This window comes from Salvelinus namaycush, chromosome 39 (assembly GCF_016432855.1).
Source record: "Salvelinus namaycush isolate Seneca chromosome 39, SaNama_1.0, whole genome shotgun sequence".
Lineage (NCBI taxonomy): Eukaryota > Metazoa > Chordata > Actinopteri > Salmoniformes > Salmonidae > Salvelinus > Salvelinus namaycush.
In genome coordinates, this window is record NC_052345.1 from 5,953,887 (window position 1) to 6,025,975 (window position 72,089).

Sequence of the window (72,089 nt, forward strand, 5' to 3'; positions counted from 1 at the left end):
TTCAGCTAACCAGCCAGTCAGTCAGTCATTCAGCTAACCAGCCAGTCAGTCATTCAGCCAGCCAGCCAGTCAGTCATTCAGCCAACCAGCCAGTCAGTCATTCAGCTAACCAGCCAGTCAGTCATTCAGCTAACTAGTCGGTCAGTCATTCAGCTAACTAACCAGCCAGTCAGTCATTCAGCCAGCCAGTCAGTCATTCAGCCAGCCAGTCAGTCATTCAGCCAACCAGTCAGTCAGTCATTCAGCTAACCAGCCAGTCAGTCATTCAGCCAGCCAACCAGCCAGTCAGTCATTCAGCCAGCCAGCCAGTCAGTCAGTCATTCAGCCAGCCAGTCAGTCATTCAGCCAGCCAGCCAGTCAGTCATTCAGCCAAACAGCCAGTCAGCCAACCAACCGGTCAGCCAAGCAGTCATTCAACTAGCCAGTCAGCCAGCCAATCAGTCATTAAGCCAAACAACCAGCCAGCCAGCCCCTCCTTTCCTATGCTCCATAGAATAGATACAGTGGTGTTGGCTGGACCAATCAGCTGCTTAAACAGCAGGGGTTGATGCTGGGAGAGAGAGAGAGGCACAGAGAGGGAGGCTGCACACACATCTCTCACACACACACGGTCGTTCCTTCTGAGACCAAACACACACACTCGCTCGCACACAGACACACACTCTGATCTCTATTTCACACACTCATAGTTTTATTATACACTTTTGATTTGGATTTTGCATGTACATTTTGAATTGGTTTTATTGTTTGCATGTTTTCATACAATTAGTACAATACACACATTTGCCAATATGTGCCTTGTTCCAGTTGTCGTGCTGTTGGCGTTTCTGGGTAAGTACGTCAATGGTTTTTGAAATACTTTTGCAATACTTAAGCCTGGTTGGTTTTCAGTTCTTTTGTATATGAAGTGCTGTTTACTTGGTTACTGTAGAGGGTGTGGGAAAAGGTCACATAACATTTACACCTTGAAATCCACTTGCTTAACTATTACTATTAACTATCCCTAAAAAGAGATTATGATCAATACAGTTTCTTTCTGAATACTTTGTTTTATTCAATCAATCAAACTAATCAATCAAACTAATCCATCAAGTATCAAACGAATCTATCAAGTATCAAACTAATCTATCAAGTATCAAACTAATCTATCAAGTATCAAACTAATCTATCAAGAATCAAACTAATCTATCAAGTATCAAACTAATCCATCAAGTATCAAACTAATCTATCAAACTTGATGGCAAAAATCACAGTGATGTTCCAATGGAGTTGTCTTTTGCATGGTTGACTTCCCAGGTTCAGAACACACCTGTGGGGTATATTTACATGTTCCAATGGAGTTGTCTTCTGCATGGTTGACTTCCCAGGTTCAGAACACACCTGTGGGGTATATTTACATGTCCCAATGGAGTTGTCTTCTGCATGGTTGACTTCCCAGGTTCAGAACACACCTGTGGGGTATATTTACATATTACTCTGTTATTACTTTTTCACCCTGAGATACATACACTCCACCCGTAGCAGCTATGAATGTCATTTGATACTGTAGCATTTCTCTGGGCTACCCAGGCTAATTGATAGAATTACATGCGCTGAGAGACAATGTCTGCTTCCCAAATAGCACCCTATTCCCTACATAGTGCACTACTTTTGACTAAAGCCCTGTAGTTTCAGACAATGTTATCGGCCCATTGGGTAGCAAGGGGGATAGCCATTTCATTCATCCTTAATACATGGCTTTGGCGCCAGTAGCCTATTCTCTATGGCTGAGTTGAGCTCTTGTATGAAATCCATTCATGTGTTACATGAGACCAGTGTAATTTCAATGTGTATCACTAGCTTAGATCAGGTGAGCAGTATACTCCTGGTAAGGGGGCATATCGGTTAAGTGAGAGGTAGAGTCCAATAGCCCACATTCATAGGTGCTTTGTTTACTGCCTCCAGATATCCTAATATTGATGTTTACTGCATACCTTACATTCATAACAGTCCTGAGTCATAGGCTATCATTCGGCTAGAATATGAAGGTATATTAACTGGTAGGCGTATCTGTTTTATAGGCTACTACATGCATGTTGATTACTTAATATTACTAATTCGCTGCAGCTATCTGTCATCATCTCATGTTAAATATACTAGCTATTGAAATTACAGTAATGATGAAATGTACTAGTTATTAACATTCAGTGGTGTAAAGTACTTAAGTAAAACTACTTTAAAGTACTACTTAAGTAGTTGTTTTGGGTATCTGTACTTTACAATTTATATTTTTGACAACTTTTACTTTTACTTCACTACATTCTTAAAGACAATTACATTTTGAATGCTTAGCAGGACAGGAAAATTGTCTAATTCATAACCCTCATCCCTACTGCCTCTGATCTGGTGGACTCACTAAACACACATGCTGTAATGTTCTGTGTGTAGCTGGTGCATAGGAGTCAGGCGCAGGACAGCAGAGATGAGTAACACTCGTAACTTTACTCAAAATATAAAATAACAAGTCGTACATACCAAGCCCACAAAACAACGGACCGAACATACAATAAAACAATCACGCACAAAAACCATGGGGAAAACAGAGGGTTAAATAATGAACATGTAATTTGGGAATTGGAACCGGGTGTGTAAAACAAAGACAAAACAAGTGGAAAATGAAAAGTGGATCGGCGATGGCTAGAAAGCCGGCGACGTCGACCGCCGAACGCCGCCCGAACAAGGAGAGGGACCGACTTTGGCGGAAGTCGTGACACATGCTTTGTTTGTAAATGATTTCTGAGCGTTGAATTGTGCCCCTGGCTATCCATAAATAAAAAAACAAGAAAATGGTGCCGTCTGGTTTGGTTAATATAAGGAATTTGAAATGATTTATACTTTTGATACTTAAGTATATTATAGCAATTACATTTACTTTTGATACTTAAGTATATTTAAAACCAAATACTTTTAGACGTTTACTCAAGTAGGATTTTACTGGGTGACTTTTATTTAAGTCATTTTCTATTAGGGTATCTTTACTTTTACTCAAGTATGACAATTGGGTACTTGTTCCACCACTATTGACATTACAGTGATGATGAAATATACTAGCTATTGACATTACAGTGATGATGAAATATACGAGCTATTGACATTACAGTGATGATGAAAATATACTAGCTATTGACATTACAGTAATGATGAAAATATACTAGCTATTGACATTACAGTGATGAGGAAGTTACTGTAATAGTGGGGGAAACCCTTTCTACATGCCTTGGAAAATATGTTAGTTTAACCACTGCTACTGTATAGTCATCAATACTTAAGCTTGAAGAAATATCATAAACCACTTTAGGATTATCCTAAAAGGCCTAGTGCAGTCAAAAACATGAATTCCTGTGTTTTATATATATTTCCACACTATGGCCCCCATAGTGGTTGAAATAATACTGTGAAATTGTGAAGATTATAATAATGACCTTTAAGTGTAAGCTGTTTGAAAAGACCGTCAGAAATTTCAGCCTGATTAGTTAATAGACCAATTAGTTAATTAGACCAATAAAAAAGAGAGTTCCTGATTAGTTAATAGACCAATTAGTTAATTAGACCAATAAAAAAGAGAGTTCCAAACGTCTCTGCCAATAACGGCTAGTTTTCAGTTTTCCCCTCCCAACTCAGACCACTCCAAGACAGTCCTAGCAAAATTCTTGCTTGAGAAATAGCCCTTTACCAAGAAGCTATTTTGGTTTCTTTTCGACCATTTTAATTGAGAACGATCACAGTAAGGTACTTATTTGTTACCCAGAAATGATATTTAGATCAAAATGGCTGCATTGGACATTTAAGAACTTCCTTGAGAAATGAGAAAGATCAATATCAATTACTAAACCTGTCAGTTATTACGTCCATAATGGCAAAGCATGTGAACACTCCAAAACAATTAATATGTAACACAACAGGGACGTACTTCCTTGTGCACTTATTTACTTCCACGTTTGTCTGTCTGTATGTCTCTCTGTCTGTTTGGCTGTGTTTTTCAGGTTTCAGTTCCTGCACCCAGTTTCAGGCCAACCTAAACATGGGGGGAGTCACGGGATGGGTGCGGTTTGACTCCACTAACCAGACGGCGACCGTAAACGTCACCGGTACCGGAACCTGTGATTCGTCGCTCAACTTCTCCCTGAGTGTGTTCCCTGTGATGTTCGGCCATTTTGCTCAGCCTTGCCTTGAAGCCAACGTAGGAGCGAGCATCTTCACGTTCACCATTGATCAATTCTCATCCAAAACCACTGTTAATATGTCCAGTCTATTTAAGCAGAGGTCAAATCTGGAAGACCTTTCGTTGACCTTGGAGACATGCAACAGCACCAAAGCTTGTACAGTCATAAGCGGTCAAACCACAGTTCAGACGTGGCAGGCCAGGTTCTTCAGCTCGGTCGCCGGCGACATTTACATCAGGCAGAACGTCGGACAGACCCACGCCAGGGTCCTCACAAACTTGGCAACGATTGGTCAGGTCGGTGCTACGGCAACCAACATCACCATCTTGACGTCGCAGAGTTATGCTAGAGATTGTAAGGCTCTTCTGGATAGTCTGGAACCTTCATCTCTCACCCAGCTTGGGGAACTGAAAGTAGGCAGCCCTCTTACACCCGTCAAGTCTCGTTTGGACCTCGCTAACTTCAGCTCCAACACCCGCTTCGCTCTCCTCAAACTGGGGTCTTCGAGTTATATGTGCGCTGAGATCAGAACAATGGACAGGAAGGAGGTGAGCGCCCTGGTGAACATGAGAGGGGTCAAGGGTTACTTCCTCTTCAGGCAGGACTCGCCGTTCGAAGTCACAAAACTGAGAGTGAATCTGACCAATCTGGGGAGCCGGGTCGGACCCTATCACATCCACCACTTCCCCACACCTCCTATGAGGTCACCGCCGCAGACCACCTGCTCCAACGACAACGTTGGAGGCCATTGGAACCCGTTTGGGATGGACACTAAAGATCCCACCTACCCCTCTGGACCTGGGTCGACCCATGACCGGTATGAAGTAGGGGACCTCAGCGCCAGGCATGGGTCATTAGAGGGTAAAGCTGTGATGGACGCAGTTTTCACAGACTTCAACCTCCCTCTGTTCGGACAGAACAGCATAGTGGGTCGGTCTGTGGTAATCCACCGTCCGGATGGAACTAGGTTCCTGTGCGCCTACATAGGCTACCCAGGAGAGGTGCATGTAGCCAGGGCTACATTCCGTCACCCTGTGGTGGGTATGGTCCAGTTCGTCCAACTCAAGAGCAACCCGTTGTCTGATGTCACAGTCTTCATGGATCTGTCCTATGGGAGACCCTCCGAGACCGCTACGCGTAACCACCACTGGCACATCCACATGTATCCTATCAGCTCGGAGACAGACGCGGACAAGGGGAGGTGTGGGACGACGGGGGACCACTGGAACCCCTTCAACGTGGACACAAAGGATTTGAGCTACGCCCTGCACTGCGGCCCCTCCAGACCCTTTTCCTGTGAGGTGGGGGACCTCTCCAAAAAGCACAGCACCCTCGACCTGGGGACCCGAGTGGGTGGGGCGTCAGCCAAATACTTCTTCACGGATACCACTTCCTGGTTGTCACTTCCCGCCAGGTCGGGCTCCATGATTGGTCGATCGGTGGTGATCCACAGTGCGGAGGGCGCCGCCCCCAGGATAGCCTGTGCTAACCTCACTGAGGTCCGGATGCCCGCGGCGGTCTTGGGCCCCTGGCATGGACCAGGGGTCTCCAGGGGCCAAATCCGGTTCTCCCAGGCTTTCCCTCAGGGCCCAACCATGATGGACGTCTCCCTGGCTGGACTCAGCTCCAGGGCTGGGGGCTACCACGTCCACATGCTGCCTATCAGTACCACAGGTACTATTTCATGTTCTTTATAATGGGAGCCAGATGTCCTTGAGTGTTGTGAAAGTCCTCTAGTCTTCTGAGTGTTTGTTCAGCCTTTGTGTGTATATCTGCTAATTCATTTCAAAGTTGTAACTGTTTTGTAATATGAACAGATTACTTGATCAAATCTTCATTTTCTTAAAACGCAAAGTATCAATCCTTTTCCCTCATTTTGTGAAAGGCGTTTATCAAATAAACCATATTATTATTAATATTACAGGAGAGCCCTGCTCGGACAACAACGTCATGGACCACTTCAACCCCTTCTCCTGGAATGTGTCTGCTTCTCCTGCTGCGGGGTCAGGGACTGTGGATGAATATGAGGCTGGGGACATCAGCGGGAAGTTCGGGATGCTGACGGATCAGAACCAGACACAGACTCGGTATTTGGACGGGAATATGCCGATGACAGGGCCGAACAGTATAGTGGGGAGGTCATTGGTGGTTCACTACACTAACGGATCCAGGTGAGTGTGGGGATTTTGTGTGTGTGTGTGTGTGTGTGTGTGTGTGTGTGTGTGTGTGTGTGTGTGTGTGTGTGTGTGTGTGTGTGTGAGAGAGAGAGAGAGAGAGAGAGAGAGAAAGAGAGAAAGAGAGAGAGAGAGAGAGAGAGAGAGAGAGAGAGAGAGAGAGAGAGAGAGAGAGAGAGAGAGACAGAGAGACAGAGAGACAGAGAGACAGAGAGAGACAGAGAGAGAATGTGTCCTTTGTCATGGGTCTGTATAGCCACAGTTCCCTCCAGGAGTGCTATAAACAGCCAAACCAAAAATACACAAGGGGGAAGATTGTAACAGGTGGTGTGTGATTAATATAAGACTGCTGTAAACTTGGTTCCTCTTTGGGTCACATTTGTGATACCTTGACATTCATGAACGGAACTTCTGACAAAATGTGAATGTTTTACATTATCATACCATTCCTCTTTAGCTCAGTCAGTTCACGCAGAATCATTTCTGACTCAAATCAAACACTGTACTCATGTAAAAGGGAGATCGCTAAATTCACTTTTATTTTTGTTGTTGTATTTTTTTTAAAATGTAACCTTTATTTCACTAGGCAAGTCAGTTAAGAACAAATTCTTACTTACAATGACAGCCTACTGGGGAACAGTGGGTTAACTGCCTTGCTCAGGGGCAGAACAACAGATTTTTACCTTGTCAGACCAGGGATTCGATCCAGAAACACCTTTCGGTTACTGGCCCAACACTCTAGGACACACAGACATTTGAGTCATTTAGCAGATGCTCTTATTCAGAGCGACTTACAGTAAGTAGTGAGTGCATACATTTTCATACTGGTCCCCCATGGGAATTGAACCCACAACCCTGGCATTGTAAGCACCATGCTCTACCAAATGAGCTACACTTGGCTATACAGGACACGGGACAGCGCACATTATTACCTTGAACAACGAGAAGCCAAACAGGTAAAGTAGGGCCTTTATAGGGTAGGATGTCTGGAATACTGTATCCTCATCTCTTGTTGTGGTGTTGACTTATAAAGGGGGTATGTGGTCAGTCTTCTGACTCGGCATAACAGTTTATAACACATCTGAATCATGTTTGCATCCCCTAAATGTTTCATTTTTGAGTCGTTCACAATAATTTCTTTCTTTAATGAGTTCCCAGTTTGTCTGTTTGTGTTTGTGAACTCCAGGATGCGGTGTGCTGACGTCTTAGCTGAGAATGCAACAGATGGACACTGGGTGTTTGCCAAGGCTGTCTTCAAAAGCACGGTGACAGGGACAGTCACACTGGTAAGACCTGGATCTCACCTTTGCTCTCTACAATATTCAGATGGCACAAAAGTACTTCATTGGTTTGAATCCGGTCTAATGCTATTTAAAAAAAAATCCAATAAAGCATTAATTGCCAAATATATACAACAACAAAAAATACTTAATTATTGCCACCAGGGGAAACCTATTTAGACTAATTCTGACCATGAGGAACACAAGAACACGCATCTGCAGGGGTGGATGTTATCCCGTTTATGATACGTCCCAGGAGAGTACCTGGCGAATCATTACAAAGCTGCCACAAAAACATGACACTGTATTTTCTGCTGCGCCAGACAGTGAATTCATTAGTGCTGTGGCAGAGTCCTGTGTGTGACGGTAGGGCGTGTGTCTGGATCTGTGTGTGTATATCTGTGAGTGTTTGTGTTTGTCTATGTGTGTCTATGGCTGTGTTTACACAGGCAGCCCATTTCTGATGTTTTTTTCACTAATTGGTCTTTTGAACAATCAAATTGGTCAAAAGACCAATTTGTGGAAAAATATCAGAATTGGGCTCCCTGTGTAAACACAGCCATGTAGTATTGGCCTGTAAAGTAAGCCCCCAGCCCCCCGACAGCCCCCAGGCAGCCCCCGGCAACCCTCGGCAACCCCCGGCAGCCCCCAGTCTAAAGCACTCAGGAGAACAGCTGTATTTGTCAGGCTCCTATACAGACCTGTGTCCTTCACAGTGTATCTCTATCACTGTTTAGGATGCTTAGAGAACCCATCAAATATCCTTTCAAATATTATGCTCTATCAGATGCAGGATTTGCATGCTCTTTACAGACAGTTCAGAACACCTGGCATGAGCGTCTCATAAAACAAGTGCTAATATAGCTTTGCTGACAGGACAGCAGGTGTTCATGTTCTCAGTGACGTAAGATTGCATAACCTTAAAACACCTGGTTAAATTACATTGACTCAGTAACTAGTCTAACAGTATCCTCTACTGTCTTCAGTCCCATTGACTCAGTAGCTAGTCTAACTGTATCCTCTACTGTCTTCAGTCCCATTGACTCAGTAGCTAGTCTAACAGTATCCTCTACTGTCTTCAGTCCAATTGACTCAGTAACTAGTCTAACAGTATCCTCTACTGTCTTCAGTCTCATTGACTCAGTAGCTAGTCTAACAGTATCCTCTACTGTCTTCAGTCTCATTGACTCAGTAACTAGTCTAACAGTATCCTCTACTGTCTTCAGTCTCATTGACTCAGTAGCTAGTCTAACAGTATCCTCTACTGTCTTCAGTCCCATTGACTCAGTAACTAGTCTAACAGTATCCTCTACTGTCTTCAGTCCCATTGACTCAGTAGCTAGTCTAACAGTATCCTCTACTATCTTCAGTCCCAGCAGACTTTTCTGGATGGCAGCTACAGTGACATCACTCTGGAGGTGGACATACGGTCATCACAGGTGCTAGACGTAAGCATGCATGGACCTCTCGGATCTGTTCAATCTCTTTTAATAGAAACAAAAATTTACGGTCACATTCTCATTGTTATCTAATTTCTAACCTTATCACAGGTAGGTTCCATTGAAAAAGGGAGCCTGGATAAATATCCTATTTTTGTGGCAACAAATAACTTATGTCACATAGTGGCTGTTACCTAGCCTACTATGCAATCTTGGCATCCAGAAATCAATGTCAATCAATCAAATGTATTTATAAAGCCCTTTTTACATCAGCAGTTGACATAAAGTGCTTTTTACAGAAACCCAGCCTAAAACCCCAAAGAGCAAGCAATGCAGACGTAGAAACACAATACAGACGTAGAAGCACAATGCAGACGTAGTGTAACGGTTTTCCTCCTCCTCTTCGTCCGAAGAGGAGGAGTAGGGATTTGACCAAAACGCAGCGTTGTGATACGACATGACTTTTATTTAAACAAGACGAAAACTAAACAAACTTGAGAATTTACAAAATAACAAAACGACGTAGACAGACCTGAACATGGAACTTACATAACTACACGAAGAACTCACGAACAGGAACAGACTACATCAAACGAACGAACAAACGAAACAGTCCCGTGTGGTGCGCAGACACAGACACGGAAGACAATCACCCACAAACAAACAGTGTGAACAGCCAACCTATATATGGTTCTCAATCAGAGGAAAACGTAAAACACCTGTCCCTGATTGAGAACCATATAAGGCTAATTACAAACGACCTAAACATAGAAACACAAAACATAGAATGCCCACCCCAACTCACGCCCTGACCATCTAAACACATACAAAAATAACATAAAACAGGTCAGGAACGTGACACGTAGAAACACAATGCAGACGTAGAAGCACAATGCAGACGTAGAAACACAATGCAGACGTAGAAGCACAACGCAGACGTAGAAACACAATGCAGACGTAGAAGCACAATGCAGACGTAGAAACACAATGCAGACGTAGAAGCACATGCAGACGTAGAAACACAATGCAGACGTAGAAGCACAATGCAGACGTAGAAACACAATGCAGACGTAGAAGCACAATGCAGACGTAGAAACACAATGCAGACGTAGAAACACAATGCAGATGTAGAAGCACAATGCAGACGTAGAAACACAATGCAGACGTAGAAACACAATGCAGACGTAGAAACACAATGCAGACGTAGAAGCACAATGCAGACGTAGAAACACAATGCAGACGTAGAAACACAATGCAGACGTAGAAACACAATACAGACGTAGAAGCACAATACAGACGTAGAAACACAATGCAGACGTAGAAGCACAATACAGACGTAGAAGCACAATGCAGACGTAGAAACACAATGCAGACGTAGAAGCACAATACAGACGTAGAAACACAATGCAGACGTAGAAACACAATGCAGACGTAGAAACACAATACAGACGTAGAAACACAATGCAGACGTAGAAACACAATGCAGACGTAGAAGCACAATGCAGACGTAGAAACACACAATGCAGACGTAGAAGCACAATACAGACGTAGAAGCACAATGCAGACGTAGAAACACAATGCAGACGTAGAAACACACAATGCAGACGTAGAAACACACAATGCAGACGTAGAAACACAATGCAGACGTAGAAACACAATACAGACGTAGAAGCACAATGCAGACGTAGAAACACAATGCAGACGTAGAAACACAATGCAGACGTAGAAGCACAATACAGACGTAGAAGCACAATACAGACGTAGAAGCACAATACAGACGTAGAAGCACAATACAGACGTAGAAGCACAATGCAGACGTAGAAACACAATGCAGACGTAGAAGCACAGAAACACAATGCAGACGTAGAAACACAATGCAGACGTAGAAGCACAATACAGACGTAGAAGCACAATACAGACGTAGAAGCACAATACAGACGTAGAAGCACAATACAGACGTAGAAGCACAATGCAGACGTAGAAACACAATGCAGACGTAGAAGCACAATGCAGACGTAGAAACACAATGCAGACGTAGAAACACAATGCAGACGTAGAAACACACTACAGACGTAGAAACACACTGCAGACGTAGAAACACAATGCAGACGTAGAAGCACAATACAGACGTAGAAGCACAATACAGACGTAGAAGCACAATACAGACGTAGAAGCAATGTAGAAACAAATCAGCTGCTCTGTAACATTTTAATGTCTGTCACTAGAGTCTATCTACTGTAGAATCCTATCACAGGTTCTATTAGAAAAGGGAAGCTGTATAAAAAGAATGGTATAACATCAGAGAAAAAAATCATGTTTTCCCCACTGTAACCAGGTAACAGAGGTTTCCTGGATCATCACTGGTAAAGGCTCTGAGGTGAACGACAACCAGTGTACCAGTGTTGGGGACACGTTTAACCCCTTCAACATGGAAGCTGGGGTGAGTTTATTCTCTCATTTTCACTTACAATACATCATGGCCCTTCTTCATGAAGTGTCTAGGATAGATCAGACTCTGAGACACTTTATGGATAAGGGCCCAGTACATAGCCATCATAGGAGAATTTCTCCCACTATGTAGCGCTAATCTCAGCTTTATTTCAACTTTAAAATTCCACTTGATCAACAAGTCTTATGGAATCCAACGGAACTGTGTTTGATATTCCATCGAATCTTTGTCTTTGACAATGTCACAGTTGTTGGGCTTTGAGTTTGCAAGAAAGGCATTTCACTGTACTTATGCACGTGACATTAAAACTTGAAACTACACCACAACCACATACTTCACAATGTTCTCAAAACCAGAAGTGGAAGTGTTTGTTGGAATTGGTTTCAGTAGAATTAGAACGAGTAGAACAGTCGTGGAACCTCTGACCCAGCCCTATTGACTTGAATGGGGACATCCCTTCTAGTAATTCTATTTCTATGGTTGGTTCCATCCTCTGCTCTGTTCTGTTCTCTCTCAGAACTCCAGTTGTTCCCGTGACAACGCTCTGAGTTGTGAGGTGGGAGACCTGACGAACAGACAGGGGACAGTCAGCCTGACACACAGACAGCTGTACACCGACACCAGCATACAACTGGCTGGGGACTACACAGGTAACACACAAGCATGTACGCACACACACAGAGACACACACACACACAGCACTGTAAGCTGGACCAGACAGAATACAGACAGCTGTACTCAGACACCAGCATACAAATGTCAGGGGAGTACACAGGATTATTCAGTATTCAGAAATCTAGACTCCTTTAGGATGCACATGAAACATAATATTGATGTATTGTCATTGCACACTCACCGAACTGCAATCCAAAACTGTTGCATCACATTGTTTCCCAAGAGAATCAAGTTCACCAGAAAAATGTCAACCACCTCCACTATTAGGGGATATGTCATGTGTGAAACAACAAGGTCATTTAGGTGATAATATAAAAAGTATATTTCTGACTTTGGTGCTGTTGTTGATGTTGTTGTTGTAGTGGTCCACAGGTCCCTGGTCCTGAGGAGCGGCAGCGATGTCTTGGCGTGTGCCATCATTCTTCCAGAATCCCCCTGGGCAGAGCAGACCTTCCCCAACGTCATGTCTTTCAGCAGGTGGGTGGGATTGGGTATTAAACCGCCTGTGAACTCAAGACTGTGTTAGCCCATCAAGCTAAGACCTACAGGCGTTAGTGTTGGGAGCCAATATGTGAGACTGATCGCGTATTAAACCGTGGAACTGGAGAGGGAATGAGGAAGAGAGTGTTAAATGTAATTAGACTACTTGTTTTTAATACTTGAGTACCTGGAACTTACATTTATGGGGAATATTTCAACCATCAAGGAAACACCAGTATTATCTCGCTCTGTGGAAAGGGTTCTAACTGGAACCCAAAAGGGTTCTACAAAGGGTTATCCTATGGGAACAGCCGAAGAACCCTTTTAGGTTCTAGATAGCACCTTTTTTTCAAAGAGTGTATTCTCACCACCTCCTCAGCCAGCCACCACACGTGCCACACCTGTATAAGACGATGGAGGGTTCATTGACAACAATGTGACACAACTCATTGATCATATCTTCATAGAGGGTTTGGCCCAGGGCCAATAGTCGAACCATGAAAACAATCCAACCATATCTCAAATGCTTTACATGATAATACACCATCACTAATCCTGAATTATGGGATTACAGTACATCATCATGAATTCATATACGCTGAGTGTACAAAACATTAGGAACACCTTCTCTTTCCATGACAGACTGACCAGGTGAATCCAGGTGAAATCTACAATATGATCCCTTAATGATGTCACTTGTTAAATCCACTTCAATCAGTGTAGATGAAGGGGAGGAGACATGTTAAAGAAGGATTTTTATGCCTTGAGACACTTGAGACATGGATCGTGTGTTTCATTCAGAGGATGAATGGGCAAGACAACATATTTAGGTGCCTTTGAACAGGGTATGATTGTAGGTGCCAGGCATATTGGGTTGAGTCAAGAACTGCAACGCTGCTTTTCACGCTCAACAGTTTCTCGTGTGTATCAAGAATGGTCCACCACCCAAAGGACATCCAGCCAACTTGACACAGCTGTGGAAAACAATGTAATCAACATTGGCCAGCATACTGTTCTTAATGTTTTGTATACTCAATATCACACAGATGGGTTGTTATGTGCCTTTTACTGAGGAGTGGCTTCCGTCTGGCAACTCTACAGTAAAGGCCTGATTGGTAGAATGCTGCAGAGATGGTTGTCCTTCTGGAAGGTTCTCCCATCTCCACAAAGGAACTCTGGAGCTCTGTCAGAGTGACCATCGGGTTCTTGGTTACCTCACTGACCAAGGCCCTTCTCCCCCGATTGCTCAGTTTGGTCAGGCGGCCAGCTCTAGGAAGAGTCTTGGTGGTCCCAAACTTCTTCCATTTAAGAATGATGGAGGCGACTGTGTTCTTGGGGACCTTCAATGCTGCAGAACATTTTTGGTACCCTTCCCCAGATTTGTGCCTCAACACAATCCTGTCTCAGAGCTCTATGGACAATTCCTTCGACCTCATGGCTTGGTTTTTGCTCTGACATGTGTAACAGTATAACTTTAGTACGTCCCCTCGCCCCGACGCGAACCAGGGACCCTCTGCACACATCAACAACTGACACCCACGAAGCGTCGTTACCCATCGCTCCACAAAAGCCGCGGCCCTTGCAGAGCAAGGGGAAACCCTACTTCAGGTCTCAGAGCAAGTGACGTAACCGATTGAAATGCTATTAGCGCGTACCCGCTAACTAGCTAGCCATTTCACATCCGTTACACTCACCCCCCTTTCAACCTCCTCCTTTTCCGCAGCAACCAGTGATCCGGGTCAACAGCATCAATGTAACAGTATAACTTTATGGCCGTCCCCTCGCCCCGACACGGGCGCGAACCAGGGACCCTCTGCACACATCAACAACTGACACCCACGAAGCGTCGTTACCCATCGCTCCACAAAAGCCACGGCCCTTGCAGAGCAAGGGGAAACCCTACTTCAGGTCTCAGAGCAAGTGACGTAACCGATTGAAATGCTATTAGCGCGTACCCGCTAACTAGCTAGCCATTTCACATCCGTTACACATGCACTGTCAACTGTGGGACCTTATATAGACAAGTGTGTGCCTTTCCAAATCATGTCCAATCAATTGAATTTACCACAGGTGGACTCCAATGAAGTTGTAGAAACATCTCAAAGATGATCAATGGAAACAGGATGCACTGAGCTCAATTTCGAGTCTCATAGCAAAGGGTCTGAATACTTATGTAAATAAGCTATTTCAGTTTTTAATTTTTAATAAATTACCAAACATTTATAAAAACATGTTTTTCGCTTTGTCATTATGGGATATTGTGTGTAGATTGATGAGGATTTATTTTTTTAATACATTTTAGAATGTCTAACATAACAAAATGTGAAAAAAGTACAGGGGTCTGAATACTTTCTGAATGCTCTGTATATATCACAGGATGTTGGTTGCACCTTAATTGGGGAGAACGGGATCGTGATAATGACTGGAGCGGAATCAGTGGAATGGTACAATATACATAAAACACATGGTTTCCAGGTATTTGATGCCATTCCATTTGCTCCGTTCCGGCCATTATTATGCAGCCTCTGTATGTATGCATGTATGTATGTATGTATGTATGTATGTATGTATGTATGTATGTATGTATGTATGTATATATGTATGTATGTATGTATGTATGTATGTATGTATGTATGTTGTCAAATTGTATATTTTCCCAACAAAATATAAAAACAACAATACAAATTGTCTATTGTTCATTTTTCTCTCCAGATATGACTTCCGCAATAGGGTGGCAGAGGTCCTAGAGGTGAACATGTCCAGGGTCACCATCCTTCCAGGGTCTCCTCTAGCCACAGTGGACGGACCATGCCAGAAAGTCAGCTTCCTTGTCTCAGGTACAGCCAATAATAGAGTGCTGTATGTGTATGGGTACAGCACAGTGATTCACTATATTCTTTGATCAAAGAAGAAAAAAAGAAGAAACCTTTTATGTCTCCGAATTACAGAGGCAGTGGCACTGAAGACACATTTAAAACATGACATGGGTAATTCTTGTCTGTGCCCATGCTATTACCAGCTTCCTTATCTCAGGTACAGCTGATGACATACAGAAGTATATTGTTTGTCTATGGTTCAGCGCAATGATGCCCAATATTCCTTTATCAAAATCTGCCTGAAAGCGTGTTCTCTTTGAATTTCTATATTGTTCAAAAGTTACATTCTTTCCAAATAAGACACAGACAAGTGTTCCAGCACAAACACTGATAATTGTGGCAAAGTCAAAACATTACAGAATAAATTATTGTCTGTGCCCATGATAATATACCAAGTCCCCTCTCCTGACCCTAAAACTGAACAGGGAGTAAGGTGTAAAAGGAAGTGGGTTGCGCTGATGAATCAGATCAGCCTAAAACATCTGACAGTGCATGTGGGGGAATTGTTTTAACAATAACAATAAAGTGTAAAGTCCCAGTGCAGTCGAAAAGTGATATTCCTGTGTTTTACAATATATATTTTTCCTCACCATGAGGTTAAAATATAATTATGATAATGCTCTTTTAATGTAAGAGCTGTTTGAAAAGACTGAAATTCTTACCTGTTTTAGTGGGATGGCGCTTTAGCCTGCCTGGTGACACCACCAGGTGGTAAATTAGTTAATAGACCAATAAGAAAGAGTTCCAAATCTTTCTGCCAATAACAGCTAATTTTCATTTTTCCGCTCCCCACTCAGACCACTCAGTCCTAGCAAAATTATAGCTTGAGAAATTGCTCTTTGCTATTTTTGACCATTTTAAATCACAGCAAGGTACTTAATTGTTACCCAGAAATGATTTGATATTGAGAAAACGGCTGCATTGGACCTTTAAGCACTTGTGAGGGAGATCCCCTAGGGCTTATAGTCTACGAGGCTACAGCGTCTTCAGAAAAACAATAAAGTATCTTCCTCAGTGAGTCATTGAAAGTAGTGAGAAGTTAGTCACCCATATTCAGAAGTGGTTTCAGGACAGGTTCACTGCAGAGGTGTTGAAGCGATGACAGTAATTCAAGTAAGAATGACAGCTACTGCACATTGTTGTCCCTCATTTGAAGGTAAACGTCAGTTCAAGTCAAATACTAACAGTGACAATAAGCGTAGGTCTATCACCAGTCTAACGTTATATTGGAAAGGTCAAATCAAATCAAATGTTATTGGTCACATACAGATGTTAGCAGATGCTATTGCGAGTGTAGCGAAATGCTTGTGCTTCTAGTTCCGACAGTGCAGCAATATCTAACAAGTAATCTTAACATTCCACAACAACTACCTAATACACACAAATCTAAGTAAAGGAATGGAATAGAATATATACATATAAATATATGGATGAGCAATGACCGAGCGGCATAGGCAAGATGCAATTGATGGTATAAAATACAGTATATACATATGAGATGAGTAATGCAAGATATGTAAACATTATTAAAGTGGCATTATTAAAGTGACTAGTGATGCATTTATTAAAGTGGCCAATGATTTCAAGTCTGTATGTAGGCAGCAGCCTTTCTGAGTTAGTGATGGCTGTTTAACAGTCTGATGGTCTTGAGATAGAAGCTATTTTTCAGTCTCTCGGTCCCAACTTTGATGCACCTGTACTGACCTCGCCTTCTGGATGGTAGCAGGGTGAACAGGCAGTGACTCGGGTGGTTGTTGTCCTTGATGATCTTTTTGGCCTTCCTGTTACATCGGGTGCTGTAGGGGCATGTAGTTTGCCCCTGGTGATGCGTTGTGCAAACCGCACCACCCTCTTGAGAGCCCTGCGGTGGTTGTGGGCATTGCCGTTGCCGTACCAGGCAGTGATACAGCCCGACAGGGTGCTCTCAATTGTGCATCTGTAAAAGTTTGTGAGGGTTTTAGGTGACAAGCCAAATTTATTCAGCCTCCTGAAGTCCAAGATCATCTCCTTTGTTTTGTTGACGTTGGGTGGGAGGTTGTTTTCCTGACACCACACTCCGAGTGCCGGCACCTCCTCCCTATAGGCTGTCTCGTCGTTGTTGGTAATCAAGCCTACTACTGTTGTGCCGTCTGCAAACTTGATGAATGAGTTGGAGGAGTGCATGGCCACACAGTCATGGGTGAACAGGGAGTACAGGAGGGGGCTGAGCACGGACCCTTGTGGGGCCCCAATGTTGAGGATCAACGAAGTGGAGATGTTGTTTGCTTCCTTCACCACCTGGGAGCGGCCCGTCAGGAAGTCCAGGACCCAATTCCACAGGGTGGGGTTGAGACCCAGGGTTAATGATGAGCTTGGAGGGTACTATGATGTTGAATGCTGAGCTGTAGTCAATGAACAGCATTCTTACATAGGTATTCCTCTTGTCCAGATGGGATAGGGCAGTGTGCAGTGTGATGGCAATTGCATCGTCTGTGGACCTATTGGGGCGATACACAAATTGAAGTGGGTCTAGGGTGACAGGTAAGGTGGAGGTGATATGATCCTTGACTAGTCTCTCAAAGCACTTCATGATGACAGAAGTGAGTACTACGGGGCGATAGTCATTTAGTTCCGTTACCTTTGCCTTCTTGGGTACAAGTACAATAGTGGCCATCTTGAAGCATGTGGGGACAGCAGACTGGGATAGGGAGAGATTGAATATGTCCGTAAACACATCAGCCAGCTGGTCTGCGCATGCTCTGAGGACGTGGTTAGGTATGCTGTCTGAGCCGGCAGCCTTGCGAGGGTAAACACGTTTAAATGTCTTACTCACGTCAGCCACCGAGAAGGAGAGCCCACAGTCCTTGGTAGCGGGCCACGTCTGTGGCACTGTATTATCCTCAAAGCGGGCAAAGAAGGTGTTTAGGTGTGTTTGTGTGTGTGTCCATTTACATATTTGGAAATCTATGTTGGAATCTAGTTTCTTCGAGGCCATGACACACTACTTTAGTCAAAAGCATTCACCTGGAATGTAAACCTATTGTTTACATCTGAAACGTTATAATTATGTTGTCTGAGTAATTGAACATCACACCACTTATATAGTTGTCTTTGTCATTAAAGTGTCACAACTGACAGTCAGGTAGAGAGGAAATGGAGGTGCTGAAACATGAGTTGTGGGTGTTGGTGAGCAGAGGATTGCCTTTTTGAAGAATGAGGAGGTAGGCTGCTCACAGATGGTTTGCAGGACACAGATTAAGCCTTGTATAATGGAGAAAAACAACTCCTCCTCATGCTACAGAGCAATTACCAGGGTTTTTGTGTGTCGTTTTCAATGAACTGTCAAATCGTGGGAGTCTGTGTAGATGCTATGCTAGGTGTTGATTCTTCCCTCCATTAAGCTTTGTTGTTTTCTAAGCCCTTGTGTCCCACTCTGAGAGCTACTCGGAGATAGTTGTGTTCCAATGGCACCCTATTCCCTACATAGTGCACTACTTTTAACAGAACCCTAATGGACCTGATCAAAAGTAGTGCACTAAGTAGCTAGCTGCTCAGGCCTCTGTGTCTGTCCAGACAATGAATAATTCTGCCCATTCAAAAGCCTTACAAAACCTAGAAAAACTACTGGGTAACCTGATGCAGGAGTTAAGTGTCTGGCTATTCTCTATAGTGTACTACTTTTGACCAAAGCCCTATGCACGCTGGTCAAAAGTAGTGCACTAAGTAGGGAATAGGGTGCCCTTTGGGATGCAGCCTGTGTCCCCCTCCAAGTTGTCTGTCCCAGTAGGACAGAGGAGAGCAGTGTATGGAGAAGTGGTAGCACAGTATAGCACAGACAGGATGGCCTTTATGACATCAGAAGAACCCAGTGGAACGTTCTCAGTCTAGGACTGCCCGACGAAGACATACAGAGTTGTGAATGATAAACTATCTTTGTGAAGAAAGTTGATTTGTCTCATATAAAAACATAGTTTTTCCTTGATCTGGGTACTCAGACTAGGCTGTAGAATTATTTATTGAACCTTTATTTTATAAGGGAGTCATACTGAGACAATAAATTACAGAAAATACACACTTGAAAATATAAATACAAAATGCAAGCATTAAAAAAAACACTTTCATAAAAAACAAAGACATTCATCAGTAATAAGGTCCTCAATCAGCTTTCTGAATTGCCCTAGAGGCACCAGAACTTCACATTTAACATTTTGAAGATTGTTCCACAAATAATGTGCAAGAAAACTAAAGCTGATTTACCTAACTCTGAGAGACCAAAGGAATCTACAGAGTTAGTCATCCCTGAGACCGGGTGTGGTAGCTAGTATGACTAAAGTTTAGTAATGATGTTAGGAACATTGGAACTTTTTGTAAAAGGGCTTCATAAATGAAAACATAGCAATGTATCAACCTACGTGACATCAAAGAGGGCCAACCAACTTTCTGGTAGAGAATGCGTGATATACCATCCAAGCTTTCGCAGACTCCAAAACAATCTTTACACAATATTCCCAGTTTAGGGAAGCCTGATGAAGACATTACAGGGGAGAATAAAGTGGCAATAACATTGTAATAATACTATGGCAACTCACAATGCTACATACTACTGTGACTTTTAATAACCAATACCCTGTTGACTTCCAGGGGAGGTGAGTACGGACAAGATGAACTCTATCAAAGACAGTGACAAGATGGGCATCTTCAAGCAGGCAGAAGGTTGCTCAAGTAAGTACACCACTGACACTCACACACCCACCCACCCACACACACCCAATACAGTAGGTGTGATAGTGTAATACTGAACAGAAACATACAAATAAACCTTACTGTGTAGACGTATTAATGTAATACAATCTTTCATCTCAATGTTCATTTAAACAGGAAGTTCTGGACAACTGCTGGAGCCTGGGCGATATCTGGTGATGTTGACGATAGCTGCAGCCTACTTCCTACACTCTCTGATCCAGCAGTAGTTTATACTGTAGATCTAGGTTTGCATCCCAAATGGCACCCTATTCCCCATATAGTGCACTACTTCTGACCAGAGATTTAAAAAAATAATAAAAAAAATTCACCTTTATTTAACCAGGTAGGCCAGTTGAGAACAAGCTCTCATTTACAACTGCGACCTGGCCATGGCAGTGCGACACAAACAATAACACAGAGCTACACATGGAATAAACAAACGTACAGTCAATAACACAATAGAAAAAATCTATATACATTGTGTGCAAATGAGGTAAGATTAGGGAGGTATGGCAATAAATAGGCTGTAGTGGCGAAGTAATTACAATTTAGCAGTTAAACTGGAGTGATAGATGTGCAGAAAATGAATGTGCAAGTAGAGATATTGGGGTGCAAAGGAGCAAAAAAAAAATATATAACAATATGGGGATGAGGTAGTTGGATGGGCTATTTACAGATGGGCTATGTACAGGTGCAATGATCTGTGAGCTGCTCTGACAGCTGATGCTTAAAGTTAGTGAGGGAGATATGAGTCTCCAGCTTCAGTGATTTTTGAAATTCATTCCAGCCATTGGCAGCAGAGAACTGGAACTGGAAGGAAAGGCGGCCAAAGGTGGAATTGACTTTGTTGGTGACCAGTGAAATATACCTGCTGGAGCGCATGCTACAGGTGGGTGCTGCTATGGGGACCAGTGAGCTAAGATAAGGCGGGGCTTTACCTAGCAAAGACTTGGGCTTTGGTCAAAAGTAGTGCACTATAAAGGGAATAGGGGGCCATTTGGGCATAGCCCTAACCCTCACTTTGAATCAACACTGGAACTGTCAAATATTCCTATTTTCTAAACTGCAATGAAGTCTATATTTTGATGATCTTTTTGTCATTGATCTGAATGGTGTGGGTTTGAATTTACTCTTGAAGCAAGCATTTTTTTGTTTATTTGTTTTTTATCCTAGATATAAAAAATATATATACTTTAGATGCCAACTTCCTGTATTATATTGTAAATATTCCACATTTGGATAAATATGAATGAGTATACTGTTTCAGCCCAATATCCAGAACATCAAAGCAAACGTAATAGAGCAACAATTGTTAATTGTCCTTCCCTGTCCAATTACTGTATCAAAAATGCAATTTGAAGGAAAGAGATGCTGTAAATGTATGCAAATGTGTCCCATTGTATGTATGCATTGTTTTCTCATGCATTAATGTATTAAACTGCCACTTTCCCATTTAAGGTGAATTTCGAAGTCTTGCATATATGTTTTTATTGAGTAACCATAAAAATAATATGTGATGATAAAAAAATATATTTGGATAAATACGGATAATTGAAAACGTGAATTTCATGAAATCTCTATAGGCCTTTTCTCCTATGCAGGGGCGTAGGCTACATACTGTTTCATACATGTTGCTGTTTACTTGAGCCGCTGTATTTTGAATTAAAGGGAGGCGAGTCTCATCTCCGTGTGGTTATTGGAGGAAGCTCGTGTCACGTGACCAGAAACGTCAACGATTCAATGGCAGCCTACTGTTTTGTAAATTAACACAAGGGACAGCTGCATAAAATAGTCGCATTTCGCATTTCTAAGGTAAATGTACAATTTAACGTTATCTTATTAAACTGACATGGTGTTAACAAACTTTCTAGCTGGGTTCAGTTGCCCGATGCAAGAAAGCGATGAATGGAGAATATCGTGTGGTTGTAATGTGGAAGACGCGCGCGTGCTACATGCTACTCACGTAGCCCCATTAGTGTTGTCTAGTTAGCAAGATGGGTAAAGCCCACGAATGTTTTATGTAGAAAATATGTCTAATGTGTTAACTACTAAAGCTATGAACAACGTGTGACTCATACTCCAATGAAAGATATACAATATTGACTAAGAAATTCGTATTATTTTGCACAAAGTAACTTTTCCATTGAATATCCCCCACAGCAGACTGATGAAATGCCACACCTACCCCAACTGCGACAAAATAACTGCATTGAATTGATTAACACAATTATGCCAGTTGGAATCATTCAATTAGTAATTGAATTAGCTCACCAGTTTCCCCCCACTTGTTGCCAGCGAACTTCCTAAATAATTGGTCTCAAATTGTAAACAACATCGCATGTAGGTTTCAGCCAATCCGTGAGTTCGGCGTTGGCTTTGTTGAGGCGATTGGATGACGCCCATTCTGGCATCGATGAATAAAACTACTCCATCAATAATATGGGATGATTTTATTCCTTTAACGGCCTGAAATGAAATCACTGATATTATCCATTATACACCTTACAGTATGTCAAATCTTTCAAAATCATGATCTCACAAAATGCCTTTTTGTTGATGGGTTTCTTAGATCTTGATGTATGATCAAAGTATACTGTAAAAAGGCAGCATTCAGGCCTAAGGGTAATTGAATAGTTTGCAATTGCAGCAAAGATAATAATCATAATCTGTTAATATTTAACCCTGGGTTTGTCTGAGTCAGCAAGGTTAAAGATCCAGGTGCAGACTAAGACTTTGAGCTCCACGTTAAACAGGCTATTTGTCAGATATCTCATAGACGGCTGAAGACAACATGGGCTCAGGTAATCGCATTATTAATACTTTGAGTTCACAATAATGAACAACACATCTGTTGAGTTTGTCCTGTTTGTTAAACGATGCGTTTGTTATTATTCTTTATCATTTTGTAGGAGGTGGATTCTAGTTTAGGCTATACATGGCCCACTTCTGACACCAAGGTAACAAAACAGGCAGGGATTGTGGCGTGAACCCACAACCTTCTGGCCCGTAGCCCCACGGAATTCAGCTGTGCCTCAAAAGCATGCTCCGATGGTAGAGTCGATATAAACCAGGGTCGTTACAGTTGTATTACACTGCTGTGTGTAATCTAGTTCTGAGGGAGCGTCTTTAGCCATGTTGTATTACACTGCTGTGTGTAATCTAGTTCTGAGGGAGCATCTTTAGCCATGTTGTATTACACTGCTGTGTGTAATCTAGTTCTGAGGGAGCATCTTTAGCCATGTTGTATTACACTGCTGTGTGTAATCTAGTTCTGAGGGAGCGTCTTTAGCCATGTTGTATTACACTGCTGTGTGTAATCTAGTTCTGAGGGAGCATCTTTAGCCATGTTGTATTACACTGCTGTGTGTAATCTAGTTCTGAGGGAGCATCTTTAGCCATGTTGTGCCTGTTCAGTTACTCTATCGTGGTTTAAACCCCTGTGTCTGTGGAGGTAAAACTGTGACTGAGACAGATTAACTAGCCTACTCGAGAGGGGAGGCAGGAGCATACTGTAACTGTGGATCCCGCCGGAGTCCCATTGAGCTGCCTGTTCAGCTCGTCTGTTATGGCTTTACCGCCTGTATATCTCTCCCTAGACGTTGCCATGTCTCCCAAGATCACGGTGGAGCTGCTGCGGCAGCTACGGCAAGCCATGAGGAACACCAAGTACATCGCTGAGCCCATCCAGGCCTACATTGTCCCCTCTGGAGACGCACACCAGGTACTGAACACACACACACACACACACGGTCGCATGCATGCAAGAACACACGCACACACACACACACACACACACACACACACACACACACACACACACAGAATTACTCATTAGAAATAATGAACAATAGTGAGTATAAGTCTGACTGACCTCTAATAATGGACAATGTGACTTTCAAGCAGGGTCCTCTACATCTCCACATCTTTAACTCTACTCTTTCTTTCTCTCTCTAATCCTCATCCCTCCCTTACACCCTCTCTCTCTCTCTCTCTCGTTGTGATGTGAAGAGGGGAATAATTAAGATGTTATAATAACTGCTAGGGGACCACTTATACCTGATTACTACTGGATCTGATCTCTCTCTCTCTCTCTCTTTCGTTACAGAGTGAATACATCGCACCATGTGACTGCAGACGTGAATTCATCTGTGGCTTCAATGGCTCCGCAGGTATTGTGTGTGTGTACTTGTGTCAGGATCTAGTTCCCTTGTTATAAAGGAGGTTGATCTGGCGAGAACACCAGTGAATACACAAAGACAAACTTATCACAGCCTTTGGTCATGTCAGACCAGATGAAATCAACACTTCATACAATACCAGGAAAGTTGTATTGTCATTTCCCATAAATGCACACCTTGATTATAACAGTGAACTTATACGCCCTAAGAAAGAACAGGACATCTGTAAACAATATAGACAGACATTTGCTTGTATTGAATTAGGGTCAGAGATTGGACACGTTGATAATAAAATGAAATCAGGCCATAAAAACAAGACAGTTCTGTAGCCTTGCTTGACAACCTTTGAACAGTAGCATAGTGACAACTAAAGACATGACTAAGAATCAGCAATTAAGATGACGTGTCTCCAGGCACGGCCATAGTGACAGAGAACAGATATGTAGCCTTGGTTGATTGATTGATGACATGTTTCCAGGCACGGTCATAGTGACAGAGAACAGATATGTAGCCTTGGTTGATTGATGACATGGCTCCAGGCACGGCCATAGTGACAGAGAACAGATATGTAGCCTTGGTTGATTGATGACATGGCTCCAGGCACGGCCATAGTGACAGAGAACAGATATGTAGCCTTGGTTGATTGATTGATGACATGTTTCCAGGCACGGCCATAGTGACAGAGAACAGATATGTAGCCTTGGTTGATTGATTGATGACATGTTTCCAGGCACGGTCATTGTTACAGAGAACAGATATGTAGCCTTGGTTGATTGATGACATGGCTCCAGGCACGGCCATTGTTACAGAGAACAGATATGTAGCCTTGGTTGATTGATGACATGGCTCCAGGCACGGCCATTGTTACAGAGAACAGATATGTAGCCTTGGTTGATTGATGACATGGCTCCAGGCACGGTCATTGTGACAGAGAACAGATATGTAGCCTTGGTTGATTGATGACATGGCTCCAGGCACGGCCATTGTTACAGAGAACAGATATGTAGCCTTGGTTGATTGATGACATGTTTCCAGGTACGGCCATTGTTACGGAGAAGCATGCAGCCATGTGGACAGACGGACGGTACTTCCTCCAGGCCAGCCAGCAGATGGACAACAACTGGACCCTCATGAAGATGGGTAAACAACAACAGCACTCTTAGTTCTTGAATGGATATGGCATCTGAAGACACCTAGTTGAAGCTAGTATAAGTGGAAGTTGGTTTCTTCTGCATCTAAAGTTGAAACTTTAAAGCAAATGCACTTAACCACTTTAGTATAGATTGGCCGATGCTTCTCTTGATAAGACATACTACACATGGGACAGTGTACTCTGTGGTGAGATGTGCCAGTATTTTCTGTCTCATTGCGGGTGTGTCACCAGGTCTGAAGGAGACACTCAGCCAGGAGGACTGGCTGATCAGTGTGCTGCCTGACAACTCCACAGTAGGAGTGGACCCCTGGATCATTGCTGCTGGTCCGTGGAGTTCTACATCTCTTACGTCACACACAATAACACAGTGATAATGGTGTAGTACATGTTGTGTACTGTACTTCCAGTGCTAAGTATCTACCATTTTGGTGCTGACTATGGTTACATGACCTGCCTGTTGTTCCATCCAGACCAGTGGAAGAACATGTCTAAGGCCCTGGCCAGTGCAGGCCACTCCCTGGTGGCTGTTCAGGACAACCTGATAGATGCCATCTGGAGGGACCGTCCAACCAGACCCTCCACTCAGCTCCTCACCCTGGGCCTGGGGTTCACGGGTCGGTAGTACCGCTTGGAGCCATTATTGACCTATTCAACATTCTAGAGGTGTTATGTATCCTATCTTGTGATTGGTTGAAAGGTAGTAGCTGTACATGTGTGTACAATGTTTTTGATACAGAAAGCATTTTGTTCAACAGTGACGATGGCATGATGACATCTTCCTCATCAATGGTTCACAGTTAATCCAGGTCCTCCTCTGTTCCAGGTCTGACGTGGCAAGACAAGATGACTGCTCTGAGATCCAAGATGGCCGAGAGGAAGATCTCCTGGTTCGTTGCCACGGCGCTGGATGAGATTGCATGTATGATTCCCTTTATACTGATATAGTTACTATAACACAGCACAGAGACATTTTTCCTATATAATTCACCCTTAACAGTCGTTGGAATTACCACATAAAATAACACCAACTCACTAACCCTGGTCATGTCGAGTTAAAGGGTGCACAGGCTTTCGTTCCAACCCAGCACTAGCACACCTGATTCAACACTTTTTTTTTTTTTTTAACTAGGCAAGTCAGTTAAGAGCAAATTATTATTTACAATGACAGCCTAATCAAATGTCTTGATTGAAGAGTAGTTGATGGGTTGAATCAGGTGTGTTAGTGCTGGGCTGGAACAAAAGTCTGCCCAACCAGTAGACCTACAGGACCACGGGTTGATGCACTTTATTGAATGACCTCACCAAACAGTTACGTTGCATAACCCTGTGAGGTAGACACGACACCCCTGATCACGATCCAAGAACCGTGAGGCTGTACGGGTGTCCCTGTAGATGCCTGTCTGAGCACCTCGTTAGCTGGCCCTAACGAGCCTATAGAGCTCTCAGAGCTGATTGGCTGGCCAGAGTGTTTGTGTTAATTAGGGAGGACAACGTTGATGTTGATTGCAGTCGTCCAGTCACTTTTAGACTAGTGTGTCTAAATGAGGGGGTTTGTCTGGGCTTCTTCCCTAGAGGGTGAGGAGGGTAACCTCATCATCAGAATAATAATAATGATTAGGATCATAATAATAATGATTATGATAATAATAATAACACAGTGCTAGCTAATTTATTTTTAGCAGAAAGACACATTTTTAAATAGCTGTTTACAAGATTCAAACTAATGTACATAAAAATCTAAATCAAATTTGAAATGCTTACATACATTACTGAATTTGTTGAAGGAGAACAGGAAGAATCGTATCCACCAAACAGGTGTAAAGTAGTAGTGTGTTAACTGTGTTACTCTTCCCAGGGCTGTTCAACCTACGTGGCTCTGACATCGAGTACAACCCCGTTTTCTTTGCGTACGCCATCGTAGGAATGAACACAATCAGGTAAAAGATCCTAAAAGCACCTAAATTAATCTAAAAACACTTGACTTTCTTTCCCGACTGTCCTTTCTCTGACACAGTATAGAATGCACAGCATACTTTGATCTCCCATGAGAAGTAGGTCATGAATCTGACCTCTGGCCCCACCTAGGCTCTTCGTGGACATCAAGCGTCTGGCCGTGCCGACGGTGAGGGAGCACCTTCAGCTGGACACGCCCTCCAAGGCGGAGCTTAGCGTCCAGACCGCCCCCTACGAGTCTGTGTTCACGGAGCTGCAGGCCGTGTGTGCCTCGCTGGGGCCCAAGGAGAAGGTGTGGATCAGCGACAAAGCCAGCTGCGCCCTCACGCAGGTCATCCCCAAGGTGAGGGAGTGCGACTGTGTAATGTCTGACACAAAATGGCTGTAGTGGGTGCTCATGCAGGTTATTCCCAAGGTGAGAGAGTATAACTGTGTACTCAGGCACAAAATGACCACTGTGCATAGCTGTATCACATTGGTATAATGATGGGGATGAGTTACCCCCAAACAATGTAAAGTACTTTTGTTAATAAACTCAGCAAAAACTGCGTTTATTTTCAGCAAACTTGGCGTGTAAATATTTGTGTGAACATAACAAGATTCAACAACTGGGACATAAACTGAACAAGTTCCACAGACATGTGACTAACAGAAATGGTATAATGTGTTCATGAACAAAGGGGGTGTCAAAATCAAAAGTTACAGTCAGTATCTGGTATGGCCACCAGCTGCATTAAGTACTGCAGTGCATCTCCTCCTCATGGACTGCACCAGATTTGCCAGTTCTTGCTGTGAGATGTTACCCTACTCTTCCACCAAGGCACCTGCAAGTTCCCGGACATTTCTGGGGGGAACGGACCTAGCCCTCACCCTCCGATCCAACATGTCCCAGACGTGCTCAATGGGATTGAGATCCAGGCTCTTAGCTGGCCATGGCAGAACACTGACATTCCTGTCTTGCAGGAAATCACACACAGAACGAGCAGTATGGCTGGTGGCATTGTCATGCTGGAGGGTCATGTCAGGATGAGCCTGCAGGAAGGGTACCACATGAGGGAGGAGGATGTCTTCTCTGAAACGCACAGCGTTGAGATTGCCTGCAATGACAACAAGCTCAGTCCGATTATGCTGTGACACACCGCCCCAGACCATGACGGACCCTCCACATCCAAATCAATCCCGCTCCAGAGTACAGGCCTCGGTGTAACGCTCATTCCTTCGACGATAAACGCGAATCCGACCATCACCCCTCGTGAGACAACCGCGACTCGTCAGTGAAGAGCACTTTTTGCCAGTCCTGTCTGGTCCAGCGACGGTAGGTTTGTGCCCATAGGTGACGTTGTTGCCGGTGGTGTCTGGTGAGGACCTGCCTTACAACAGGCCTACAAGCCCAGCCTCTCTCAGCCTATTGCGGACATTCTGAGCACTGATGAAGGGATTGTGCGTTCCTGGTGTAACTCGGCAGTTATTGTTGCCATCCTGTACCTGTCCCGGAGGTGTGATGTTTGGATGTACCGATCCTGTGCAGCTGTTACACGATCAGCTGTCCGTCCTGTCTCCCTGTAGTGCTATCTTAGGCGTCTCACAGTAGGAACATTGCAATTTATTGCCCTGGCCACATCTGCAGTCCTCATGCTTCCTTGCAGCATGCCTAAGGCACATTCATGCAGATGAGCAGGGACCATGGGCATCTTTCTCTTGGTGTTTTTCAGAGTCAGTAGAAAGGCCTTTTTAGTGCCCTAAGTTTTCATAACTGTGACCTTAATTGCCTACCGTCTGTAAGCTGTTAGTGTCTTAACGACCGTTCCACAGGTGCATGTTCATTAATTGTTTGTGGTTCATTGAACAAGCATGGGAAACAGTGTTTAAACCCTTTACAATGAAGATCTGTGAAGTTATTTGGATTTTTACGAATTATCTTTGAAAGACGGGGTCCTGAAAAAGGGACATTTCTTTTTTTGCTGAGTTTACATGTAGGCCTATTTAGTAAAATGATATGTGTAGCATCAGGTACCTACTAATGCATTGCTTTGTTTTTCTGTTTTGTCCACAGGCCCACCGGTCTCCTATCCCCTACACTCATCTCTGCCTCGCCAAAGCTGTCAAGAACGCCACCGAGATTCAAGGGATGAAAATGGCCCATGTAGTTACCTTTGACCTTTTGACCCTTACAATTATTTAATTGGATTTTAGACACCATAAAATCACCATAATTGTATCATCAACCAGCCATTGATCATGTTTGACTTTTTCTCCTCAACCACAGATCAAGGATGCTGTCGCCCTTTGTGAGCTCTTCGCTTGGTTGGAAAAAGAGGTACTTTATATGTACTTTTAAAATGTCATTTCCAGTAGTTTTGTAGCTGAAAGTCGTATTACAGTTTTATGGTGGCAGTCTTTTTGGCTGTGAGTGTTGCAATGACTACGTGTCATGTACTGTGTGGTTGTGGTTTTCTAGATTCCAAAAGGCACAGTGACTGAGATCTCCGCAGCAGATAAGGCCGAGGAGTTACGCAGGTGGGGTTCTACTTTTCACTTCAACCGTAAAATAACAAAGCTATGTAACAACAACATCTGTGACGGTTTCTCTCCAACTTCACTTATTATCCTGGACCTTAGATTGAGATTTTATAGGTTCCATGCAGTCACTACACTGTGAAAAATATTTTCTGAAGCACAAGGCAATTGGACAATTGCATACACCTCTCATCTCTTTCTCAAAACACATTGGAGGAGAAGGTCAGAGGGGAGGGACCTCTGGCATTCTCATCCAATGGGTTTTGAGAAGGAGACGAGGAGAGAGTAGAGAGGCCGCAAGGAGTATGTAATTGAGATATTCCCAGTGAGTCAGAAGTTTTTGCATGAGGGATATTTAGCATTTTAACTCCCTCTATTGAAACAATTAGGAACTGTATGTACCTACTTCAACTCTGATGCGTTGTGCATAAGAACAGCCCACAGCCGTGGTATATTGGCCATATACCACACCCCCTCAGTCCTCATTGCTTAAATACACATAAATAAATATTCATGTGGTTTCAGCCAACAGAAAGACTTTGTCGGACTCAGCTTCCCATCCATTTCCAGTGTTGGACCAAATGGAGCAATCATTCATTACAGGTACCTTTGTTTATTGTACAACTTTATTACACTGTAATTAATGTAGAGTTGTCTATAATCATGTTTTTGATAACTTATTTTGTATTTATGTACTTATTTTTGTTGTCCTATAGACCCCTCCCTGAAACCAACAGAACTCTCTCTCTAAACGAAATCTACCTCCTCGACTCTGGAGCCCAGTATATGTAAGCAATAATCCTACATGTAATAATGCTGCACATAATCCTACATGTAATAATGATGCACATAATCCTACATGTAATAATGCTGCACATGATCCCACATGTAATAATGCTGCACATAATCCTACACGTAATAATGCTGCACATACTTCTACACGTAATAATGCTGCACATACTTCTACACGTAATAATGCTGCACATAATCCTCCATGTAATAATGCTGCACATAATCCCACATGTAATAATGCTGCACATAATCCCACATGTAATAATGATGCACATGATCCCACATGTAATAATGCTGCACATGATCCCACATGTAATAATGCTGCACATGATCCCACATGTAATAATGCTGCACATGATCCTACATGTAATAATGCTGCACATGATCCTACATGTAATAATGCTGCACATAATCCTACATGTAATAATGCTGCACATAATCCCACATGTAATAATGCTGCACATAATCCCACATGTAATAATGCTGCACATAATCCCACATGTAATAATGCTGCACATGATCCCACATGTAATAATGCTGCACATGATCCCACATGTAATAATGCTGCACATGATCCCACATGTAATAATGCTGCACATAATCCTACATGTAATAATGCTGCACATAATCCCACATGTAATAATGCTACACATGATCCCACATGTAATAATGCTACACATGATCCCACATGTAATAATGCTGCACATGATCCCACATGTAATAATGCTGCACATGATCCCACATGTAATAATGCTGCACATGATCCCACATGTAATAATGCTGCACATAATCCTACATGTAATAATGCTGCACATAATCCTACATGTAATAATGCTGCACATAATCCTACATGTAATAATGCTGCACATAATCCTACATGTAATAATGCTGCACATAATCCTACATGTAATAATGCTGCACATAATCCTACATGTAATAATGCGACAAATAATCCCACATGTAATAATGATGCACATGATCCTACATGTAATAATGATGCACATAATCCCACATGTAATAATGCTGCACATAATCCCACATGTAATAATGCTACACATAATCCCACATGTAATAATGATGCACATAATCCCACATGTAATAATGCTGCACATAATCCTACATGTAATAATGCTGCACATGATCCCACATGTAATAATGCTGCACATGATCCCACATGTAATAATGCTGCACATGATCCCACATGTAATAATGCTGCACATGATCCTACATGTAATAATGCTGCACATAATCCCACATGTAATAATGCTGCACATAATCCCACATGTAATAATGCTGCACATGATCCCACATGTAATAATGCTGCACATGATCCCACATGTAATAATGCTGCACATGATCCCAGATGTAATAATGCTGCACATGATCCCAGATGTAATAATGCTGCACATGATCCCAGATGTAATAATGCTGCACATAATCCCACATGTAATAATGCTGCACATGATCCCACATGTAATAATGCTGCACATGATCCCACATGTAATAATGTTGCACATGATCCCACATGTAATAATGCTGCACATAATCCCACATGTAATAATGCTGCACATAATCCCACATGTAATAATGCTGCACATAATCCTACATGTAATAATGCTGCACATAATCCCACATGTAATAATGCTGCACATGATCCCACATGTAATAATGCTGCACATGATCCCACATGTAATAATGCTGCACATGATCCCACATGTAATAATGCTGCACATGATCCCACATGTAATAATGCTGCACATGATCCCACGTGTAATAATGCTGCACATGATCCTACATGTAATAATGCTGCACATGATCCCACATGTAATAATGCTGCACATGATCCCACATGTAATAATGCTGCACATGATCCCACATGTAATAATGCTGCACATAATCCCACATGTAATAATGCTACACATTCACCAAATCATGTAATGCGTAATAATGTGACACATAAGAAAAGCACGTTACAAATAAAACATATTGTTCTAATCAATTCTGGTTCTGGTGTTTTCTAGTGATGGAACAACAGACGTCACCCGCACCATGCACTTTGGATCCCCCTCTGCTTATGAGAAGGTAACAATTATCCATATGGCCTCTCCTCTCATGACCTGCTACAGCTTATGACAGAAGGAAAGTCCCAATGGTATGTTCAGTGACCTATAGATTTTCTCTCTATATCTCAGGAAACCTTCACCTATGTTCTGAAGGGACATATAGCCGTCAGCGCTGCCATTTTCCCCAACGGAACCAAAGGTGAGACCTTGTGTGTGGAGTACTCAATGTTGCCAGTGTTTGTTTTTAAATGACTAATATGTGAAATGTAAACCTCCACTCCCCCCTCCTCCACCCTTAGGCCACCTGCTGGACTCGTTTGCCCGCCAGGCGCTGTGGGAGTCTGGGCTGGACTACCTTCATGGTACGGGCCACGGGGTGGGATGTTTCCTCAATGTCCACGAGGGACCCTGTGGGATCTCCTACAAGACCTTCGCCGACGAGCCCCTGGAGGCAGGCATGATTGTCAGCGATGGTGGGGACGTACACACACTCACGTACATGCATGCACACACAGACAGACATGCAGGCACGCATACACACACACACACACACACACACACACACTTACTATCATGCATGCATACACAAACACACAGACAATTTAACTATTTCTCTCTCTCTGTTTCTTTCTGTCTCTGTCTGTTTCTCTCTCACACACCTGAACTTGTCTCCTTCCTTTCCTCAGAACCTGGGTACTATGAGGACGGCTTGTTTGGCATTAGAATTGAAAATGTTGTTCTGGTGGTGCCAGCAAAACCCAAGGTAAGAGATTGACTGAATAAGTATAAAATGAAGTGAAGTGTATATAGATGTTTATGGAGACAGATTGACTGACTACGTGTAAAATGAAGTGGGAAGACCATGTGACCTTTGTGTCTGTGTCCTCAGTACAACTACAGGAACAAGGGCAGTTTGACGTTTGAGCCTCTCACTCTGGTCCCCATCCAAGCCAAGATGGTAAACACAGATCTTCTCACCCAGAAAGAGGTCAGTCTTGGTCCCCATTCTTTGGAATTCATATTTTACCAAACACACTTTCTTTAGGAGGTGTCATTCATTTATTTCTACTAAAATAAAGCATTCATTTATCATTTTAAAAAGTCATCATTATAGAGCTCTATAATGTAAACAGCCCTTGAAACTTGGGTAGAAATACTGTATTGTTTGGTTGAATGAAGTGACACGTAGTAGAGCAGAAATAAAACAATCTTTCAGTTTCAAATCAGCTTTGCCATAGGAGAGAAAGATAATGTATAAGGAGGTCTTCAGGAAATAGGTTAGTAATAGTTCTGCCATTTTGTATGTTATCACTCTGTGTGTGACACTCTCTCTTCTCTTCCTGCAGCGTGATTGGGTGAACGAGTACCACAGGCAGTGCCGGGAGACGATTGGAGCAGAGCTGGAGAGACAGGGCCGCAAGGAGGCCATGGATTGGCTGATCAGGGAAACCCAGCCAATCGCCTGAAGGCTATTCTGTGACTGACTCTTATTTAATTCAATTGTATTGCTCAGGAGTACAATTGATCGTTCAATTGATTGCGCATCTCAGCAGTGATGATAACCATTTCTTTAGATATTTTCTCTGAGAAGCTACTATCTATCGTTCTGGTCTCTGTGTATTTTCACGCTATGCTTCTTTTCTAAAGCACACCACCCATGTCTGAACTGTTTTATGGCGATTCAATAAATATATATGAATAGGAAAGTGTGGGAAAAAGGATCTTTCACAACTTCCAAATAACTTAATCAAAGTTCATTCACTTTAGACAATGTTTTTCCCGAAATAGAAACTTGAATAGGACAAAAAAATCAAACACCCCTCCCATGAAGTGGAACATGCCACCTTGCTCTAGAGCTGCATGTAAAAGTTGGGCGGGTCCAGGATGATACCACTATTGGGATCATTGGCGTAGTCCTGAAAGGTTAGCTCTTCTTGCTCCTTTGATCCACCAGGGGCGATATTCTGGATATTGTCCTCTTCCTCCAGCCCTATGGGTAGAGGGTTACTGTAGATGTAGTAGATTCTGGAGATGTCCTTAGATGCTTCCTGTTTTCTGAAGAATGAGAGAGGGTTTCTGAAACTGGTGGATCTGTTGACAGCTCTGATGTCCACCGGGTTGACTGGTACGTCACGAAGCACAGCACTCTCATACACATGGGCCCTCTTCGACAGCCTGGAGGCGGGAAAAGATATAATGTGCTTTCAGGGAACTGTGGGACTTTCTATGTGTTCTTTCTTGTCGTTTTAAACCAATGCATTAAAATGGCCATCATTATTTTGTGTGCACACCAACATGGTAAAAACGGTTGCTGTAAAAGACCATTCAGTTTTGTCATATGTCCATGGAGTGTCACTGTTCTACTGTGTTAAATGTGGAGTCGTACAGTGAGGAAAAGGCTACACCAGAGGAAGCCGGGCTCATTGTAATGGCATAAATGGAATGGTATTAAACATGGAAACGACATGTTTGACTCTGTTCCATTAATTCCATTCCAGCCGTTACATTGAGCTGGCCTCCTATAGCTCCTTCCACCAGCCTCCTCTGGGCTACACGTCTAGGTTTGTCACCAAAACAACCTTGAAAGGTTCAATGTAATTTAAGCGTCATATTCAATGACCAAATATTTAGTTTGCTCCAATGTAGCCTAACGAGTGAGAGTCATTACTAAGATGACTTTAGCTGAGATGCCAACATGACTCAGAGAGGTAATTGTAAGCCAGAGAGATAAACATGACCCAGAGACAGATGACCTGCGACCGTGACAGGAGATGCTGTAGAGCCTCTTTACTAAGATATATATATATGAAGTATAGGGAATTATGGATACTGTAGTACAACAAGCCTTACCTCCTGCGACCGTGACAGGAGATGCAAAGCGAGAGGTTTTACCCCACCCAAAATCTGTCCACGAAAATAAATTTTTGTATGGAGGTCAACGAGAGAGTGTTGAATTTGTCAATAAAAAATGTACTTGCTGATTTGCTACGTGAGGCTTATTTGATCGAATAGACGTTTCGTAATGGTTGTTATGAATGCGCTGATATAAGTGGACACATGGAATTTCTGCAACTTACCCAAAAACTGACTTTATATATCGGAGATGTGCCTTCTGTCATAGAGATAGATAGAGGACTCATCATGGATATAACCTGTTTTAGAATGGACCTTGCCATTGAGGGCCTCCACCATTTTAAAGTAGTCAACTGAGTGGGGATTCCTATGAGTTAGGAACAATCAATCAATGATGAAGACTTTTAAATAGAGAGAGCCTCAATGGCGCTGCCAATGCTCTCTAACAGACGTTATAATGGCATAGATACAAAGATGAGTGCTTGATCTAACTATGGCCTGTTTACACGATTATCTGCCCTCTCATTGGCTAGAATGGTCCCACCTGATCTCGCCTCCTCCGGCCTGCCTTCCATATTTGAGGACATATCCAATATCTTGTCAATATAATATACAATCTTTGCTAAGATTCATATGTAGTACACAGCATTATGGGTATTGTAGTACATCACGCCTTACCGTCTGCGGTTGTGACAGGATATGCTGCAGAACAGGCCAGTGATGGTGAGAACACACAAGGCTAGAGACATTAGGATGATGTTGAACACCTTGAACTCTGGAAGAAGAAGGAAAGGAAAAAGTGACTATGGTGACCATATTCTAAGAAGAGGGGACTAAGACTAAGGTCCACCTTCATTTCAAGTCAAACACTGAAACGTATTCAAGACACAAAGTCCCACTCAACCAACAACACTCCCAGTTCAACTTACAAATGAAGAGGCTAGATTCAACAGAAACCAAAAAGCAGCCCTGTAGTTGACCTTACCCACCATGTACTGCTGCGTTCATATCCTGGTCGACCGTGGTGAGAGCCGCGGTCCTGTTCATATCAAACGCCATCACCGTCACACTACTGTGGTTGTGGGTCCCAATCCCACTCATGTTGTTGCCATTGGCATCCACCACATGGACTGATCCCAGGCTTCAAGCTCCACTCGCTGATTTAAAAGCCCTCAACACCATGTGACTCCCCCTAACCATTCTTGGCTCTGTTCTGTTGTCGTGGAAACTTGGCACCCCTCTTTTGGCGCCCCCCAGCCTTTGTTCTGCACCCTTTTTAGTTCTTGTACCCCTCTTCCCCCCTCCCATCTCTCCATACACCCCTCGTTTACATATTATTAGTATTCTCTCCATCTCTGAGGGACAGTGAGGGAGAGGGAGTATTCTCTCCATCTCCGAGGGACAGTGAGAGAGAGGGAGAGGGGGATAGTGGTGGAGGGTGGATGGGTAACAGTCTGAATACTCATGGCAGGTTCTGAGTGGTGCCCCACTACATTAACAGGGAGCTACAGTACTTTAGGCCTCTTGGGTTGAACACCACCAACTCTCCCCTCAACACCACCACCCACTTCAGTACAGACAAGATATGTTGTGTTCTGACACTATAATTGATTTCACAGCTAGTTGAGCTTCAGCTAACCAACCCAATAATAGCAATATGCTGCAATATGGCCTCTATAAGAAAAAAGTCCATCATGTTCAATACATCACATATCAGCTTCTCTTCATCACATCCTGTCAAACAAGGAACACACTGTCTGTGTCCCAAATGGCCCCTATCCCTAACTAGTGCACTACTTTTGACCAGAGCCCTTGTCAAAGTAGTGCACTTTATAGGGAATAGGGTCCCATTTGGGGAGCACACACTGTATTGTATTGGAACACATTGCGTAATAGCCTGACTATCTCCAGTAGCATTCCAGTGTGAAATGAAGCATGAAGAGTTGGTAGAGGAATACAATGCTCTCTTTGTCTCGGTCTGCTCTCTGTGCATAGCCCCATATTGTGAAACCATGGCTCCAACCTGGATATAGAGGTCATTATTAGGATTCTCGGTATTCAAAAAAAAGTCTTTCAACCATGCCATCTCCCATCGATCTATGACCATTTTATTTGGGGTTCGTCACTTTCCAGTAGATGTGTGTCTATAGTTCATAGGTCATCATTGGGCCCTTGTGGATGTATCAAATCTACATAAGACCTACTGTCCAATGTCCATATCTGTGAATAGGAAAACATCTCAATCTCCCCTGATACTTCTAGAATAATCCCATCATAGTTGTTGATATCGTATATTTTCCATGCTCATCTTCAGTACTGTTTTAGACATTCTTGACAATATCACAGTCCCCGGCCGCTCAATGCAGTGCCAGACATGTATTAATAGATTGTCCCAGTAGAAGTAAACATCTTTCCACTTTTTCATCTTGTTCTCCTGAGGCTGTCTTCATGGTCATATCATCCCACCAACAAGTTTAATGTGATGAATCTGGCTACGATCCTAGTTAAAGCCATGGAGGGATGGAAGCAATGGTGGAAAAAGTACTAAATTGTCATACTTGAGTAAAAGTAAACATACTGTACCTTAATAGAAAATGATTCAAGTAAAAGTCACCCAGTAAAATACACTTGAGTAAAAGTCTAGAAGTATTTGGTTTTAAATATACTCAGGTGAATGGAATTGCTAAAATGTACTTAAGTACCAAAAGTAAAAGTATAAACCATTTCAAATTCCTTATATTAAGCAAACCAGACGGCACAATTTATTTAGTAATTTTTTTATTGACGGATAGCCAGGGGCACACTCCAACACTCAGACATAATTTACAAATAAAGCATTTGTGTTGAGTGAGTCCGCCAGATAAGAGACAGTAGGGATGACCAGGGATGTTCTCTTGATAAGTGTGTGAATTGGATCATTTTCCTGGGTGTCAGGGAAAATGTATGGAGTAAAATTTATATTATTTTCTTTAGGAATGTAGTGAAGTAAAAGTAAAAGCTGGCAAAAATATAAATAGTACAGTAAAGTACAGATACCCCAAAAACAACTTAAGTACTACTTTAAAGTAGTTTTACTTAAGGACTTTACACCACTGGATGGAAGGAAGGAGAGAGGGGGAGTAATACAGACAGAAATAGCAGGGAGAAGAGAGGAGAAGGGTAGCGACACAGAGAGAGAGAAAGAAGAAGAGAGAGAGAAAGAAAGAACCCACGAATTGGGGGTGTAGAGGGACAGTTCTCTAGACATAGGGGGGTCTGTTCACCTCATGGGAAATCAGTGCCTTGCTCCTCTCTCCGCAATGAGCCAATAGAACGTGGGAGAAATAGTTTCCTTCTGAACTCTCACTGCTGCTTATTTGACTGTCCTGACCGAGACCAGTTGGACAGCAACCAAACTGGCTACTGTAAACCATAGCCCACTAGATAAGTGCTGAGTGTGATTGGTGAATTTGCCTGAAACACAAACAGAATAATGACACGGTAAATATTCAATAACGGAAATTAAATAATGTGGATGTCAAAACAATAATAATAATTTCCTACATCCTCCTTGACTGTGATATCTTATTGTAGGACCTTTTGGAATTTGAAAGAGGGATAGATTTGACTTTATAGTCCACTAGAGGTGAGTATTGACATGGGTTTCTGTCCTGAAACTACTGAAGTTGTTAGACGTTGTACCCTAAATGCTGGTCCAGGATTAGATGTTTCTTTTCCACCTTATAGTTATGGATAGGGTTGAGGAACAGGTCATCTTATCCTAGATCTGCTGTTAGGGGAAAGTTCTTCCTCAAGCCAGTTGTAAAGCACATTATGTCTACATGGAGGACATGCTGCTGAGTTGAGTGACAGTTATAACCTGTATGTGTTGCAGTAATACCACGACACACTGTACTGTATATGTTACAGTAATAACACAACACACTATACTGGCTATGTTACAGTAATAACACGACCCACTATACTGTCTATGTTACAGTAATAACACAACCCACTATACTGTCTGTGTTACAGTAATAACACAACACACTATACTGTCTATGTTACAGTAATACCACGACACACTATACTGTCTATGTTACAGTAATAACACGACCCACTATACTGTCTATGTTACAGTAATAACACGACCCACTATACTGTCTATGTTACAGTAATAACACAACACACTATACTGGCTATGTTACAGTAATAACACGACCCACTATACTGTCTGTGTTACAGTAATAACACAACCCACTATACTGTCTGTGTTACAGTAATAACACAACACACTATACTGTATATGTTACAGTAATACCACAACACACTATACTGTCTATGTTACAGTAATAACACGACCCACTATACTGTCTATGTTACAGTAATACCACGACACACTATACTGTCTGTGTTACAGTAATAACACAACACACTATACTGTATATGTTACAGTAATACCACGACACACTATACTGTCTATGTTACAGTAATAACACGACCCACTATACTGTCTATGTTACAGTAATAACACAACACACTATACTGTCTGTGTTACAGTAATACCACGACACACTATACTGTCTATGTTACAGTAATAACACGACACACTATACTGTCTATGTTACAGTAATAACACGACACACTATACTGTCTATGTTACAGTAATAACACAACACACTATACTGTCTATGTTACAGTAATAACACGACACACTATACTGTCTATGTTACAGTAATACCACGACACACTATACTGTCTGTGTTACAGTAATAACACAACACACTATACTGTATATGTTACAGTAATACCACGACACACTATACTGTCTATGTTACAGTAATACCACGACCCACTATACTGTCTATGTTACAGTAATAACACGACCCACTATACTGTCTATGTTACAGTAATAACACGACACACTATACTGTCTATGTTACAGTAATACCACGACACACTATACTGTCTGTTACAGTAATACCACGACACACTATACTGTCTGTTACAGTAATAACACGACCCACTATACTGTCTATGTTACAGTAATAACACGACACACTATACTGTCTATGTTACAGTAATAACACAACCCACTATACTGTCTGTTACAGTAATACCACGACCCACTACACTGTCTGTGTTACAGTAATACCACGACCCACTACACTGTCTATGTTACAGTAATACCACGACCCACTACACTGTCTATGTTACAGTAATACCACGACCCACTACACTGTCTATGTTACAGTAATACCACGACCCACTACACTGTCTATGTTACAGTAATACCACGACCCACTATACTGTCTATGTTACAGTAATAACACGACCCACTATACTGTCTATGTTACAGTAATAACACAACACACTATACTGTCTATGTTACAGTAATAACACAACACACTATACTGTCTATGTTACAGTAATAACACGACCCACTATACTGTCTATGTTACAGTAATAACACAACCCACTATACTGTCTATGTTACAGTAATAACACAACACTATACTGTCTATGTTACAGTAATAACACGACCCACTATACTGTCTATGTTACAGTAATAACACGACCCACTATACTGTCTATGTTACAGTAATAACACGACCCACTATACTGTCTATGTTACAGTAATAACACAACACTATACTGTCTATGTTACAGTAATAACACGACCCACTATACTGTCTATGTTACAGTAATAACACGACACACTATACTGTCTGTGTTACAGTAATACCACGACACACTATACTGTCTATGTTACAGTAATAACACGACACACTATACTGTCTGTTACAGTAATAACACAACACTATACTGTCTGTGTTACAGTAATAACACGACCCACTATACTGTCTATGTTACAGTAATAACACGACACACTATACTGTCTGTTACAGTAATAACACGACACACTATACTGTATATGTAACAGCTGTTAAGGGTATATTATAAGCAAAAACAGCAATATGGAGACAGATTGACTGATAAGGAAATCAAGCATGACACTGGCCTCTTAAATGTGTTTATTTACCTACTTCCACCGTTTGATATTTTATTCTAGCGTCGCCTATACTGGAGCCTGGCTGTTCTGATCTGAGGGTGTGTGTGTGGCACTGGATGGAACGGTTTATTTGAGCAGCAGTTGGTATTCATAAACTATGCTCCTTACAAGAACCACCGTGGGAAGGAGAGTCTATACTAACTCCATTCACAATTGGGTTCAAATATTAACATCTTTTAATGTGCTAATATGTCTTACAAGCACGCACGCCACTTAATGCACCATCGCTCAGTTATATGGCCGTGAGCTGCCATTTTGTGCCCTGGTCTACACCAAGCTTTCCCATGTGGTTGCTCTTAATGCCGTTTATTTGGGCAAGTGGTGCAGGAATTATATTTTATGAGGAGGGAAAGTGTCTGGGGTAATTATTTGTGTAAACCTTATTCCTCTTGATGTACTTTGTAGAGTAAATAAGCAGAGTTTCTGTCAGAGAGAGTGACAGATAGTTTCAGCATTGCCATGGTAGACTGCAGTGTTTAATGTCGTCATTAATGAATTAATTCCCCTCCCTTACCCCTCACCCGTCTGCCTCACTCACCCTCACCCTCCCCATTGCGCACACCCTTCCTCCTACCCCCTCCGCACCCCATGCCCTCGCCCCTCCTCCCCCTCTCACCCTGCTGTCTATGTTTATGGAAAAGCTGGTAGGGAATTAGTGTTCTGACGCGGTACATTTGTTCTGATGCGGTTCAATGGAAAGGGCCGGCTATTGATTTATTGCACGTGCCAGTTATAATACCCATGATACTTCTTAAGTATCCTGAGTACTCATTACTCTTTTTCGTGTCGGTACAGAACTGATAAATGTTGTTTATCCAGTCATCTGTTGGTTCTAGAATCCCTCTTCATTCTGGTATACATCATCACACAATTCATGCAGCATCTGCCTACTTTGGATGAATAGGTGCCAATATATTCTACTATATGTACATGATATATTATGATGTGGCACGCTGACTGTCTGGGGAGCCTTAGTGGACCTACAGCAGAACATTTTAAAGACCAAATCTTCTAAACTTATTGTACTGTTCTGCATGTTGCCGACACATTTCCTTTTATTTCTACGACCATTTACAAATAGAAGCCAATAAGACCAGCTGTACATGACCAATTAAACCCCTCCCACCACACTCATTTCACCCAGAACAGAACGGGAGCCACCAAGGACCACTGAAACCCCAGGCAGTCAGGACACATTTTATGTGTATGATTTAATGATTCCTGCTGTCATCGCAGTTCCATCCTATTGAATCCATACATACACATGGCACATGGTCATATGTCTTGTATAACAGGTCCCAGTGTAACACACACACACACACACACACACACACACACACACACACACACACACACACACACACACACACACACACACACACACACACACACACACACACACACACACACACACACACACACACACACACACACACACACACACACACACACACACACACACACACACACACACACACGTCCCAGTGTGACTGTATCATATATCAGAGAGGGATTGTACATGGTGCATGACCCATAAACTCTGTTAATACACTGCCTCCACAATCCTGTCTGACCTATACATACCGTTCAGATGCCAACAAGAGCTTTGTAGCCATGCAATGAAATACATATCCAGCTAAGCTTTAATGTTATATTAAACATAATTACTCTTTATGAAAATCCCTGTTTTCATAAACAATATAGCCCTCTGTAATCCCATAATATAGAAACACATCATTTAATGGATTCCTAGAATATCTGTTGCAATCCATGGCTTCACTATATCCCTGACCTCATCCTCCACACAGCTAAAACAGACGGTGATGGACAAGATCCTCGTGACCCCACAGAGAGGTTGTAACTTGTGCCAGATGTGTAGGAGAAATCAGTGGGAGCAAAGATCGTACATGAATCAGAAAGATATGCTTCTTATTTAGTGGTGAATCGTTCTACCAAACAATTATCAAGTTTGCATGTGTGTCGGCCTTCCAAAAACAATTATTGCTTTTCTGCCAAAGCTATTCTGTCTGGAGAGAAGAATACATTTTGACCAATACTTGTCCTATAGATAACGCTTTAGGAAACCCAAGAAAGATTAAATGATTCTATCAATCTCTACCCATCTATCAATCTCTACCTATCTATCCCACCAGAAAGCTATATACTAAAATGCCATAACTTGTCTGTCTGTCTGTCTGTCTGTCTGTCTGTCTGTCTGTCTGTCTGTCTGTCTGTCTGTCTGTCTGTCTGTCTGTCTGTCTGTCTGTCTGTCTGTCTGTCTGTCTGTCTGTCTGTCTGTCTGTCTGTCTGTCTGTCTGTCTGTCTGTCTGTCTGTCTGTCTGTCAGGACTCAATACAACCACGGGGGTATGGATCATAGATCATCCAAGCACCCCCAATGCTCTTTCCTTCCCGGCCCAGCTCAGTGCACTGTTGGCTTGGTACCAAGCCCTCCTTGACCCCCTGAGGATAGCCAGGCCTGCTATTCTGGCTGGTGGTAGCAAATACAGTTTGGCTGGAAGTGGACCGTGGAGACACGGTGGGAACTAAAAGAAGAAAACACTTGTTGCTGTGTTTTGGACTGTTCCTAGTGTGACTAGGTCCTTTTTCTGTTAGGGCTTGTTGCTAGGCTTGTTGCTTGTTGCTAGGCTTGCTTGGGATTGAGATGGATGCAAGCTGGCTATCTGGCAGAGGACTGTAGGGATCTTGATTCATGACAATAAATACATTTCTATAATTCCTGAATCAACTTATTTAGATATGCTTTAATGTATCTAGCCTAAGTCAACAGTCTTGGCATCTGTTGTGATGCAAAGTTGTCCTCTTAGTGGACATTGTAATGACAGCAAACACTTCATAGCCTATGTGCCATGACACAGCCCAAATGTTATCCAAGTGTGTGTGTGTGTGTGTGTGTGTGTAGTTTGGCCATCGTCACAGGGTGTGTGTGTCAGCGGTTTGCCCCTCGTCACAGTGTGTGTGTGTGTGTGTGCGGTTTGCCCCCCGTCACAGTGTGTGTGTGTGTGTGTGTGTGTGTGTGTGTGTGTGTGTGCGAGCGGTTTGCCCCTCGTCACAGTGTGTGTGTGAGCGGTTTGCCCCTCGTCACAGTGTGTGTGTGAGCGGTTTGCCCCTCGTCACAGTGTGTGTGTGTGTGAGCGGTTTGCCCCTCGTCACAGTGTGTGTGTGTGTGTGTGTGAGCGGTTTGCCCCTCGTCACAGTGTGTGTATGTGTGTGAGCGGTTTGCCCCTCGTCACAGTGTGTGTGTGTGTGTGTGTGTTTGTGTGTGTGTGTGTGAGTGAGCGGTTTGCCCCTCGTCACAGTGTGTGTGTGTGTGTGTGTGTGTGTGTGAGCTGTTTGCCCCTCGTCACAGTGTGTGTGTGTGTGAGCTGTTTGCCTCTCGTCACAGTGTGTGTGTGTGTGATCAGTTTTCCCCTGGTCACAGTGTGTGTGTGAGCGGTTTGCCCCTCGTTACAGTGTGTGTGTGTGTGTGTGTGAGCGGTTTGCCCCTCGTCACAGTGTGTGTGTGTGTGTGTGTGAGCGGTTTGCCCCTCGTCACAGTGTGTGTATGTGTGTGAGCGGTTTGCCCCTCGTCACAGTGTGTGTGTGTGTGTGTGTTTGTGTGTGTGAGTGAGCGGTTTGCCCCTCGTCACAGTGTGTGTGTGTGTGTGTGAGCTGTTTGCCCCTCGTCACAGTGTGTGTGTGTGTGTGAGCTGTTTGCCTCTCGTCACAGTGTGTGTGTGTGTGATCAGTTTTCCCCTCGTCACAGTGTGTGTGTGAGCGGTTTGCCCCTCGTTACAGTGTGTGTGTGTGTGTGTGAGCGGTTTGCCCCTCGTCACAGTGTGTGTGTGAGCGGTTTGCCCCTCGTCACAGTGTGTGTGTGAGCGGTTTGCCCCTCGTTACAGTGTGTGTGTGAGCTGTTTGCCCCTCGTCACAGTGTGTGTGTGAGCTGTTTGCCCCTCGTCACAGTGTGTGTGTGAGCTGTTTGCCCCTCGTCACAGTGTGTGTGTGAGCGGTTTGCCCCTCGTCACAGTGTGTGTGTGAGCGGTTTGCCCCTCGTTACAGTGTGTGTGTGAGCGGTTTGCCCCTCGTTACAGTGTGTGTGTGAGCGGTTTGCCCCTCGTCACAGTGTGTGTGTGTGTGTGTGAGCGGTTTGCCCCTCGTTGCAGTGTGCTACGTAACAATAATTGGGTCACATTTCAAATGAGCCAATGCAGAAAAGGCTTCCCTCCCTACCACAAGAGAACATAGACCACCCAGTACTCTCTAAGGGGGTTGTCACAAGGGAACAATCACTTTATAGTCTAGTGGGAAAATGTGGTCATTTTATGTGGTCAGTTCAACTACACCCTTAAAACAACCTTACTACATAAAGATCTATTGTAAGTTGCTCTGGTAAAAGTGTCTGCTAAATGACTAAAATCTAAATATAATTCAAACTGAATTTAAGTCAATATAATATATCTCAACAAAATTTTCATTTTTTGCTCATGGAGACTTATAAAAAAAAAAAAACTGTTCATTCTCACACAGCTCTCTCTCTCCGCCTCCTGTTGTCAAGGTGAACATTTCAGGACAAACTCAGTCAAGTCAGTTTCTCTCTCCCTGTGATGTCACTCCTCCGAGGTGATCCCCTCTTCCAGACAAGAGAGTGTGTGTGTAAGAGACAGGTTGCGTCCCAAATGGCTACATATTCCCTACATAGTGCACTACATTTGACCAGAGACATACAGTATGGACCCTGGTCAAAAGTAGTGGGTTTTGGGATACAGCCAGAGAGTGTAGAGCTGGCATGTGGGAGCCTTGACAGCCCAGACAAATACCCTGATCTATGTCCGTGTGTGCGGTCATCAGACAGAGCACCACAGTCTGTGCTTTGTACCAAACACACACTCTGTCATGAAGATGAACTCTCCCACACACACACAACCACCCCCTAGTCAACCCTGTTACTTGAACAAAACCCATCAGATGTGCATTAATACTCATATCTCTGACAGGCTGATGAGGGAGGCTTGCTAATACACAGTCCCTACAAGATCCAATAATGATTATGATTTGGAAAACTCTACAGCAGGGGTGTTCAACTCTTAACCTACGAGGTCCGGAGCCTGCTACTTTTCTGTTCTGATAATGACTGGCATCCACCTGGTGTCCCAGGTCTGAATCAGTCCCTGATCAGACGGGAAGAATGAGACAACTCAGAGGAACTGGCTTCCAGGTCCAGAGTTGAGTTTGAGGGTGCTAGAGGATAACTTTCTTGTTTAATGAAACTTGTTTTTACTTCCATGCTATTACAATGAATTGACATTATGATAAAATAATTAGACACATTGGACCTGGAACTAAAACCTTATGGTTTCAAATACCACCTTTAAATCCAACGTCCTTTCACTCATGCCTCCCATTCCTTTAACACTTGTACAGATTTAGGAAGAACTAAGGATCATCCCATCCTCGTCATCCTAATGGAGAGGCCTATGAAGAACTAAGGATCATCCCATCCTCGTCATCCCAATGGAGAGGCCTAGGAAGAACTAAGGATCATCCCATCCTCGTCATCCCAATGGAGAGGCCTAGGAAGAACTAAGGATCATCCCATCCTCGTCATCCCAATGGAGAGGCCTAGGAAGAACTAAGGATCATCGCATCCTCGTCATCCCAATGGAGAGGCCTAGGAAGAACTAAGGATCATCCCATCCTCGTCATCCTAATGGAGAGGCCTATGAAGAACTAAGGATCATCCCATCCTCGTCATCCCAATGGAGAGGCCTAGGAAGAACTAAGGATCATCCCATCCTCGTCATCCCAATGGAGAGGCCTAGGAAGAACTAAGGATCATCCCATCCTCGTCATCCCAATGGAGAGGCCTAGGAAGAACTAAGGATCATCCCATCCTCGTCATCCCAATGGAGAGGCCTAGGAAGAACTAAGGCGAGAGAACTAAAGTAGCTCATCTTTCTTGGCAGTGGAGAGGAGACTTTTTGGAGGGAAGAGTCTTTGAATACAGTTGTAGAGACTCCCTAGACTGGAATGCAGTTGTAGAGACTCCCTAGACTGGAATGCAGTTGTAGAGACTCCCTAGACTGGAATGCAGTTGTAGAGACTCCCTAGACTGGAATACAGTTGTAGAGACTCCCTAGACTGGAATACAGTTGTAGAGACTCCCTAGACTGGAATACAGTTGTAGAGACTCCCTAGACTGGAATACAGTTGTAGAGACTCCCTAGACTGGAATACAGTTGTAGAGACTCCCTAGACTGGAATACAGTTGTAGAGACTCCCCAGACTGGAATACAGTTGTAGAGACTCCCTAGACTGGAATACAGTTGTAGAGACTCCCTAGACTGGAATACAGTTGTAGAGACTCCCTAGACTGGAATACTTACATTTTAGTATTTTATTCATCATCTGACATACTTCTTGGCTGTGTCTGGATGCTGGAGTCCAGGGAGACCATGTATTTTATACAGAACCTTCATAGGTGTGTCTGGATGCTGGAGTCCAGGGAGACCATGTATTTTATACAGAACCTTCATAGGTGTGTCTGGATGCTGGAGTCCAGGGAGACCATGTATTTTATACAGAACCTTCATAGGTGTGTCTGGATGCTGGAGTCCAGGGAAACCATGTATTTTATACAGAACCTTCATAGGTGTGTCTGGATGCTGGAGTCCAGGGAGACCATGTATTTTATACAGAACCTTCCTAGGTGTGTCTGGATCAGGATTATGGGTTGGTGTCCATCCTACCTGTCCTGTACAAACACCCAATGGGAGTTTCTCACAGTCTAACCTCACAGGTCCAACTAGGTGATGATCCCTTAATAATCCATGTTGGTCAGAGTACACAACACCATGCCTACTGAAAACTTGCACGTTCAGTTTACATCCAGGTGTAATTAGCAGGTCTAAATAGACTTCTTCTGTCCATGTTGTACTATACAAGGGTTAGTGCTTAATTACTGGTTATGGTATCATGCAAGTATTTTATTCAACGTCTGACAGAAGTGCAGTACAATAAAGCTGCCACTAAATGCTGATCTTAGGTCAGTTTTTATACCTAATGAGAGATAGTTGGTTAATATGCCCCTATCTCCTCTCCTCCTCTTCAACTCTTCTCTCCTCTCCTCCTCCTCATTCCATTTGTGTGTTCTCAGCATTGTACTGTAGTGTAAAACTCATCCATCACATTACAGTGGCATCTCTAGTTTCATCTACACACCTTGGATAGGAACATACTGTGCATCCAAATGGCACCCTATTCCCTGCAAAGTGTATTATTTTTGACAAAAGTAGTGCACTACATAGGGGGAGGGCTAGTCAAAAGTATCGCTGTACAGATGCTGTATCCTAATTCGATCCTCCTGTTGTTGCAGGAATCATCCTGCACAGCAGGAAATGCAAACTTCAAGGATGGTAATTTCCCCTTTAAAATTTCAGACTTGATTTTCCCTTATGAAAAATGTATCAACACCTACAGAAATGTCCATTAATTATAATCCACCCAATAATTCACTTTTCCTGTTGCGCAGGATTCTTTTCCTGATGTAGCAAACGGGCTCACATTAAGATCCTACATCTGTATCTAGGGAATATGGTGGCATTAGAGACCATAGTCTGTCTTGATCATCTAACTCCCATGAATGTTATATGAATCTCTGTATGTGATAAGAGGGGTGCTATCTGCCGTACCACAAGAGTAGAGTCAACTCACAGTCGATTAACTAAGCTTGAACACTTGTTGATAAGGTAGAATAATTTAATAAACAAACTTAACAAGGGTGGCTTTTAATCCTTAGACTACTAGTCATTTCTATATGTGAATGTACCATTAGGGAGGGTGAGTAGAGTGATGGTTCACCATAGAGGAGTGTGTAGCTTTCAGCCATATACAGATCTTTATCCTTGAAGTGCAGTTGATCCAAGGTCGTCCCTCACACTGTGTGGCTTAATCAGTGTGAAGCAGAACGTATGGAGACAGTGTCTGTATGTCAGGCCCATGGCCATACATCAGACCCAGTTCTCCTCGCCCTCTCACCTCAGGCGGATGAATGAAGACAAGGAACTGTGGTTATGTCTGATGATGTGGTGTAGGAAGGAGGAGGGAGTGTACCAGTGTGTGGCACACACATGCAGATAAATACTGGAGGATGAATAACAGTATGTGAGAAAGAGAGGGAGAGAGAGGATATGGGGGAGGGGAGAGAGGGAGAGAGATAAGGGAGAGAGGGAGAGAAAGGGCGAGAGAGAGGGAGCAAGGGAGAGGGAATGAGGGAGAGAAAGGGCGAGAGGGCGAGAGAGAGAGCGAGAGCGAGGGAGAGAGAGAGAGAGAGAGCAAGAGAGCGAGGGAGAGAGTGAGGGAGAGGGAACGAGGGAGATATACACAGAGAGAGATACTCAGCCTGTTCTCTATCTGTTGTGCACTCACCCACTCCGTCACCACCCACTTACACCATTCACAATCCTCAACCATTTTAGGATCTCTGCAGTGCTGCTATGGGGTCTAACAGAATCAAAAACAGCATTCCTGTCCCTCCACTCTTCCATAACTCTACAAACACCAGCCCCAGACACACAGTCTATGTGTATCCAGTACAATGCCTTCAGCACAGCTAGGATTGAAATGATTGGGTATAAGGCCTTTAAAAACGCTGTATTAATGTAAACCGGATGATTGAATCAAATGAAGTGTTACCACTTGTTGACTATACAGTATTGTCTGTCCTTTACCATGTTTCTAGTCACTAAGACTTTAATGCCTTTGTAGCCCAGGCTACAATGGCCTCAGAGTAGGGCAATTACAATCAGAGTTTCTGGTTTAGGAATGTGTGGGAGAGTGTGTCTGGTCTGGTGGTGGTGCATCATAAAGACTGTATAAGCATAGCTGGACAACTCCTACAGCTCTGGTATAGAAACATTACATTACTTGAACTGACCTGAACAACTTGAAAAAGACACGGCTAACTATTTTGTCTGAAGATTACATAGTCATTCTGAATTACACATACATGCATCAGTACAGACGTTGGTTGATATGAAATTGATACAACTTTCAACTGAACAATGGGAACAGTGAAACATTTGCTACTTTGGGTACAGAGAGTGATGACCAGCAGGTTTAGCCAGTTCAAGGCTGGATTGGTCACGAGTTGAGGCCTCTGAGAATGTTGTGTCCTGTGTAATCTGGGTTGTCGTCAGGCATCCGGCTGGCTGGGCTGTCCCCCACAGCCACAGCGACAGAGGACACCCAAACAGTCTCTCCGACTGCTCAGAAAAATGGCCTACCTTCTTTCTCTCTCCTTCTTCCTCCTCTTCCTAGGACTCACACAGGCCCACCCTCTCCAGCTTGATGAGAAGGATGAGATGGTCTTCACAGAAGACCCAGATGATCTGGTGGACATCACCACCAGGATCCTGGAGACCAACAATGGCACCACAGAGACGCTGATGGAAGGAGACGTCATGGTCCCCAGGACCAGGACCGCCATCAGGTGCTTGTGGTCCAACGAATGCCTCTGGGAGAGGAAGAAGTCAGAGAACCTCGTCACGGTTCCTTACACGCTCAGCTCAGATTTTGACTCTCATTCCCAGGGGAAGATCAAGTACGCCATGAACACCTTCCACACCAAGACCTGCGTGCGCTTCGTCCAACGTAGCAACCAGAGGGACTACCTTAGCATCGAAAGCAGATCCGGCTGTTCTTCATGGGTTGGCAAAACCGGAGGGAAGCAGCTCGTATCCCTGGAAAAAAGAGGGTGTGTTTACCACGGTACCATCCAGCACGAGCTGCTCCACGCTCTGGGTTTCTACCACGAACAGAACAGGAGTGACCGCGACAAGTACATCAGGATCAACTGGGAGTATGTTGAACGCGGGGAGGAGCCCAACTTTGACAAAGAGGACACCGACAACCTGGACATTCCTTATGACTACTCCTCCGTCATGCATTATAATAGATGGTCCTTCAGCACTGTGTATAGAAAGGAGACGATCACTCCTATTCCTGATGCCACTGTGTCCATCGGACAGAGCTTGGAGATGTCTGCGATCGACGTTCAGAGGGTTAACAAGCTCTACAGGTGTTAAAGGGAGGGAAAGGTTGGAGCTGAATCTGATGTCTGAATCTAATGTCTGAATCTGATGTCGGACGGTCAATGTTAAAATGATCTGGCATTGTGTTGTTTGGAGGCCACGTGGGGTTAACTCATTTTGTCATGTTCATTACTTGATAGTAATGGAAATAATAAATCTCACAGAGCACATAAGTCCTCTCTTTCTTTTGTCAAGTAATTTCAGTCAATTGTCCACACTACATAATTTAGGGTTATGGTTAGGGTTAGGGTTGAGCCAGGGGATGAACATGAACCTAGAGTTAAGGTTAGGGTTATGGTTAGGGTTATGGTTAGGGTTATGGTTAGGGTTAAGGTTGAGCCAGGGGATGAACATGAACCTAGAGTTAAGGTTAGGGTTATGGTTAAGGTTAAGGTTAGGGTTATGGTTATGGTTGAGCCAGGGGATGAACATGAACCTAGAGTTAAGGTTAGGGTTATGGTTAAGGTTATGGTTAGGGTTAAGGTTAGGGTTAAGGTTAGGGTTATGGTTAAGGTTAGGGTTGAGCCAGGGGATGAACATGAACCTAGAGTTAAGGTTAGTTGAACAGTTGTTGATAGTTAGTTTGAACATCTATAAATCATCTGACGGGGACTATCCAGATAAAGTGGGATTCTACTGGTTCACTCCCACTGACCATGCACTTGCAGAGTCTCCCTCCATCCTTCTTGTTCTAGACACACTTATCTTCCAGCCCCTGGTCCGACAGACAGACACACACATTCTCTCTCTGAATGCTTTATGAAACCATATCTTTTGCCATAGTGGAAGCATGGCCTGCGTCTCAAATCGCTCCCTATTCACATACATAGTGCCCTACTTTTGACCAGGGTCCATGCCCTATGGTCCCTGGTCAAAAGTAGTACACCAAATAGGGAATAGGGTGCCATGTGGGCCATGTGGGATGCAAGCCATGGACAACATCCTATCTGTTCATTGTCATATGTTAATGCGGATGAGGATGAGCCACATGTTGAATTACATGTAGAAAGATCTAGCTATCTTTGGATCTCTGGTACTAGGAGGAATGCATGTCCATGTGAAAGTGCTCTTAAAATGGAACTGGGCATCTTCTTGAGTCTAGTGGAATGAGTGCATTTGGCAAGAGTACAAAGGCAGAGGAATACAGTAGATGACATATTGTGGAAGATTTCTTAAAAAGCATATGGATTCTTTCCCTTTGCCATTAGGTCTATCTTTTCCATCTAATAGCACTGGTTCTGTTATGAAGACTCACCTCATGCGTTTTAAAGTATAGAAGTGACTCAAAGCCTAAAGAAAATGTTAAATGGAAGCAAGGAGGTTGATTTCGCTCCTATCTTCCTTTACATCTGCAGAGCTATCATGGAGTTCTGGAACACTCCTAAATCAATGACTATAATGGAACACTCCTAAATCAATATGACTATAATGGAGCTATGGAACACTCCTAAATCAATATGACTATAATGGAACACTCCTAAATCAATATGACTATAATGGAACACTCCTAAATCAATATGACTATAATGGAACACTCCTAAATCAATATGACTATAATGGAGCTATGGAACACTCCTAAATCAATATGACTATCATGGAGCTATGGAACACTCCTAAATCAATATGACTATCATGGAGCTATGGAACACTCCTAAATCAATATGACTATAATGGAGCTATGGAACACTCCTAAATCAATATGACTATAATGGAGCTATGGAACACTCCTAAATCAATATGACTATAATGGAGCTATGGAACACTCCTAAATAAATATGACTATAATGGAACACTCCTAAATCAATATGACTATAATGGAGCTATGGAACACTCCTAAATCAATATGACTACAATGGAGTTCTGGAACACTCCTAAATCAATATGACTATAATGGAGCTATGGAACACTCCTAAATCAATATGACTATAATGGAGCTATGGAACACTCCTAAATCAATATGACTATAATGGAGCTATGGAACACTCCTAAATCAATATGACTATAATGGAGCTATGGAACACTCCTAAATCAATATGACTATAATGGAGCTATGGAACACTCCTAAATCAATATGACTATAATGGAGCTATGGAACACTCCTAAATCAATATGACTATAATGGAGCTATGGAACACTCCTAAATCAATATGACTATAATGGAACACTCCTAAATCAATATGACTATAATGGAACACTCCTAAATCAATATGACTATAATGGAACACTCCTAAATCAATATGACTATAATGGAACACTCCTAAATCAATATGACTATAATGGAACACTCCTAAATCAATATGACTATAATGGAACACTCCTAAATCAATATGACTATAATGGAGCTATGGAACACTCCTAAATCAATATGACTATCATGGAGCTATGGAACACTCCTAAATCAATATGACAATCATGGAGCTATGGAACACTCCTAAATCAATATGACTATAATGGAGCTATGGAACACTCCTAAATCAATATGACTATCATGGAGCTATGGAACACTCCTAAATCAATATGACTATCATGGAGCTATGGAACACTCCTAAATCAATATGACTATAATGGAGCTATGGAACACTCCTAAATCAATATGACTATAATGGAACACTCCTAAATCAATATGACTATAATGGAGCTATGGAACACTCCTAAATCAATATGACTATAATGGAGCTATGGAACACTCCTAAATCAATATGACTATAATGGAGTTCTGGAACACTCCTAAATCAATATGACTATAATGGAGCTATGGAACACTCCTAAATCAATATGACTATAATGGAGCTATGGAACACTCCTAAATCAATATGACTATAATGGAACACTCCTAAATCAATATGACTATAATGGAGCTATGGAACACTCCTAAATCAATATGACTACAATGGAGTTCTGGAACACTCCTAAATCAATATGACTATAATGGAGCTATGGAACACTCCTAAATCAATATGACTATAATGGAGCTATGGAACACTCCTAAATCAATATGACTATAATGGAGCTATGGAACACTCCTAAATCAATATGACTATAATGGAGCTATGGAACACTCCTAAATCAATATGACTATAATGGAGTTCTGGAACACTCCTAAATCAATATGACTACAATGGAGCTATGGAACACTCCTAAATCAATATGACTATAATGAAGTTCTGGAACACTCCTAAATCAATATGACTATAATGGAGTTCTGGAACACTCCTAAATCAATATGACTATAATGGAGTTCTGGAACACTCCTAAATCAATATGACTATAATGGAACTATGGAACACTCCTAAATCAATATGACTATAATGGAGTTCTGGAACACTCCTAAATCAATATGACTATAATGGAGTTCTGGAACACTCCTAAATCAATATGACTATAATGGAGCTATGGAACACTCCTAAATCAGACTATAATGGAGTTCTGGAACACTCCTAAATCAATATGACTATAATGGAGCTATGGAACACTCCTAAATCAATATGACTATAATGGAGTTCTGGAACACTCCTAAATCAATATGACTATAATGGAGTTCTGGAACACTCCTAAATCAATATGACTATAATGGAGTTCTGGAACACTCCTAAATCAATATGACTATAATGGAACACTCCTAAATCAATATGACTATAATGGAACCCTCCTAAATCAATATGACTATAATGGAGCTATGGAACCCTCCTAAATCAATATGACTATAATGGAGCTATGGAACCCTCCTAAATCAATATGACTATAATGGAGCTATGGAACCCTCCTAAATCAATATGACTATAATGGAGCTATGGAACCCTCCTAAATCAATATGACTATAATGGAGTTCTGGAACACTCCTAAATCAATATTACTATAATGGAGCTATGGAACACTCCTAAATCAATATTACTATAATGGAGCTATGGAACACTCCTAAATCAATATGACTATAATGGAGTTCTGGAACACTACTAAATCAATATGACTATAATGGAGTTCTGGAACACTCCTAAATCAATAAGACTATAATGGAACAACTCTGTCAAAGTGGCTGGAATTTCGTTTTGGTTGCACACGAGAAGGCAGATAGATATCTGACAGAAACATATTTTGAAAACAAGATGAAGAAGCCAACTATGTCCCAGTATCCACACTACTTAGTATGCATTGTCAATACATCTCTTCATTTTATGAAGTGTACAAGTTTGGCTATTGGGATACAAACAAGATGTCCGACAGCTGTAACATTGGAGAAGCTCCAGAACGGTTGTGGTCTGGGAGAATTCGTTTTTCCAAAGACGTTTCTCTTCGTTCTCTTGAGAGGACACGCAGTGACCAAAGTGTCAAATCAACCTGATTAGATTTGACATGTTGATGTAGCATTTCTGGAGAGGAAACTGAAAGCAAGACAACACTATAATACTGTATATAGTCCATCTATGACATCTTTATAAACTCTTTATTTTTTGCAGAAGAGCTGACTTGTGGTATCCACCTCCATATCAAACTACAGTTCTCTACTGAACTACAGTCTCAGCAATAACTTCTGGACATATCTTGAATCGTTGCTGTAAAAAGTGACTGCATAAATCCTCTCAAAGACCCAAAGACCCAAAGACCCAAAGACCGCTCCAGTGATTTAAACCCCAACATTACAGTTGTGTAGGGACAAGGCTTGCTTTTTCTCCCTCTGTTGCTCAGATGGATAGTAGTCTCAGATGGATAGTAGGCTCAGATGGATAGTAGGCTCAGATGGATAGTAGGCTCAGATGGATAGTAGGCTCAGATGGATAGTAGGCTCAGATGGATAGAAATGTTAAGCTTTCGTATAGGATTTGCTAATCAAATTAAGATGGCCGCCGTCCTTTTGCGATGATGTGATGCGATCATCACCGTAGAGACGCCTTGTTACCCTGGGGTGTATTCCCTAACTTCCCTAACAGGTTGCTAATAGGTTGCTAATAGCGGAAGCTGACTTGTACTAATGTCACGACCACTTAAAAGTGATATGGAACTAATTAATGCAATTCCTCTAGTTCTCATAATAGGAGATTTTCACGTTAAGGCGTGGAGGGAAAATAAATACATTCCATTGGAATATCAGGTTTAGACTAACTGAGTAAAAATAATAAACTTTCCCTCAAGTTCATAACTGTTAGCCTGGGATGGGGAATGATAGCTAAGCTAACAGTGCCATGGGTCTCTGGGTCTGGGGTCTGACATGCTAGCTGCTCCTGTATGTACTGTATATTCAGGGGCGATACTATGGAACCGTTAGCTGTAACACTCTGGGATGTTAAAACGTACTGTGAAAGGATTCTGTGAGAGTGTTACATAGATCTTGTTTTCACAGTGTTAAGTTCTTTAAGTGGCGTGTTAACAGTGTTTGTGTCTGAGCTATGTGGTGGGAGTGGTGTATTTATGGCCCTAAGGTCATTTCTGCTTTATGTTCGACCATTCTCGGGTGTGCAGTGCTCATTGTATCCATGAGAGACACCTCCATGGAAGAGGAGTCCCTTGTAAAGAATCAGTCATAGTTCAACATTCAACTCTGTCTAGGACCACCAGAGAGTTGTATAAATATGACTCTGAGTCAACCTACAGTTGATTCATATGTGGGCTATGACAGTTGTAGTGACATGGAGTCATCCCTTGCCATGGAATTCTCATGCAGTGGTGCTCACAGTCCGCTTGTCATGTCATGGTGGAACTCAGACCTCCTAACCTAAAGTTTTACCTCAGTGTTGAAAAACAAATCTAAAGATGAGTTAGTCATCTTTTAGAAATGAAAGAATGACATCGTATATAATTGAAGTGTGAATGGCATACATCTATTCCAACAACATTATCCCTCACAATTACATTTTAAACTTGATTGAACATCCACTAAGTCAGGGGTGTCAAACTCATTCCACGGAGGGCCTAGTGTCTGCAGGTTTTTGGTTTTTCCTTTCAATAAAGCCCTAGACAACCAGGTGTGGGGAGTTCCTAACTAATTAGTGATGTTAATTCATCAATCAAGTACAAGGGAGGAGCGAAAACCCGCAGACACTCGGCCCCCCGTGGAATGAGTTTGACACCTGTGCACTAAGTCATTAGTAAATCTCAATATGACTATAATGGAGTTCTGGAACACTCCTAAATCAATATGACTACAATGGAGCTATGGAACACTCCTAAATCAATATGACTATAATGAAGTTCTGGAACACTCCTAAATCAATATGACTATAATGGAGTTCTGGAACACTCCTAAATCAATATGACTATAATGGAGTTCTGGAACACTCCTAAATCAATATGACTATAATGGAACTATGGAACACTCCTAAATCAATATGACTATAATGGAGTTCTGGAACACTCCTAAATCAATATGACTATAATGGAGTTCTGGAACACTCCTAAATCAATATGACTATAATGGAGCTATGGAACACTCCTAAATCAGACTATAATGGAGTTCTGGAACACTCCTAAATCAATATGACTATAATGGAGCTATGGAACACTCCTAAATCAATATGACTATAATGGAGTTCTGGAACACTCCTAAATCAATATGACTATAATGGAGTTCTGGAACACTCCTAAATCAATATGACTATAATGGAGTTCTGGAACACTCCTAAATCAATATGACTATAATGGAACACTCCTAAATCAATATGACTATAATGGAACCCTCCTAAATCAATATGACTATAATGGAGCTATGGAACCCTCCTAAATCAATATGACTATAATGGAGCTATGGAACCCTCCTAAATCAATATGACTATAATGGAGCTATGGAACCCTCCTAAATCAATATGACTATAATGGAGCTATGGAACCCTCCTAAATCAATATGACTATAATGGAGTTCTGGAACACTACTAAATCAATATGACTATAATGGAGTTCTGGAACACTCCTAAATCAATAAGACTATAATGGAACAACTCTGTCAAAGTGGCTGGAATTTCGTTTTGGTTGCACACGAGAAGGCAGATAGATATCTGACAGAAACATATTTTGAAAACAAGATGAAGAAGCCAACTATGTCCCAGTATCCACACTACTTAGTATGCATTGTCAATACATCTCTTCATTTTATGAAGTGTACAAGTTTGGCTATTGGGATACAAACAAGATGTCCGACAGCTGTAACATTGGAGAAGCTCCAGAACGGTTGTGGTCTGGGAGAATTCGTTTTTCCAAAGACGTTTCTCTTCGTTCTCTTGAGAGGACACGCAGTGACCAAAGTGTCAAATCAACCTGATTAGATTTGACATGTTGATGTAGCATTTCTGGAGAGGAAACTGAAAGCAAGACAACACTATAATACTGTATATAGTCCATCTATGACATCTTTATAAACTCTTTATTTTTTGCAGAAGAGCTGACTTGTGGTATCCACCTCCATATCAAACTACAGTTCTCTACTGAACTACAGTCTCAGCAATAACTTCTGGACATATCTTGAAGCGTTGCTGTAAAAAGTGACTGCATAAATCCTCTCAAAGACCCAAAGACCCAAAGACCGCTCCAGTGATTTAAACCCCAACATTACAGTTGTGTAGGGACAAGGCTTGCTTTTTCTCCCTCTGTTGCTCAGATGGATAGTAGTCTCAGATGGATAGTAGTCTCAGATGGATAGTAGGCTCAGATGGATAGTAGGCTCAGATGGATAGTAGGCTCAGATGGATAGTAGGCTCAGATGGATAGTAGGCTCAGATGGATAGTAGGCTCAGATGGATAGTAGGCTCAGATGGATAGTAGTCTCAGATGGATAGTAGTCTCAGATGGATAGTAGTCTCAGATGGATAGTAGTCTCAGATGGATAGTAGTCTCAGATGGATAGTAGTCTCAGATGGATAGTAGTCTCAGATGGATAGTAGTCTCTTGTGACGTATTCGGTTCAGTGTTCGGAAATTAGATGGATAGATATGCTTGTCTCTGGGAACGCATACATGTTTGATGTGGGAGTTGCCCATGAAAAATAACGCTGGGAAACAATGTCTCAGACACTCAGGGGGAATCATGTATGTGGGGGACGGACACAGGAGCACACAGCCGCCCCAAAGATAGAACCGACTGACATCTCCAAATCTCTCAGCAGCCTTGCATGGAGACTGTTGGAAAAATGTGCCCTCCTGTTGACTTGTGTGTTCACACAGGGTGCATGGACACGGGAAACAGGCAGGGTCTGGGGCTCGTAGTGGGCCAGATACCTTCATGTCTCGTACATCACGGCAGTGGTTCTCACAGATACAGTTTAGTAGTCCAGATTGTTCCAGTTTATATTCATTCATTCTCTGTTCTCTTCTCAACACAATCCAGTGTGGCTTTCCCTGTAGTTGAAGAAGAATCAGACAGGTTTGGTAACCATTGCCAACCCCAACAGTGAAATCACATACACCACAGCTCACAGTACATTGACTACGCTCATCCAAGCGTGGAGAGAGGGGATGGAGGGATGGAGTGGAGAGGTATTGGGTTCTGTCCCCAGAGACAAGACACTCTGGAGGGGCTATATATTGTAAAACCTCTGCCAGCTGCACCGGACAACCCTGCCTGGGTTCAAATCATCTTCGTTTTCTTTTATATCCGTTCACTGTGCTTGATTGAGCTTACCTGACGCAATAGAACCAATGGAATAGTCGCAAAAGTGCCGACCCCATCCATCTGGCAGTCCAGACAGACTCTAATAAAACCATCAAACTATTTGAAGGGAAACAAATGCAGTTTGAACCCAGGTCTTCCACTGAGGAGCTCCAACGCTGGACAATCCTGAGAAAGGGCAGTATTTCAAGCAGCTATAGCAGCTCCACTGTCAACATGTTACAATACACGGTGGATTGATGCCATTAAAATCACACTGTTGTAGCTGGCAGATAGAGGTGGTGGAGAAAGAATACAATGTCTGCTCAAACATGGTATTCAAATGGGACTTCAATATTATAGGAACAGGGTGGTAATTTGGCTTTAGCGTTTATAATAATACAATTTGAAGTAATTCAATATAAATAATGACACATAAGGGTAAAAAGGTCATTGTCACATTGGGAATGTTTTCACTGTGTTTAGTGGGTCTATTGTCATTGCCCACACAGAGAGTGCCTACAGGATCAGGTTGGCTTTCACTGTATACGCCTTACTGTATTCCTGTAGGAAACGCCAGGATATGTAACTTGATGGTCAGTTGGTTATGAAGGGGAAATTATATTCTCCATCCTCCTAATCCCAGGTGCACATTGTCATACTGTGACATATCCCCAACGATAACAAATGATGCTGTCAACGTCTACTGGAAAAGGTATTTGGCATTATATGGATTGATAGGCCTATATTCTGTAGAAGTCTCCTTAGTCTCCTCTTATGAGCGAAGACTTGTAGTGAGGTAACTTAATACAGTGATATACACTGAGTTTACAAAACGTTAGGAACACCTTCCTAATATTGGGATGTGCCCCCTGTTGCCCTCAGAACAGCCTTAGTTCGTCGGGGCATGGACTTTACAAGGTGTCGAAAGCGCTCCACAGGGATGCTGGCCCATGTTGACTCCAATGCTTCCCACAGTTGTCAAGTTGGCTGGATGTCCTTTGGGTGGTGGACCATTCTTGAAACATACGGGAAACTACAGTTCTTGACATACTCAAACCGGTGTGCCTGGCACCTACTACCGTACCCCGTTCCAAGGCACTTACATTTTTTGTTTGAATGGCACACATGCACAATCCATGTCTCAATTGTCTCAAGGCTTAAACTTAAACTTCTCCTCCCCGTCATCTGCACTGATTGAAGTGGATTTAACAAGTGACATTTCTAAGGGATCATAGCTTTCACCTGGATTCACCTGGTCAGTCTATGTCCTGGAAAGAGCAGGTGTTCCTAATGCTTTGTACACTCATTGTACAATACATCAAATGAAGAACCAAACAACGGTATTTCACTTTCTGAAAGTCACACACAGGCTAATCTCTCCAGTAAAGCTGTTACTGAAGAAATGTTTGTGTGATATATAGACACTGTTCATGTTAGATGATGTATAGATACTGTTCATGTTAAATGATGTATAGATACTGTTCATGTTAAATGATGTATAGATACTGTTCATGTTAAATGATGTATAGATACGGTTCATGTTAAATGATGTATAGATACGGTTCATGTTAAATGATGTATAGATACTGTTCATGTTAAATGATTTATAAATACGGTTCATGTTAAATGATTTATAAATACGGTTCATGTTAAATGATGTATAGATACTGTTCATGTTAAATGATGTATAGACACTGTTCATGTTAAATGATTTATAAATACGGTTCATGTTAAATGATGTATAGATACTGTTCATGTGAAATGATGTATAGATACTGTTCATGTTAAATGATGTATAGATACTGTTCATGTTAAATGATGTATAGATACTGTTCATGTTAAATGATGTATAGATACTGTTCATGTTAAATGATGTATAGATACTGTTCATGTTAAATGATGTATAGATACTGTTCATGTTAAATGATGTATAGATACGGTTCATGTTAAATGTATAAATACGGTTTATATTAAATAAAGTTTAGATACTGTTCATGTTAAATTCTGTTCATGTTAAATGATGTATAGATACTGTTCATGTTAAATGATGCATAGATACTGTTCATTTTAAATGATGTATAGATACGGTTCATGTTAAATTCTGTTCATGTTAAATGATGTATAGATACTGTTCATGTTAAATGATGTATAGATACTGTTCATGTTAAATGATGTATAAATACTGTTCATGTTAAATTCTGTTCATGTTAAATGATGTATAAATACTGTTCATGTTAAATGATGTATAAATACTGTTCATGTTAAATTCTGTTCATGTTAAATGATGTATAGATACGGTTCATGTTAAATGATGTATAGATACGGTTCATGTTAAATTATGTATAAATACTGTTCATGTTAAATTCTGTTCATGTTAAATGATGTATAGATACTGTTCATGTTAAATGATTTATAGACACTGTTCATGTTAAATTCTGTTCATGTTAAATGATGTATAGATACTGTTCATGTTAAATGATGTATAGATACTGTTCATGTTAAATGTATAGATACTGTTCATGTTAAATGATGTATAGATACTGTTCATGTTAAATGATGTATAGATACTGTTCATGTTAAATGATGTAGAGATACTGTTCATGTTAAATTATGTATAGACACTGTTAATGTTAAATGATGTATAGATACTGTTCATGTTAAATGATGTATAGATACTGTTCATGTTAAATGATGTATAGACACTGTTAATGTTAAATGATGTATAGATACTATTCATGTTAGATACTGTTAATGTTAAACTTCCAAAATGCAGACATCATCCCTGTCATCCCTGGTGCAAAACGCAACATCACATGATACAAAATGCATCATAAGGGGATGCTTTCTGTATTTTGAAAGTTGCATATCTTGAAAACTTGATTGTTGACAAGCAAAACGTTTTTGGACTATGTCAACAATGGACAAATGAAAATACTAAAAGATCGTTTTTGGGTGGAGTTTCCTTTATCCTTTAAACCACAATGATCTTATCACCTAGTGCCCATGTCTCTGTACAACCTACCCCTACAACAATCTGTTTATGTTATCTCTCCATAAGCACTCTGTTTGCAGTGTTTAAGCACTTTAAATCTCCTCGTGTCAGCTCTTTCCGCTGAAAATGATTGATAGGATTGTCAAGTTTGTTGTTTAAAGTAGTATTTAGTCTGAATCCAGGGCAAGCAAGGAACTCTGTACGTTTGCAATTCTTCAATACTTTAGATCTCATTTTCTGCATCAGTGTCATGTTATCATTCTCCTAGCTAAGTGTTTCTTCAGACTGTTGGTGGACAAGATGGATGGCAGTCACTCTAAAAGTACATATTTGCCGTCATGGAATATTAAGAACCTATCTGAAGGTTGAAATGGGTTATGGAATCTTAGACAATGCTGTTCAGAAAACACTGCCAATACAGACATGACTAGGCCTACTAAGGCAATGTGTTCTCAATAAAAAATTATAATACTACATTAATTTATTCTCCACAAGTGAAGCATTTTCGGCACCATTGAAATCCCAATGAACCATAAGAATAGCAGGATTTTAATAGCATGAGTTTATTTCCAAATTGCTATATTCACAAATGTTGTGTTCTTTCAAAAGAAATGATTGCTGATGTGTACATTCATGTGTGTGTAAAATATTACGGTTATCATATTTTTTTTATACATAGATTTTAGATGATTCATTTTTTTGTAAAACGCTATATATCCATTGTTTAGCAGGAATCAAATCTTTGTATCCTGCCAGTACAAAAAAAAAAAGTATGAATGTATGTACTTGTAAGTCGCTCTGGATAAGAGCGTCTGCTAAATGACTTAAATGTAAATGTAAATGTATACTTGACTGTCAAATGTGGTTGTCTCACCTTGTCACGATCGTCTGAATGGACCAAGGTGCAGCATACTTAGAGTTCCACATGTTAGATAAATATGAAATTCACCAAAAAACAATACAGGCGAAACCGAAACGTGACGTTCTGTGCTGCTCACAGGCAGCTACACAATAACAAGATCCCACAAACAACAGGTGGGGAAAAAGGCTGACTAAATATGATCCCCAATCAGAGACAACGATAGACAGCTGCCTCTGATTGGGAACCATACCAGGCCAACAAAGAAATGGAAAACATAGATTGAACACCCTAGTCACACCCTGACCTAACCAAATAGAGAATTAAAAGGATCTCTAAGGACAGGGCGTGACACACCTAGCTATCTTAAAATGTAACTTTACTGTAAGTCACTCTGGATAAGAGCACCTGCTAAATTATTAAAATGTCAAATGTAAATGTTTTACACACAGATCTCACATTACTGTACTGTATTATTTAATATATATATTTACATTATTTCACAAATGTGTAAATTTCTTTATAAAAAAAAGTGTTATTTGTTACATTTGACTGTGTAAAGCCTAGCAGTACTACTTATTTCTCTGAGAGTGAGGCAGATGTATAGCATTATGCAAAATAAACAAGGATTATTTGCCTCTCTGACGGGGTTGTTCAGTCACTGAACAACCCCATTCCATGATTAGACAGTGAAAAAACACACCTATCTCTTTCAGAATTTCTTTAAACAATAAAAGCTCATTTACCAACATTTCGGAAAATGGATATACTATATAGCATTTTGGAATGAAACTCTTAATTTAAATCTACCCCATACTGCAATATCAGCCCTAGTGAACGGCCTAGTCCCTATCTCGTCCCTATCTGTAGCTAATAAGTCATTACGTCCTCAAACTTCTCTATTGGCTGTTTATTTTTACAATTTGGACCGGCGCCATGTTGATATTACACAGATCATCGTAAGCCATAAAAAATATACCATACTGCCTAGACAGGAAGGAAGTCAAAGACTGCCGTTAGTTTACTCTGCCAAGACGTTATCGTAAAGCAACAAGGTTAACGTAAAGACATATGGTTTATGGCCACATTATGGTTTAAGTAGATTTACTAATGACTTAGTGGATGTTCAATCAAGTTTAAAATGTAATTGTGAGGGATAATGTTGTTGGAATAGATGTATGCCATTCACACTTCAATTATATACGATGTCATTCTTTCATTTCTAAAAGATGACTAACTCATCTTTAGATTTGTTTTTCAACACTGAGGTAAAACTTTAGGTTAGGAGGTCTGAGTTCCACCATGACATGACAAGCGGACTGTGAGCACCACTGCATGAGAATTCCATGGCAAGGGATGACTCCATGTCACTACAACTGTCATAGCCCACATATGAATCAACTGTAGGTTGACTCAGAGTCATATTTATACAACTCTCTGGTGGTCCTAGACAGAGTTGAATGTTGAACTATGACTGATTCTTTACAAGGGACTCCTCTTCCATGGAGGTGTCTCTCATGGATACAATGAGCACTGCACACCCGAGAATGGTCGAACATAAAGCAGAAATGACCTTAGGGCCATAAATACACCACTCCCACCACATAGCTCAGACACAAACACTGTTAACACGCCACTTAAAGAACTTAACACTGTGAAAACAAGATCTATGTAACACTCTCACAGAATCCTTTCACAGTACGTTTTAACATCCCAGAGTGTTACAGCTAACGGTTCCATAGTATCGCCCCTGAATATACAGTACATACAGGAGCAGCTAGCATGTCAGACCCCAGACCCAGAGACCCATGGCACTGTTAGCTTAGCTATCATTCCCCATCCCAGGCTAACAGTTATGAACTTGAGGGAAAGTTTATTATTTTTACTCAGTTAGTCTAAACCTGATATTCCAATGGAATGTATTTATTTTCCCTCCACGCCTTAACGTGAAAATCTCCTATTATGAGAACTAGAGGAATTGCATTAATTAGTTCCATATCACTTTTAAGTGGTCGTGACATTAGTACAAGTCAGCTTCCGCTATTAGCAACCTATTAGCAACCTGTTAGGGAAGTTAGGGAATACACCCCAGGGTAACAAGGCGTCTCTACGGTGATGATCGCATCACATCATCGCAAAAGGACGGCGGCCATCTTAATTTGATTAGCAAATCCTATACGAAAGCTTAACATTTCTAGAACATGTCCTGTGTTAGGAAGTACAAGTTGAGGGCACTCATAAGGACCGCATTCTACAGTATTGACAGTCCCCATAAGTCTGTGTTAGTCCCCGTAAGTCCTGTCTTGTTTTAACAGGTGTGTATTCGTTTTGGGGGGAGACTGACACAGCCATTAGACCATTAACGAACATGTAGTCCGTACAGGGAGTATAGGTTTCACTTTTCTCGAACGACTTCTGCGTTTAAATACAACACCATGATGACAGGAAAATCTAAACCATCTGATCTCTCAGACATAAACCTTAGACCTTGCTATTAAACAAGACAAGGAAATGATTATATCGATGTGAAAATATGACCCAAAGTCAATGAAAATGCTCACTGTTTGTAGTGTCTCTGAATGCCTGTAGATTAATAATATATTACTGTCTGACTGTGAAGAAAGTATCATTAAACTAAGCCATGTCCTGAACTGTGATAGTTAAGACTCTCCTAGAGACTATGAAGCAGCCATCTGGTGGTTACCCCAGACCCAAGGCACCAGTCTGGGGCTCTATACCCAGGCCAAGAGACCACTAGAGCTCAGCAAGGTACACCTTTTAAGGGGTGATGTACCCCTAAAGCGGACAAAGAAGGAAGGATAAAAGGCCATATTACAACCTATTGCGTTATTTGCTCTATAACCTGCTAATTCATATGTCTTGACATCGTGATATATAGTCCTAAAGGCCGAGACAATAACAAGGCAGAATAAATTCAACCACACCTTTGTTTTATCACAAAACCGGACAGAAAACTCTGTCTGGTGAAGTCCACTAAGCATATTGCATGTAACAGACAGTTACATGACCTACAGCATGGTCAAGTGAGTTCATGTTTCCCACATTTTCGGACCACTAAAAAACTAGCGATTAAGAACCACAGAGAGTTACCAGCAAGATGCAAAGAAACCAGGAGTTGCCTCCACTATTCCAGCACCATTTCAACTTCAACATTTCAACATCCTCACATCACCTCTGCTTAGTGTAATACAGTGACAACTAAATGATACCAAAAACGATTTAGTCCAATCAACGTAAGCTAAAAATGACATGGCTAATTTCTGTGTGCGCGCGTGTGTGCGTGCGCGTTCATCCTACTTGTAGAGAAATGCCAATGCCATGTTTTGTATTATTTTTGGGGGTAAATTCTTTTGGGAAGCCTGGCTTCCCTTGGCATCCATGAATACGCACCACTGAGTAATAGGGGGTTAGATGAGAAGATGTGGGTATGAGGGTGTAAGGGTAGAAGATTAGTGTCATTTTACTTTAAGGTCTGATGTTAGATATACTTTTTATACACGGTGAGAGTGAGACAATCATGAAGTTGATTCACTGGTTGTAGGGTAGGACCCTGCCGGTTCACATAGGTGACCTCACAGAATGCCTGGTCAGTAGGGGGCAGGGTAGAGCTGTTTAGAAATGCATCTCCCTCTCTTTCCCTCTTTTTTTCTGTTACTCTCTCTCTTTTCTCTCTCTCTGAAATCCACACTGTACTCCTTCATACAAATTCATTCCTCTATCGTGTTTAATTAAATCAGAATTACACAGACCTCCATGGTATCTCAATAATAACAAGGAAAAAAGAGATACATTGAATGGGAGGATAAAATAAGCAACCTTACTTCCTGTATTGCCCTAGATTGATGTCCTGGTGTGTTAACTGTAAACTAGGGTTTGTGCTACCAGTGCATCCCTTAGGGCATAGTCCTACATTCCCTGATTCTATACTAAGCCCAGGTGGACACAGACAGTAAAGGCTACACACACACACATGCTCAGTCACACACGCGTAAGCCTGCGTGACTGTACTGAAGTAAAACAGCCAGTTAATCACAGAGGTCCAGTGTGATTCATTTGATTGAGACAATAAACATTTTCACTTCTAAAATGAGGACCCTAAGGAGCCTATCTTGGAGCGAGGTTTCTCAGACCAGCCAGTTGGTTTTCATCTATGACCTTTGTAGTTAAATACTGTATATTTATAGAATTATATAGAAAGCCTAGTCTGGTCAAAGTTTGGGCAGCATTTTGAAAATAGCATGATTTCCTTTGGTTCTTTTAAACATCAGTCTTTATGTGGAGTCCAGAGACCACATCCTAAACCTCCTGGATGTTGTTCCATGATCTTGGAGCTCGTTGATTAATCGCAGCGAGGAGATCGTTCCCCCGTCTGCAGTTCATCTCCTTTGAGTACTGACCAGACCTGGGTTCAAATAGTGTTGAAAATCTTTCAAATGCTTTCAGTGATTGATTAAACCTGCCTGGAGTGCTATGGGCGGGGTTTGCACTTTTGAGACATTTCTATTGGTTCCATTGCAACAGGCAAGCTCAATCAAGCACAAATGCAGTATTTGACATAGTTTCAAATAGGATTTGAACCCATGGCTGATACATACATACTGTACTACACAGAACATGACTGCATTGGCTCAAACCACTGGCTCCCGAAAGTCCCACTTTATTATACTGTAGTTGTTTATCATCATATTTTAGTATATTCCCCACAAATCCTTTTTCTTTGAAAAGTTGAAAACGTTTGCTGAGAGGTGATATTTGAAAAAAGTCTTGGTCCAACATGAACTCATCAACTCACTGCATTGTTTGACGTTTGTCCATCGTTTTCTTTTCAGATTGACCGCTACTTGTAGTTTCAAGCTGTTCCGTGTGCAGCCTTTCCCAAGGCCCTGTGTATGGAAACAATATATGTTTTATTAAAACAATAGCCAGTCTTTGTGAGAGAACCGAGGGGGTCTTCCAGCTGTGGATTACCAACATCGTGTTCAAATCCCACCTCGAGCTGTAGATACATTTTCAACATGTCCAGACACTATACTGAACACCAGCCAAGAATCAGACACAAAATGGACGCCCAGACGTCACGCATATATGTATATTACAGAAGGATTTATACTGACAATACACCCAGTCTATCAAGTTGTCATTTGAAAGGAAACATGTCTCCTTAGATTCACATGGTAAGAGAGAAAGACTTATGGGGTCATCAGAAACAGCAGTACCAAACTACAGTGATAATATGATGGTTCATAAGACTTTGGAAATGGAGATGTTTTTACAGAATTTACTGGTTCTCTTAACTTCATTGATAGCTGCAACTTATAGTGGCTGTACTGCACATGACTGGGGAATAACCAAGGAAATGACTGTAAATCAAACAATGTTAAAAATTTAGAAAAAGTGCTGAAATGCCTGTGTGTGGTATTTTCATAGAAAATATATTTTTCACCAATTTCCTCATATTGACCTTGCTTCGTAGCAGCAATTCCAGTGAAATATAGTTGCTCTCAATTTGACGACGCGGCTCACCTATTCATCCCTGGTCGATCTATCATCAGGATAAGTTGACATTATTCTGACTCACATCCAAGATCCTAAATAATACCTCTAGCACATCATCATTCATTCACATCATCATTCACTGGTGTGTGTGCGTGTGTGTGTCATCACCATGATTCACAGCTCTCTGATAGACCATATGGAAGTGATTGTCAGTCTGCATGGAGGGAACCTGGTTCTCCTTAAAACGCTACATCTCCATTCATCATGATTTCTCATGGCATGTGATAGATGTCAGATATCATTTGAGTCCTTTTGAAACTATAGTCTGTGGTAGATTTAAAGGACGGGTATATGGTGGCATGTGGATCGTAATGTTGCCGTTTAGGTTTTCTGAGCTTGAATTTACCTTCTCTACTTGGTTTTATGTCTAAAAATCCCTCTCCACTTTGTTGACTAAAACCAGCAAGACTTCTGGTGTGTTGATACTGACTATCTTCAAGCAGATCTTCTATCGGCTATAATCTCTAGTCACTTTAGTTCTATTCATCTGTTGAAGTTTTTCGTCAGTTTGATTGCCATTGGCAGGACTGTGATTGGTCTACTTTCCCAGCAGGACTCAGGGACAGGGACATTGTCCAGTTGTTTTGATAGAGCCCAGGTCACACACATGCACACCCACATGCACAGACACACACGTGTAACTATTTTGTCACACACACACACACACACACACACACACACACACACACACACAGACCCCGCTTGACCTGGTGAGGATACAACATGGTGGTTAAGGCTTTTGTCACATTCTGACTGGTCTGCTGCTGCACTACCCAGACAGAGCCTGTTTAATTACTAACTCACTCTTGGAATTTAGGAGAGAGGGGACTCTGTGGTAGCGCAATTTCTCTGATTAGGTGGTCAGACAAAATGGTGGTCATACTGTATTTGCTGAGCCTATTTTTTATTTTTTTTAATTAACCCTTATTTTACCAGGTAAGTTGACTGAGAACACATTCTCATTAACAGCAACGACCTGGGGAATAGTTACAGGGGAGAGGAGGGGGGATGAATGAAAATAGTGCAAGAGAAGTTTGCTTGTGCATTTTGAAGGGGATCCCAAAATGTTAGAATACATTGGTACAACTCACCATATTAAAATATACTGTAAGAGATTTCTGTTGAATCTCTGACATGATAGGAACTCCAGTTCTGTGTTTATTTCCACTGACTATGAATAACCTTGAACAGCACATTAGTCATCACCTCAAGATACAGTAAAAATAGTCTCGTCTGAAGTCCATTTGGGTAAGATCTCACCCCAGATAACACCGAACCACTAAACTGCTAAACTGACAGACGAACGATCGGAAAGATAACTACACACCACGATAACAGTGAACTTTACATTAACAACAACCAAAATCCAAATATTGTTACAGTTTTAACCTGCTAAATTGCGATTGAATTGAGGTTTGTCTATTTGGACTGCTGAAGTAAAGGGACCAGCCCTGGTTGTCTGTCAGCTGTCTGGTGTGGTTTCAATGAAGGACTTGGACATGTCTTCTATGGAGATGTGGTTGAGTGAGAGAGTTGTGGGTTGTGGGTTGGGCTCCATATGCTTGCGGTTGCTTGTTTATTGTTTTTGGCTCTCAGCTCACAGTACCGCTTCAGATGTGATTTTGTATGGCGGTTAATTTAATTTGCAAGAGTTTTTTTGTGGTATGTGTGAGGAACAGATGCTTGGGGTATCTGTGATGCTAAATCACACTTTCCAACCCCTCAATCACAATATTAATTGTTACAGGCGAACAATTATTCTATTCAATTCTGTTCTGTTCTATATTTTTCCCCCCATTTATTTTACTTTCTTTTCTATTCTATTTTATTCTATTCTATTCTGTGATTTTCTATGGAACCACACACTGAAATAGAACAAGAAAGTAACTCAACAGAATCACACATGCTGTTCTAATTCACTGAATGAGAGTGAATGTGACCATAGCTATAAACAATGGATTTGTCCCTTTCTACTGTTGTTTGCTTTAATCAGTGAGGCGTTTTAATGTCACCTGTTCAAGTGCTGCTCAGGGATTGGGGAAATAGTCTGAACAGCTGTGCAGTGGAATTGTCCAATACACATTCCAGTGGTACAGAACATTTTACTGGAGGTGTAGGGCCAAATAATCTTCTACCGGTATC

The 72,089-nt window shown here is 41.9% G+C and overlaps 3 protein-coding genes across 4 annotated transcripts; all 3 read left to right on the forward strand.

Moving 5' to 3' along the window:
* The first annotated feature begins 4,885 nt into the window (after nucleotides 1-4,885).
* Nucleotides 4,886-20,566, forward strand: cusr (Copper-only SOD repeat protein). The gene is made up of 10 exons (XM_038979281.1): nucleotides 4,886-5,876; nucleotides 6,127-6,373; nucleotides 7,563-7,662; nucleotides 9,027-9,104; nucleotides 11,431-11,535; nucleotides 12,062-12,194; nucleotides 12,582-12,696; nucleotides 15,412-15,536; nucleotides 20,196-20,276; nucleotides 20,433-20,566. Exons 1-10 carry the CDS (start codon nucleotides 4,901-4,903, stop codon nucleotides 20,522-20,524), a joined length of 2,052 nt encoding a protein of 683 aa, XP_038835209.1. The 5' UTR covers nucleotides 4,886-4,900; the 3' UTR covers nucleotides 20,525-20,566.
* Nucleotides 20,567-21,998: 1,432 nt separating this feature from the next.
* On the forward strand, nucleotides 21,999-34,659 carry xpnpep1 (X-prolyl aminopeptidase (aminopeptidase P) 1, soluble). Of its 2 annotated transcripts, none has more exons than XM_038978987.1 (20): nucleotides 21,999-22,109; nucleotides 23,894-24,018; nucleotides 24,403-24,466; nucleotides 25,511-25,615; nucleotides 25,860-25,952; nucleotides 26,099-26,242; nucleotides 26,452-26,547; nucleotides 27,484-27,565; nucleotides 27,714-27,924; nucleotides 29,635-29,724; nucleotides 29,848-29,898; nucleotides 30,040-30,098; nucleotides 30,624-30,701; nucleotides 30,815-30,886; nucleotides 32,912-32,972; nucleotides 33,083-33,152; nucleotides 33,253-33,426; nucleotides 33,640-33,716; nucleotides 33,843-33,941; nucleotides 34,300-34,659. In XM_038978987.1, exons 2-20 carry the CDS (start codon nucleotides 23,902-23,904, stop codon nucleotides 34,417-34,419), a joined length of 1,863 nt encoding a protein of 620 aa, XP_038834915.1. In that variant the 5' UTR covers nucleotides 21,999-22,109; nucleotides 23,894-23,901; the 3' UTR covers nucleotides 34,420-34,659. The 2 variants fall into 2 exon arrangements, with proteins under 2 accessions (XP_038834915.1, XP_038834913.1); XM_038978985.1 differs by lacking the exon at nucleotides 21,999-22,109 and adding an exon at nucleotides 23,023-23,098.
* A 16,473-nt stretch (nucleotides 34,660-51,132) lies between these two features.
* Nucleotides 51,133-51,942, forward strand: LOC120032786 (high choriolytic enzyme 1-like). Its single transcript, XM_038978966.1, has one exon. The coding sequence runs from the start codon at nucleotides 51,133-51,135 to the stop codon at nucleotides 51,940-51,942; it is 810 nt and encodes a 269-aa protein (XP_038834894.1).
* The last annotated feature ends 20,147 nt before the right edge of the window (nucleotides 51,943-72,089 follow it).

Bases quoted from the DNA above. Each gene is read 5' to 3' on its own strand.
- cusr (XM_038979281.1), top strand. From the start codon at position 4,901: ATGAGGTCACCGCCGCAGACCACCTGCTCCAACGACAACGTTGGAGGC. The intron at 7,663-9,026 runs GTAAGACCTGGA...TACTATCTTCAG, and splicing joins TGACAGGGACAGTCACACTG to TCCCAGCAGACTTTTCTGGA. The intron at 12,195-12,581 runs GTAACACACAAG...TTGTTGTTGTAG, and splicing joins ACTGGCTGGGGACTACACAG to TGGTCCACAGGTCCCTGGTC.
- xpnpep1 (XM_038978985.1), top strand. The intron at 24,019-24,402 runs GTACTGAACACA...CTTTCGTTACAG, and splicing joins CCTCTGGAGACGCACACCAG to AGTGAATACATCGCACCATG. The intron at 30,887-32,911 runs GTAAGCAATAAT...GGTGTTTTCTAG, and splicing joins GACTCTGGAGCCCAGTATAT to TGATGGAACAACAGACGTCA.
- LOC120032786 (XM_038978966.1), top strand. From the start codon at position 51,133: ATGGCCTACCTTCTTTCTCTCTCCTTCTTCCTCCTCTTCCTAGGACTC.